This window comes from Equus quagga, chromosome 10 (assembly GCF_021613505.1).
Source record: "Equus quagga isolate Etosha38 chromosome 10, UCLA_HA_Equagga_1.0, whole genome shotgun sequence".
NCBI classification, from domain to species: Eukaryota; Metazoa; Chordata; class Mammalia; order Perissodactyla; family Equidae; genus Equus; species Equus quagga.
The window spans coordinates 678-72,766 of record NC_060276.1 but is presented as its reverse complement, the minus strand read 5'-3'; the positions used below and the strand labels follow the sequence as shown (position 1 = coordinate 72,766).

General features: G+C 37.1%; 1 protein-coding gene across 1 annotated transcript; it reads left to right on the top strand.

The window, feature by feature from the left end:
* The first annotated feature begins 24,503 nt into the window (after window positions 1–24,503).
* On the top strand, window positions 24,504–67,009 carry VAMP7 (vesicle associated membrane protein 7). The gene is made up of 8 exons (XM_046673634.1): window positions 24,504–24,607; window positions 31,631–31,785; window positions 36,966–37,023; window positions 39,012–39,149; window positions 41,643–41,733; window positions 55,884–55,951; window positions 63,020–63,112; window positions 66,530–67,009. Exons 2-8 carry the CDS (start codon window positions 31,640–31,642, stop codon window positions 66,596–66,598), a joined length of 663 nt encoding a protein of 220 aa, XP_046529590.1. The 5' UTR covers window positions 24,504–24,607; window positions 31,631–31,639; the 3' UTR covers window positions 66,599–67,009.
* Window positions 67,010–72,089: the final 5,080 nt, after the last annotated feature.

Below are 72,089 nucleotides of genomic sequence, written 5' to 3'. Positions count from 1 at the left end.
ACTTATGAATAAAGATAGCATTGTTTTTTCCTTTCCAATCTTTCTGTCTTCTCTTATACTGACCCTATCGCAATGGCTAGGACCCTCAGTACAATGGTGAAACGAAATGGCAAGAATGGACATCCTTGCCTTGTTCTCATTCTAATGGGTAAAACAGTAGGTGTTCTTTTGAAAATGTCTTTTATCAGGTTAAGGAAGTATCCTTCAATTTCTTTTTGCTAAGAGAGTTTTTTTTTTATCATGAATTAGTCTTGATTTTTTTTAAATGCTTTTTCTGCATCTATTAAGATGATCATATAGTTTTTCTCCTTTATTCTGTCGATATGGTGAACTACAACAATTTATTTTCAAATGTTAATATGACCTTGCATTCCCAGAATAAACCCCACTTGGTTGTGATGCAGTATCCTTTATATATATTTCTGGATCCAATTTGTTAATATTTTGTTAAGTACTTTTGTATCTTTGTTCATAAGAGATGTTACTCTGCTGCATACTCTTCTTCTAATATCTTGGCCTGATTTTAATATCAGGGTAATGCTAGTCTAAAGATTATTTGAGAAGTATTCAATCTTCTAATTTCTGAAAGAGTTTGTAAGATTGATATTATTTATTCTTTAAATGTTCCATAGAATTCATCAGTAAAATCATCTGGTTCTGTAGTATGTTAAATTATGAACTCAATGTTTTTATAAAATATAAACTTATTCAGATTTTTTAGTCAATTTCAAAACTTTTATTTTTCATGGAATTTGTCAACTTCATCTACGTTGTGAAACCTCTTGGCATAAAATTGTTCATAATATTTTCTTATTATCCTTTTAATATATGTAGGATCTATAGTGATGTTCCCTCTTTCATTCCTGATGTTAATAATTTGTTTCTTTTTCCTTTTTTTCTTGATCATATTAGTTAAGACTTATGAATCTTTTCAAATAACCTGCTCTTCATTTCACTGATTTTTCTCTATTGTTTTTCTGTTTTCAATTTCATCAATTCCCTTTCTTTATTATTTCCTTCCTTCCACAATTTGGGTAGAACTTGCTCTTCTATTTCTAGTTATTAAGGTGTAAACTTAGATTGTTGATTTGAATACTTTCTTCTTTTCTAATATAATAAACATTTAATACCAAAAATTTCCCTTAAGCACTGCTTTAGCTACAACCCACATATTTTGGTATGACATGTTTTAATTTTCATTTGGTTAAAAATATTTTCTAATTTAACTTATGATTTCTTCTTTGACCCATGTGTTATGTACAAATGTGTTTTTAATTCCCAATATTTAGGGATATTTGAGATATCTTATAGTTACAGATTCCTAATTTAATTCCACCATGGTTAGAGAATATACTTTGTATGATTTTACTCCTTTTAAATTTATTGAGATTTGTTTTATGGTCCCAAATATGGTTATTTTGGTGAATGCTCCATGTACAGTTTAAAAGAATGTGTAATTTGCTGTTGTTGTGTGTTTTCTATAAATGCCAGTTAAATCATGTTAGTTGATTGAGTTCTTCAAAACTTTTATATCCTTACTGATATTATGTCTACTTGTTTGATCAAATACTGAGAAAAGTGTGCTGAAATATCCAACCATAATCATGTTTTGTTTATTTCACCTTTCATTTTTGTCAGTTTTTGCTTCATGTATATTCAATCCCTGTTGTAAGGTGCATACACATTTAGGATCGCTATGTTTTCCTAGAGAATTGACCCATTTATCATTATGGAATGTCTGTCTTTAGTCCTGATAATATTTCTTATTCTGAAATCTATCCTATATGATATTAATATAGACATTCCAGCTTTCTTTTGATTATTTTTTTATTGTATACCACTTCCTGCATATTTCCTTTTAACCTACTTGTGTCTTTATAATAAAGTAAGTCTCTTGTAGACAACATATAGTTGGGCCTTGGTTTTGTATCCAAGAGAGGGGAAGAAAAAAAAGTTTCTTTCTTTCTTTTTGTAATATAAGGAACTCTTATTTGAAAGTCAAAGTAAGTGAAGTCAAATGAGTATATTTTCCAAGATGAGTCAACGCTGCCTGACCCAGGAGGATTTGAAAAATCACAGTAGGAAATAAGGAAGAATTAAAAGTACTTCTGGGCATTTTGACACTGAATGAATAATGCATGACTTTCAAGCACTGTATAATACAAATTAAAATTTTTGAGTCAACAGCTCAGGCACATTTTATAATAGGATTGTAATAGAGAGTGAAGTATAGGTCTAAGTCATAGATATGATTGAAATAAATACATCTATCAATTTTATGCCTTAGTATAAGGGAGTAATGACATTAATGATCTATAATGAGAAATAATCTGAAACTTATTTTTATTTATCAGTGGAATAGACTGTAGCACATTAATATGTGTTATTTTTTCCAGTAGTTTTACATTATGCAAGGTACTGAGGACACAACAACAATACAATCCCTATTCCTGTCCTCATGAAGTTTATATTTTAGCAGTAGAAGACAGAAACAAACATGTAATTAAATAATCACTAGTGGTGAGAGCACTGAGTGCTATAGAAATGTATAATGAAGGCCATAATCTAGTCTTCAAGGGACCAGAACCAAAGGTGATAGTTAAGAGATCTAAAGAATGAGCAGGAGTAAGCTATATGAAGGGGATTGGTTTGATAGATCAACATGAGCAAATGTCTGAGGCAGGAGAAAACTTGGTATGTTGAAGGAAATGAGAGAAGGCCAGTACACCTGGAATAAAGTGAGGGGGAGAAGGTAGGATGTGAGTTAGGAGAGAAGTTGGGAGAAACCTGGAAATGTTACGAAGTTTGATTTAGTAATTAGGGAGCTGCAGAGAGCAATGGAGATCAAAGCAATGACATAATCAAACGTTCATTTAAAAAATTTCACTCTTTGCTATGTAGAGAAAATATTGGGGTAGAGACAAAAGGTTTTATGAGGAAACTAGTTAAGAAGCTATTAGAGCAGTACAACCAGGCTTCGTTAATAGCTTTGAGGTTAGTAAGTTATGGTCATGAAGATGTAGAAAAGTTAATCAACTGGAAAGGTTTTTTAAGAATGTAGAATTGAGAAGACTTTTTGTGTGTGTGAGGAAGATTGGCCCTGAGTTAACATCTGTTGCCAATCTTCCTCTTTTTGCTTGAGAAAGATTGTTGCTGAGCTAACATCTGTACCAATCTTCCTCTATTTTCTGTGGGATGCTGCCACAGTGTGGCTTGACGAGTGGTGCTAGGTCCATGCTCGGGATCTGAACCTGCGAACTCCAGGTCACAGAAGTGGAGCATGCAGACTTAACCACTACACCACTGGGCCAGCCCCCAGCACTTTTGGATTCATTGTACAAATGAAGTGAAGGAGAAGGAGTAGATAAGATTGATATGTAAGCTTATGGCTTGAGCAGTTGAGTGGATACTATTATCTTTTATTGAGTTTGAGAACCCCAGAAGATGAGAAGGTTTGAGGAAAAAAAGATAATTAGTTCAATTTTAAACATATTGAACTTGAGGTACCTATGATACATGCAGATGTAGAGTATGCAGTTGGATATAGTCTTGAGCTTAGAAAAATGGTGTATGCTGGAGATACAAATGTGGGAGTCAGTATATCAATGGTAGTTGAAGTCATAAGAGTAGATGACATTTCTTAGGAAAAGTGTATAGAACTGAAAAGCAAAGGGCCCAGGAAGAGTCCTGAGTACTCCACTATTGAAGGGCCAGGTGGAGAAGGAGGACCTAGAAAAAGAGACCAGGAAATAGCCACATAAATAGGAGGGAAGCCAGGAAACATAGCTCAATGGAAGCCATGATAGGAAAGAACCTCAAGGAAGGAAGGGTCAATTGTGTTAAAAGCTACTGATAGATCTGGTAAAATGAAAACGCATGTTTAATTTTCATACACACATTCTAAATAGATATAATTAGCAAAGAAGGTGGTGTTGTAATGTGCAAAAACCACAAAATTTGATTAAGACAAGCATGGTTTTAAATCCTAGCTCAGGAAAGTAATGTCAGCAAGATAGTGGAATAAGAGTTTTAGCACTCACCCCCTCACAGAAACACAAATCTTGAGAACTACCCATGGATGAGAATATCTTTGTGAGAGTACAGAAGTCCACAGAGAGGTTCCAGCACCTTGTTGGAGCAAAAAATCTGAGAATGGACTCATTGAAGAGGATAAGAAGAACTGTTTCATTTTATCTGTGTAACTCCTCTGCAAAGGCAGCACAGCTTGGTGCCAAGAGGGAGCCCCTCAGCCTGTGATTTCTTCCATGGGAGAAAGTGAGTGCCAGGCCTCCCTAGCTGCTCCAGAGGTCCACTTCATTCTTGTTCCACCATAACACTTAGGAGATTGGCACAGCTCAGTAGTCAGGAGACAGTGAAGAGCAGGGAAAAGGGGTGCATACTCAGAGCAACTGGGGTGTGGAACTCAACAAAGGGTAATGGACTCTACTACTCACCTTGCAGAATCCAGCAAGAGGCCCACACACAAACCTTATAGGATACATCACCTGCAGTCTCCCCCAACTAGTCCACAAGTGTCCCCAGAACATCACATATCCCTCACTACCCTGGAGCTGGTACCCAAACCCCACACACACTCCCACAAAAGGCACATGCAAGCCTCTGAAGATTGTGCACAAGCACCCTCATGCAGCTGGCTCAATTCTGCTTGGTTGAGAGAAGGCACATAAACTTGAACATTTCAGGGCACTGCCCTAGGGAAAATAATTGAAAGGCTCTCAGCACCTTTCCTGGCTTTGCAGGATTGAGAGAGAGCATACAATCCTAAAACTTCCCCCTCAAGAGGGAACAAGAGGAGTGGAGTGGCTATATACATAGAAAAGGTCTGAGACCCCTAGAGTCCCTAGCTAGGCTGACTAATGAGATCTTTCTCTTCCAGAGCCAGTCAGTAAATACCAGAGGAGGTGACTGCTTCTTCAAATGCAAAGATGTCAATGCAAAAATTTAAGGAATAAGAAAAATCAGGAGACATAACACTAACAAAGGAAGGCAATAATTTCCCAGTAACTGACCACAAAGAAATGGAGATCTACAAATTTCCTGACAAATAATTCAAGATAATTGTTTTAAGGAAGCTCAGAAAGCTACAAGAAAACACAGACAACCCAATGAAATCAGGAAAATAATGCATGAACAAGACAAGTTCAACAAAGAGAAAGAAACCATAAATTTAAAAAAACAGAAATTCTGGAGCTAAAGAATATGATGAATGAAATGAAAAATGCAATAGAGAGCTTCAACAGCAGACTTGATTAAATGGAAGAAGTGATCTGTAAACTCAAAGACAGATTATTTGAAATTATCCAGTCAAGGAGAAAGAAGAATGAATAAGAGTGAAGAAAGCCCATGGGATTTATGGGGCATCATGAAATGAACAAATATAGGCATTATGGGACTCCCAGAAGAAGAGAAAGAGAAAAGGGCAGAAGGCTTATTTAAAGAAATAATGGCTGAAAACTTCCCAAATCATGGGAGGGACATGGACATCCAGATGCATGAAGCTCAGATCATCAAACAGGATCAACCCAAAGATGATTGAACCAAGACACATTATAATCAAATTCTCAAAAGACAAAGAGAGAATTTTGAAGCAGCAAGAGAAAAGCAACTCATTATATACAAGAGACACCCCATAAGGCTACCACTGGATTTCTCAGCAGAAATATTACAGATCAGGAGAGAGTGAGATGATATATTCAAAGGGTTGAAAGAAAAAAAAAAAACCAACCAAGAACAGTATAACTGGCAAAGATGTCCTTCAGAAATGAAGGAGAGATAAAGACTTTTTCAGGCAAACAAAAGCTGAGGGAGTCCATCACCACTAGATCTGCCTTACAAGAAATGCAGAGGGAGTTTTTCAAGTTGAAATGAAAGGATACTAATTAATAATATGAAAACAGATGAAAGTATAAAACTCAATAGCAAGGGTAAGCATATAGTCAAAATACTCTAATACTATAATGGTGATGCTTAAATGACTTTCAACCCTAGTATATAAGTTAAATACAAAAGTATTAAAAATAACTACAGCTATAATACTGCAGTTGCTAATGGATACACATTATAAAAAGATGTAAATTATAACATCAATAACATAAAATATGGAGTGGGGAGTAAAAGTATAGAGTTTTTGCATGTAATTGAAGTTAAGTTGTTATCAGCTTAAAATAGACTATTATAACTATAAGATTTTTATGTAAGCATAATAGTAACCACAAGGAAAAAAACCTCTAGAAGATACACAGAAGATAAAGAGAAAGGAATAAGAGCATACTGCTATAAAAAGTCATCAAATCACAAAGGAAGACAGCAAGAGAAGAAGAAAGGAACAAAAGAACTATAAAACCATCACAAAATAATTTTAAAAATGTCAAGAATAAATCCCAACCTATCAAAAATTACTTTAAATCTAAATGGATTAAATTTCTCTAATCAAAAGACACAGCGTGGGTGAATGGATTAAAAGGAAAAAAATCCACAAGATTCAACTATATGCTGCCTACAAGAGACTCACTTCAACTTTGAGGACATACATAGACTGAAAGTGAAGGAATGGAAAAAGATATTGCACACAAATAATGAAACGAGCAAGGGTGGCTATACTCATATCAGAAAAATAGACTTTAAGTCAAAAACTGCCATAAGAGACAAAGAAGGTCATTATATAATGATAAAAGGGTAAACTCATCAAGAAGATATAGCAATTGTGAATAAATTAGCAACCAACATTGGAGGACCTAAATATGTAAGGCAAATATTAACAGAAATGAAGTGAGAAATAGATAGCAATAAAATAATAGTAGGAGACTTCAATAGCACACTTTCAACAATAGTTAGATCATCCAGACAGGAAATCGATAAAGACAGACACAGAACACTTGAATAACACTATAGACCAAATGGACCTAACAGATATATACAGAACATTCCATCCAATGGTAGCAGAATACACATTCTTCTCAAGTACACATGAAATAGTCTCCAGGATAGATCATATGTTGGGCCACAAAACAAATTTTAACAAATTCAAGCAGGTTAAAATAATATCAGTATTTTTTCCAACTATAATGATAAGAAACTATAACTTGATATTGGGAGGAAAACTAGAAAGTTCACAAATGTGGGAAGTTAAACAACACACTCCTAAACAACCAATGTACCAAAGAAGAAATCATATGGGAAATGAAAAAATACCTTGAGACCAACAAAAATGGAGACACAAAATACCAAAACTTATAGAATACAGCAAAAGAAGTCCTAAGAAGGGAGTTTATAGTGATAAATGCCCATATTGAGGGAAAAAACTCGAACAAACTATCTAAACTTACACTTCAAGGAACTAGAAAAAGAACAAACTAAGCCAAAAGTTAGCAGAAGGAAGGAAATAATAAAGATTAGAGCAGAAATAGATGAAATAGAGACTAGAAAAGATCAACAAAACTACGAGTTGTTTTTTTGAAAAGAAACAAAATTAACAAAACTTTAGCTAGGCTACCAAGAAAAAAAGAGAAGATTCAAATAAATAAAACTATAAATGAAAAAGTGGATATTACAATTGATACTACAGAAACACAAGGGTCATCTTGGACTACTATGAACAATTATAGGTCAACAAATTGGATAACCTAGAATAAATGGATAAATTCCTAAAACCATACAACCTACTGAGTCATGAAGACATAGAAAATCTGAACAGACCAATAAAAAGTAAGGAGACTGAATCAGTAATCAATACCTCCAGACAAAGAAAAGGCCAAGATTAGATGGCTTCACTGGTATAGTCTACCAAACATTAAAGAAGAAGTAATGCCAATCCTTCTCAATCTCTTCCAAAAACTGAAGAGGACAGAACACTGCCAAACTTGTTTTATGAGGTCGGCATTACTCTGATACCAAAGCTAGACGAGGACACTACAAGAAAAGAAAATTACAGACCAATGTCCCTGATGAACATAGATGCAAAAATGTTCAACAAAATATTAGCAAACTGAATTCAACACCATATTAAAAAGATCATACACCATGATGAAGTAGAATTAATCCTTATGTTGCAAGAATGTTTAACATATGAAAATCAATAAATGTGATACACCATATTAATAGAATGAAGAGTACATATTATATGATCATCTCAGTAGATACAGAAAAAGTGTATGACAAAATTAAACATCCTTTCATGATAAAAACTCTCAATAAATCAGGCATAGAAGGAATGTACCTCAACATAAAGGGTGTATATGACAAGCCCACAACTAACATCATAGTCACTGGCAAAAAATTGAAAGCTTTTCCTCTAAGATAAGGAACAAAACAAGGATGCCCACTTTCAACTCATCAATTCAACATAGTATTGGAAGTCCTAGCCAGAGCAATTAGGCAAGAAAAAGAAATAAAAGGCATACAAATGAGAAAGGAAGAAGTAAAATGTCTGTTTGCATATGACATGATCTTACATATAGAAAACCCTAAAGATTCCACCTAAACACAGTTAGAACTAATCAACAAATCCAGTAAAGATGGAGGATACAAAATTCACATGCAAAATTCAGTTGCATTTCTATCCACATACAAACCAACCATCCAAAAAAGAAATTAAGAAAACAATCCCATTTACAATAGCTTCAAAAAGAATAAAATACTTAGGAATAAACTTAACAAAGGAGGTGAATGATCTGTACACTGAAAACTATAAAACACTGATGAAAGAAATTGAAAAAGACATAAATGAGTGGAAAGATATCTTGTGTCCATGGATTGGAAAAATTAATATTGTTAAAATGCCCATACTACCCTAAGCCATCTATGGATTCAATGCAACCCTATGAAAATTTCAATGACATTTTCACAGAACTAGAAAAAGCAATCCTAAAATTCATATGGAACCACAAAAGACCCTGAATGGCCAAAGTAATCTTGAGCAAGAACAAAGATGGAGGTGTCACACTTCCTGCTTTCAAAATGTATTACAAAGCTACAGTAATCAAAACAGTATGATACTGGCACAAAAACAGATATATGTACCAACAGAACAGAATTGAGAAATAAATCCATATATCTACAGTCAAATGATCTTCAACAAGGGTGCAAATACAAAGAGGAAAAAAAATTTCTTCAATAAACGGTGTTGGGAAAACTGGATATCCACATGCAGAGGAACGAAATTGGACCCTTACCTCACAGGATATACAAAAATTAATTCAAAATTAAATTAAAACAGATTAAAAACTGAAACATAAGACCTGAAACTATAAAACTACTAGAAAACATAAGGGAAAAACTTTTTGTTTTTGCCAAGGAAGATTTGCCCTGAGCTAACATCGACGCCAAACTTCCTCTATTTTGTATGTGGGTCACTGCCACAACATGGCCACTGATGAGTGGTGTAGGTCCATGCCTGGGAACTGAACCCAGGCTGCCAAAGTAGAGCATGCTGAACTTAACCACCAGGCCACGGGGCCAGCCCCAAGGAAAAAATTTCTTGACACTGATCTGTGTGATGATTTTTTGGATATGACCCTTTATTAGTCAGGGTTCTCCAGAGAAACAGAACCAATAGGATAGATGATTCAATATAGATAGATATAGCAATGGAGATAGAGATGAAAAGATTTATAATAGGAATTGGCTCATGTGGTTATGGAGGCCAAGAAGTCCTACAATCTGCCATCTGAAAGCTGGGGAGCAGGAATGTCAGTGGTATAACTCAGTCTGTGTCTGAACGCCTGAGAACCAGGGGAGCCAATGGTGTAACTCCCAGTCCAAAGCCAGATGCCTGAAAACTAAGGGGCCACTGGTGTAAGTCCAATAGTCCAAAGGCACGAGACTCAGGAGCTCCAATCTCCAAGGGCAGGAAAGGATGGGCAGCCCAGCTCAAGAAGAAAGGGAGAACTTGCCTTTCTCTCACCTTTTTCTTCCACTCAGGCCCCCAACATATTGGATGTTCCCCTCCCACCTTGTTGAAGGCAGATCTCTTTACTTAGTTTATTGAATCAAATGCTAATCTCTTCTAAAAACACCCTCACAGACAAACCCAGAAATAATGATTTACCAGCTATCTGGGCATTCCTTAGGCCAGCCAAGTTAACACATAAAATTAACCATCACAAACCTCAAAAACAAAGGCAACAAAAGCAAAATAGACAAGTGGAATTGCATCAAACTCAAAAGCTTCTGTATAGGGAAGGAAACAATCAACAGAGTGAGGAAACAACCCATGGAACAGGAGAAAATATTTGCAAACCATGCATCTAAAGAGGGGTTAACATCCAAAATATATAAGAAACATAACTCAATAAAAAAATAATAACCAGATTAAAAATTGGCTAAGGAACTGAATATACACTTCCCCAAAAAGATATACAAATGGCCAACAAGTATATGAAAAGGTACTTATAATCACTAACCATGGAGAAAATGCAAATCAAAACCAGTGTGGTACTGGCATAAAGACAGACATGTAAACCAATGGAATAGGATAGAGAGCCAAGAAATAAACTCTCCTGTATATGGTCAAATGATTTTTGATAAGGGTACCAAGACCATTCAATGGGAGAAAGGACAGTCTTTTAAACGAATAGTACTGGGATGGTACTGGGAAAACTGGATGTCCACATGCAAAAGAATAAAGTTGGGGGCCGAACCGGTGGTGCAGTGGTTAAGTGCACACGTTCCACTTCTCGGTGGCCCAGGGTTCACCAGTTCGGATCCCGGGTGTGGACATGGCACCCCTTTGGCAAAAGTCATGCTGTGGTAGGCGTCCCATGTATAAAGTAGAGGAAGATGGGCATGGATGTTAGCTCAGGGCCAGTCTTACTCAGCAAAAAGAGGAGGATTTACAGTAGTTAGCTCAGAGCTAATCTTCCTCAAAAAAAAAAAAGAAAAGAAGAAAGTTGGACCCTAAGTTAATACCACCTACAAAAATTAACTCAAAATAGATTAAATGCCTAAATGTAAGAGATAAGACTATAAAACTCAGAAAAAAAGGGGAAAAGCTTCATGACCTTGAATTTGGCAATGATTTCTTGGATATGACAGCAAAGGCACAAGAAACAAAAGAAAAAATAGACAAATTGTACTTTCATGAAAATTTAAAAATTTTGTGCATCAAAAGATAATACCAACAGAGTAAAAAGGCAACCCACAGAATGGGAGAAAATAGTTGCAAATCATATATCTGATAATGGATCATTATCCAGAATATATAGAGAACTCCTAAAAATCAACAACAACAAACAACCCTATTCAAAAAGGGCAGGGTCAGACCCAGTGGCCTAGTGGTCAAGTTCAGCACACTCCACTTTGGCAGACTGGGTTCAGTTCCCAGGTGCAGACCTACATCACTTGTCTGTCAGTGGCCATGCTGTGGCAGTGGCTCACATACAAAAAGAGGAAGATTGGCAATGGATGTTAGCTCAGGTGAATCTTCCTCAGGAAAAAAAATGGGCAAGTCCTTGAGCAGACATTTCTCCAAAGAAGATATACAAATGGCCAATAAGTACTTGAAGAGATGCCCAACATCAAGAATCATTAGAGAAATGCAAATCAAAACTCACCCCCACTAGGAAGGCTAATATGAAAAGAACAGAAAATAACAAACGTTGGTGAGGATGTGCAGAAATTGGAATCTTTGTGTGCTGTTGGTGGAAACGTAAAATGGTACTACCACTGTGGAAAATAGTATGGTGGCTCCTCAAAAAATTAAAAATAGAACTAACATATGATCCAGCAATTCCACTCTGGGTCTATACCCAAAAGAACTGAGAGCATAGTGTTGAAGAGATAGTTGTACACCAATGTTCATAGCAGTGTTATTCACAATAGCTAAAATGTGGAAGCAAACCAAGTTTCAACTGACAGATAAATGGGGAAGCAGAATGTGAGATTATTTATATATATATGGCACTGTTGTACTGGAAGTCCTAGCCAGAGCAATCAGGCAAGAAAAAGAAATAAAAGGCATCAGAATTGGAAAGAAAGAAGCAAAAACATCTATATCTGCACATGACATGATTTTATATATAAAAAATCCTAAAGACTCCACCAAAAACTATTAGATCTAACCAATGAATTCAGTAAAGTTTCAGGATACAAAATCTACATACAAAAATGAGCAGCATTTGTATACAATAACAACGAATTATTTCCAAAAGAAATAAAGAAATTAATCACACTTACCATAGCATCAAAAACAATAAAATACTTGGGAATAAACTTAACCAAGGAGGTGAAAGATCCTTGCACTGAAAACTATGACATTGATGAAAGAAATTGAAGAAGATACAAATAAATGGAAATAGATCCCGTGTTCATGAATTGGAAGAGTTAGTATTGTTAAAATGTCCATACTGTCCAAAGCCATCTACAGATTCAATGGAATCCGTATCAAGATTTCAATGGTATTTTTTACAGAAATAGAAAAAACAATTCCAAAATCCATTTGGAACCACAAAAGATCTCGAATAGCCAAAGAAATCCTGAGGAAGAAGAAGAAAGCTGGAGGCATTGCACTTCCTGATTTCAAACAGTATTACAAAGCTATCAAATGAAAACAGTATGGTACTGGCATAAAAACAGACACATAGACCAATGGAACAGAATCAAGAGCCCAGAAATAAAACCATGCATATACAATCAACTTATATTTGACATGGGAACCAAGAATACTCAATGGAGAAAAGACAGTCTCGTCAATAAATGGTGCTGGGAAAATTGGATATTCACACGCAAAGGAGTGAAACTAGGCTCCTATCTTACACCACTCACAAAAAGCAACTCGAAATGGATGAAAGACTTAAATGTAAGACCTGAAACCAGAAAACTCCTAGAAGAAAACAAAGAGAAAAAGCTCGTTGACATTAGTCTTGTCAATGAGTTTTTAGATATGATACCTAAAGCACAAGCAACAAAATAAAAAATAAACAACTGTCACTGCATCAAACTACAAAGCTTCTGCACATCAAAAGCAATGATGAACAAAATGAAAAAGCAACCTACAGAATGGGAGAAAATATTCACAAGCCACACATCCGATAAGAGGTTAATATCCAAAATATATGAGGAACTCACACAACTCAATGGCCGAAAACCAAATAATCCAATTAAAAAACAGGCAAATGACTTGAATAGACATTTTTCCAAAGAAGATATTCAAATGGGCAACAAGTACATGAAAAGGTGTTCCACATCATTAATCAAGAGGGAAATGCAAATCGAAACCACTGTAAGATTTCACCTCATGCCTATTAGACAAGAAATAACAAGTGTTGGAAAGGACGTGGAGAAAAGGGAACCCTTGTGCACTCTTGGTGGGAATGTAAATTGGTGCAGTCATTATGGAAAACAGTATGGAGGTTTCTCAAAAAATTAAAAATAGAATCCAGCAATTCCACTTCTGGGTATTTATCCAAAGGAAATGAAATTACTAACTCAAAAAGATATATGCACCTCTATGTTCATTGCAGCATTATTTACAAAAGCTAAGACATGGAAGCAACCTAAGTTTCCATCAATAGATGAATGGAAAAGGAAATGTGGTATATATATATATAAAATGGAAAATTCTTCAGCCATAAAAAAGAAAGAAATCTTGTCATTTGCAAGAACGTGTATGGACCATGAGGGCATTATGCTAAGTGAAATAAGTCAGACAGAGAAAGACAAATACTGTATGATCTCACTTATACGTAAAATCTGAAAAAAGCCCCATCAAACTCATAGATACTGAGAGCAGTTTGGTGGTTGCCAGAGGCAGGGGTGGGTAAAATAGTTGGAGGTGGTGAAAAGGTAAAAACTTTCAGTGATAAAACAAATAAGTCCTGGGGATGTAATGTACAGCATGGTGACTATAGTTGATAATACTGTATTGTATATTTGAAAGCTGCTAAGAGAGTAGATCTCGAAAGTTCTCATCACAAGAAAAAAGTTGTAACTATGTGTGATGATGGATGTTAACTAGACTTATTGTGGTGCTCATTCCACAATATATACAAATATTGAATCATTATGTTGTACACTTGAAACAAATACTATATGTCAATTATATTTCAATAAAAAATACCATGCACACACACAGAAAGTCCTCACCATCCAAGGACAACTGGTATTTAAAATACTACCTGAAGGGAATCAACCTTAAAAGGGGAACATCCATATTTGTGATGGAAAAAAAGGTTTGTTTGGGACTTGACTAGAAAAATAAAGCCAAAAAGTATGAAAATAAACTTGTTTAATCTCATATTTAAAAGATGTTAGGCTTCAATTGCAGCTATGCATTAACTATTAGAATGGACAAAGAATGAAATAAGAATTGTTTGGGGGATTTGGGGCATTTCTCCAATGAAAGTATTGTATGATACAGTATCCTTCATCCTCTAGCATAGGGTCATTTTTGCCAAAACATTTGAACAATTCATCATTTCTTTTAAAGACTCTTCTTTAATTTGATATCAACATACCCATCACTCATCATCCATGTAGATTTTCTTCACTTCAATTGCTACCTGACCTAATTCATGTGTCAGCGGCTTTGGTATGTTGAAGCTGTTACCCAACATCACCTTCAACCTTATGAAATCCTGTATCTTTTGCAATATTTACCTTGTAATTAATTGGTAATTTTTGCATTGTTAGCGTTCAATATTCAACAAAGGACCAGTGATGGTATGGAGGGTACAGATGCTATGGCTTAGCAGGGAGGGATTTTTGAGGAGGACTAATTTTATAAGTGATCAATTTATTGGTGACCTTTTCCATGGTATGATGAATTTTACAACCTCATCAATTATAAGCACTTAGAAAAAAGTTTAAAGTAATACACACACATACACATGTTTACACATGTATATATAAAGTCTTGTGAGATATATGTCCTAAATGGTAGGATTAAGGTTAAGTTTTACATTGTCCTTGTTACGTACTCACACGTTTTGAATTTTCTATTTCTGATCATGCATTACTTGTGCAACAACACAAACCAGTTGCTAGGGACAGTAAATGTACCTTAAACCACAGAATGAGAGATTTAGATTGTATAGACTAAAAAATGTTCTAATAGTTTGTGTTGTTAACTCTGGTAGGCACTACTGCAAATTGAAAAATCTGATCCCAGTTTAGGATTAAATATGATCCTATTTTGAGATCGGGGGATTAAATAAGTAGTTTTTCATTGTCTCTGCTTTTCCAGTATTTTCTAAGCTTATCAGAATCACCGAGGTCCCTTGCTACAAATACAGATCACCATCTTCTATTTTCAAAAATGTGACTTTGTAGGCCAGGAATCTATGTTAACAGCTAACAACCCAGGTGACTCTGATGTAGCCCATCCATACACTCGTGTTAAGGAATCAATGTTTTAGTCCAACGGTTCTGGGAGGAAACGACCAGACTCCTGGTGAATGGACATTTACACTCACTTCTTCATGATCATATAATGAAGACAGTTTCTTAGGGTATGGTCCTCCTTGAGCAATTACAAATGTGATGCAATTACTATCAGTTATCAACTGCGGCACCTGCCAACCAAGCAAAAGCAAAAGATAACAGCGTTATTCCTCACTATCAAGTACCAAACAATAGAATGGAGCAAAATTTGAAAGAGAAAAGCAATCACTGAAAGCAAACTTTTTGCCAGATCCCAATACAGCTAGATCACAAAAATTTTTCTTAACAATCAGCTAACACAACCTCATAATTTTACAGATGAGAGTCAGAAAGGTGAAGTCATATGAATTGTATTGAAACCAGAGTTGTAACAAAACGCAGAACACAATTTACATGCAAATTTACATGCTTTTTAACAAATCAGTTATGTATATTATTTGAGTTCCTAGAGAACATTTAGCTCTAGTACTTAGCACACTTCTTGGCACACGATGCCTCAGTAAAAGTTTGTTGAACTGAACTGCCCTATTTAATCGCAGGTAGTCAAAATTAAAGTCATGGTGATAACTTCCAAAAAAATTCCTAGAATGTTGGCCTTTCTAATTTGGCAGAGTAAAATTGTACAAATAACTCTCTCAATAAGTCTGGACAACTGAATCATGTTACCTTAATGACTGAAAAAAAGAGGTTCCTTCTGTGGGATTTATTACATAGCAGCAACCTTTTTCTCTATTATGCTCCTGTCCCACTCATCCTTTAAGATACAATTTGACTGTGAAGCTAGCTTGGGCTTGGCCCCACAGGAAGCTGCATTGTATACAGTTATATAGGGGACTTTGGTGTCAAAATAGATATTGAATTTGAATTTCAGCTTTGCTATTAACCTTTAACAAGGTACTTAACTTCTTTAAACCTAAGTTGTCTCACTATTTCTCACCATGTCCTTTTATATATATACATAAGGAGATGTCTATGAATTGTTTTTAAAATTCTAGCTATTGCTTTAATTTCAAGAGATAGACCACAAGACGATACTACCCAGGGTTGTTGGAATGTTAACTGAGACCACGTATATTTTAAAAAAAATGTAAGAAAGCTTGCCTGACACTTAGTAGGTACTCAACAAATGCAATCTCCAAGTGGGCAGGAATTGTGTTTTGTGTACTGTTGTATTTATCTTGGACACAGCAGGAACTCAATAAATATATATTCAATAAATAAAATGTTAACGTGTTTCCTTTCTTTCCTGTGCCTATTTTATTTCACAAAGTATCTCTCATATCAATTATTCTTTTACCATGCATATGTATTTGTCTATTTTACACCTCCACTCAGATTGTGAACATATGGTTTTATCCTTGTTTGTAGTCTCCCAGTTCCTGGTCTTCAGCACGCTTCAATAAGCACTTGCTAAATAGAAGCCATTAGTTCATACGTTGCTTTAATCCTCTTAAATTTCTATATGACTCCCCATTATACTGAGAAACTTACTGTCTTCTTACAAAAAAATATTTACATCTCTCAACAAGGTTAATGGTCTGCACAGCTGCGTGAAGATGTAGTAATCTTCAATGTAGAGTTGAGCAAGAGTATATCCTAGTGATCCTGTGAGCCACAGGACGTGTGAATGAATTCCAGCCACTTCTTTAGAGTTTCCAACACACTCTGCAATTACTTTCCAGAAGGGAGTAAGATGGACATATTAAAAATAAATATCCCTTGATTTCCTTTGTGTTACATATGGACTCACAGCTTTCAAATACTCTAGAACATAACCTGAAAATCATTACCTTCACATGTGAGCTATCTGAAGCTTTTGTTCTTTTCCTTACAGGAAACCACCACTGCCACAGATGTGAAATAAAATTGAAGGCTGAAGTGGGAAGAAACAAAAACCTTGAGATGTGCCAGGGAGAGCAAGGGTCTTGGAAGCAGCCGCCTGGGGTTCTAGTCCTAGCTCCACAGCCTCTAACTCTGGGGTGATTTAGAGCAACCCCTTTGAGCCTCACTGTATTATACTATGAGGGTAGACTTCATCGGTGGTTTTCCACCCTATTTTAACCCCGGTCTCCTTTCTTTCAGAGAAGTGCTCCATGTGAACCTTGAGCCTGGTGGGGAAGAAGATGAAACCCTGTCCAGTCTGTCTTTTGAGAAGCAATAAAAGAGACAAAAGAAAACCAAAGCTAACCTGGTCTCCATGACTGTTACTCCCCTTGCCGCTGGAAGAAGGTCGCAGGTTCAGTCCTTTTCTCGCACTTTCCTAAACTCGGATCATGAGCTCACATTCAGGGACCACTTCAGTATCCAAGGAGGCTCATCTTCTAGTCCACTCCCCGCTGGAAGGAAGAGAACTACAGGGAAGGCGCCCTGCCTCATCCCTCCTTCGCAGAGCAGCTGCTGCCAGCATGACGCCGTGCTGGGCCTACCTGGTTCCTGTCCCTTGACACTGTCCCGGACCCTTCTTCAAGCTCCCCAGCCCTTGGGACATTCTGCCGATGTCCCTGGTTTGTGTACTCCAAATACTGCACCCCTCGCTAGCATTTACTGTCTTCCAACCATGTTGCTGTGAAATGTGCACTTCCCATTCCCTCCTCCAATCTGGTGTTTTCCAAGGTGACCTGATCCAGGAGGCAGGAATGTAAATGGAGGAGGCATAGGGAAGAAAACAGATTGTGTATGGATCTGGGACTGTTCGATTTACTCAACCAACACTGATTGCCCACGCCTCCTTGTGTTCCCTCCTAAGCAGCTTCTGAAATTTATGCAGGAGGGGCCAGGTCAAGAAGCCAAGATGGCAGGAGGCAAACCTTGGCCCCTTCTTAGTTTCTGTGCTGATTGGAGCCTCAGTTTCCTTATCCTGAAAACAAGGTTGATGATAATAATAATTATTTCACACCATTACTAGGAGGATTAAATGCAGTAATACATATTTATCTTAGAATACTATTTGATACCAGAGGAGTGTTAGCCATTCTCATTGATATGCATTCTTTCAACAAACTGTAATTGAGCACCCACTCTGTGCCACCTTGAGGAGAAAGAAGGATGAACAAGAACAATAAAGTTCCTGCCCATTTATATTTCTATTTTCTATTTTTTCTATTATTGAATAAAATTTAATGGCACAGTCAACAAACAAGTGAAAAATGAAAAATTATTTTGATTATCACAAATTTTGTAAAGAAAATAAAAGAGGAAAATTTATAGTGATCAGCGGTCAGGAAGAGTCCATCTGAGGAGGGGCCATATAAGCTGGGACCTAAATGACAAGAAAGACATGTGCACAGATCTGGAGGTTCAGCATTCAGTGCTGAGTACACAGCTGATGCAAAAATTCAAGGGTGAGAACATACTTGGTCTGTTCCAAGGTGGGAATCATGGACTTGCAATATAATCATTCCTTGGAGATGTATTTCTACCCCTGCACATGTAGGGATAACTTCTTTGGGCATCTCATCCTCACCAAGGAAGAGTTGGAGAATGGGGAAAATGTGGCTACGTGTCCTGGATGTTCTCTCATTATAAAAGTGATTGATGACAAAGGTCAGTTTATGTGTGGAGAAACTATCCCAGCTCCTTCCACCAGCAAATAATTGGTTGAATGATGAAGGCTTGAGGAGTCAAAATCCCAAACAATTGGGAATGAGCCAAGGTGGAGAAAACCAAATGCCAAGTTACAGGCCTCTTCTGCAGGGATACCAGTTTTGTGGTTTGCTATTCTGTTAAAATGTGGATTCTTTACGTCAAATTAGAAGCGAGCCAACAGATGGGACACACCTGGATTTTATGCTTAGAACTTTGAACTGGAAGTGTTCTTAATTTTCTATCAAACTTTTAAAGGAGGATAATTTCAAATCAGTGCTTTCTTTCCCTCTGTTTCATCATTTTAATGTCTTAAACCTAATCACTTGCTATCTGATAGCAGCTGTACCTACCTCAAAGTCATTAGTATCCATTACTTTTGTCTTGATTATCAAGATAATTCAAATTAGCCCTTCTTGTAATGTGACATTATCTTTACTTTAGAAATTCTGAAACTTAAGAAATGAGTTGCCTTGTCAGTGCTGCCCTTCCATCTCCTGCACCAAGCCTCAGGCTTGCCGTTGGTCTTGTTCTTTTCAGAATGTTCACATTCTGTGAAGCAGGCCCTTTCTGTTCTTCTCCATACACTGTTAGTCGTGCTGTCAAAGAGAAAATATAGTGAGCTCCCAATTGCTCCAGAACTAGAAGTTAGTGGATGAGAAAGAAAAGTCCAAAAGTGAAATGATCACAAAACTTAGAATTTCCTTTTGAATATTCTGTATGTTTCTTGAAAACTAGGAAAAGGTAAAAATCAAGAAGCTAAGGGAGGTAAGATTGATAACAGAATGAGGAGAAAAATATGCCAACTTAGTAAATAAAACGCTTGAATAATTTTGCAAGACCAGGGCAGATATTTCTATATGTAGATGCTCATTGGTTTTTAGAAAAGGCTAATGAAATTGCCTTGGGAGCAATTGGGAGGTGATGGGAGCAGATGGGAGGTGACGTCAAGTCTTTATGACTGGCAACAATGCTTTCAGCATTATCACAATATCATGTCACTTCACCTAAAAAGTGGAGCATCTATAATAGCTCTGTTTGCTGAAGATCATCTTGAAAATGGGAGGCCAAATCTGAATAGATGTGCCCATCTAATGCACCTCTATAATCCGCAACCAAACCAAACATTCTGACAGAAGAATGTTGTCTTCGAAAAAAATGAGTTTATAAAGAGAGATGGGTCATCAGTTTTCCTTTGTTACAGTGCTGAGAGGAGCAAGAAATTAGAATCGCTTATATGGAAATTTGAGAACTTCCTTTGTATATACAACTTTCCTGTGTGTGTATAAAGTTAACAAAAATGCACTGAATGGCTCCTGCAATTAGAGAGAAAAATGGCTTGCCAGAATGCGAACATTCTATTACTGATAGCTTCACACAGATACTTGAGGTTTAAATTAAAACAGGTTTATAGTCTTTTTTTGCCCACCAGCACCATGGCCATGTGTAGCCATTAGACTGAGAAATAGTAAACTATCAAAAGTTGGATGCTGGAAACGCTTGGTACATTATGAGAAGCATTGTTCTATTGCAGATGTAAAGAAATGGCACGTTCTTGATATGATGATAAATTTCATTGCTATGTGGGATAGACACCACAGAAGTAATCCACAATTGCTTCGCCAAAGCTGGTGTTGGAACTACTGATGGCTCAGATGCACAGAGCAAGATACGTGATGACTCTGACTAGAATGAGCCACAAAGAAAAACAAGCTGTGCCATAGTCAAACGTCAGTGATTTTGTAGATATTGATAACATGGTAGCTCCCTCTGCTGATTGTGAATTTCAAAGGAGAACAGGTGTTCTTGAGGTAGGTCTGTTTTGAGCATAGAAGAACAGGAAGAAAAGTTGCCCAAGTCCAAATATCCAGGAGAAAAGAAGCATAAACAGCACTGGTGAGTAGTGATAAATTGCAACAATATAAATGATTCTGATGCCAAAGCAACAGTCACTAGATTTGTTTGTGAACCACAAAATAACACATCAGGATTGAATTATGTTATGCAGAATGTAAAACCAGGGTCTCCCAGACATGACTAGAGCTCTGTATCTTATTTGTATATGTATCTGTATATCTTATCTGTATATGTATCTTATTTTAGCCCAATAGACATTTCTGGAGCATCTGGTACATGAGAGCTGGTTTGTAATCCAGGCTCCATCTCTTCTTAGCTTTGTAATCTTTGTCAAGACCAGAAGATTTCTCATGTGTACAATTAGGAGACTGGATTAGGTTATCTAAACCATTAGTTCTATACTTCCAGGCTTGGTAGCTGCAGGAACTGAAATGTAAATTGAAACCTTTACTCTATAAACTCAAACTATCTAAAATCATGGATTATAAAGAAAGAGATTCCATTCTTCAGTAACTTCATATAATGGCAACAGAACTTCTGAATTTGAAAATTATAAAATTATAAAGCCACCTATTTAAATGGTTCTGCATGCACTTTAGTGTACACACCCAGAAGCATTTTTCTTAGAAACTAACCAACATATTTTGAAAACTGTACATATTAATTTACTATCAGGATAGTGTACTGGCATGCTAAATAAAGCCAGGTAATTTTTAAAAAATCCATATATCAGATCACATCACTCCTCTTCTTGAACCTCTCTAATGATGTCCCATTATACTTAAAATAAAATCCAAACTCTTTCTCTTGGCTTACACAGCCTTGCAAGAACCTCTGGCCACAAGAATACAAGAGGGAACAGAACTCCAAGCAGAGAGAGGTGGTGCAAAGATCATAAAGTAGGAAGGAGCTTGGCATATTTGAGGAGTAGAAAGAAGGTTGATGTGATCTCATCTCCTACCACTCTGCCCTCACTTCCACTACATCCAGTCACTCTGGCTTTCTTTCTGTTCTCTTATCTTCTTGTGGCTGCTTCCTTCTTGACATTCTGATTTCAGCTCAAATATTATCTCCTCAGAGAGACCTTCCCTGATTTCCCAATATAAAGGCTTGTGCTGGAGATACAAATTTTGGAGCACAGATGAGATTACTTTAGGAGAGAATATGGAGTGAGAAGAGGAGCTTTGATAGAGCCTTAAAATCTCTAAGTTGAGGCAACATTTAGGGCTCACAGAGCTATTAATTAACTCAAAACTGTCTGGCTCCAAAACTCATTCACTTTGTAAGCTACTATGATCTTTCAAAGAATAGGTTGAATAAAATGAAATTAATATTAATATGAAAAGTAAACCTTTGCAGATGGTGGATAAAGCTGAAAAAAGAAGAATATATGGGGCCGGCCCGGCAGCTCAGCGGTTAAGTGCGCACGTTCCGCTTCTCCGCGGCTCGGGGTTCACCAGTTCGGATCCCGGGGGCAGACATGGCACCGCTTGGCAAAAGCCATGCTGTGGTAGGCGTCCCACGTATAAAGCAGAGGAAGATGGGCACGGCTGTTAGCTCAGGGCCAGTCTTCCTCAGCAAAAGGAGGAGGATTGGCAGTAGTTAGCTCAGGGCTAATCTTCCTCAAAAAAAAAAAAAAAAAAAAGCATATACTTTGCCGGAAAATGAAGTGGTGATATTTGAGATTGGTCCTGAAGAATAAACAAGATTTAGACAGGGGGTGCAGCATGTGCAGAGGCACTGAGGCATGAAAGAGCATGGTATTGAAGTGTTAACTCCATATAGGCAAGGCCATTGTCTGTCTTCTTCACTGCTATATCTCCAGCATCCAGAACAGGAATGGCTCATAGTGGACACTTACTACATATTTGTTGAAAGAATGGATGGATGGATAAATGAGTGAATTCCACCGTACAAGAGCAGGCTTGAACATAGGATGTGTTGGTGAGAGAAGCAGAAGAAGTAGGGAGAGGTCAGATCATGGAGGGCCTTGAATTCTCCGTTGAGAATCTTAGGCCTTTATCCTCTATATAATGGGAAGCCAGTGAGGGTTTTAAGTAGGATTTTGAAGTGATCAGATTTTGTTTTAGATAGAGCAATCTCAAGTGATGAGGAGTGTTGGGGGGGGGGTAGTAAAGAAGATACTATAGGTACAAAGACATTACTTCTGATTTCTAGTGCCCACATCATTTTAGTCAGGATTCTCTAAATACACTTCAGTTTGCCTATAGCCCACCCAGAACTGCTAACAATAACTAAAGTATGGTATATCCTGCACATATTAGAGTAGAACCATGTGTCTAGTGCCTCATGACCAGTACTGTATTTTTGTAATGCTTGTAAAAATACTGAGGAATGGAGTGGGGTTAATGTGCACAAAATATCTCACCATTTCTTATTTTTCCTTGTCTCTTTCCAAATATAAACTAAAAAAAGTAAATGCTAGCTATCATTATGTAAGATCTAATGAAGAATAACTAATGACAAACACAATGCTTGTTCAATGAACACTTATTGTCCTTGAATGCTTACTCTCTGCCTGGCACTACTGTTCGTTAATCATTGCAACAACCCTTGAAGATGGGTACTATTATTATCCTCATTTTAAAGATGAGAAAACTGAAGCTTGACAAGTGAGACATTTAAGACATAGAATTAATATGGCTTGCTGACTGTTTGGAAGTGAGTTTTGAGGGAGTGAAAACATTCAAAATGATACCCAGCATTCTGGTGTGGCCAACTGATTGCAAGGTTGTTCCATTCACTGAGATAGGATTAGAAGAGGAGGAGGAGCATGTTATGGGAGAGGGAAGAGTAGAAATGTATTAAATCAACTGAGGACTACTGTTAAGTTTTAGGTGCCTGAAAGAGATGCCCAGCTGTCATTAGATATTTCAGTCTGGCTTACAGGAGTCTTGTCTGGGCTTACTACATGTGGGAATCATCAGCATACAGATGACAACCAAAGCAATGGGAGGATTTTGGGGGGTGTGAGGTTGATAAAGGTGACTTTGGAATGTTTTAGATGAGAGAAACTTTGACAATCTTTAAATGCTGATAAAGAGCGAGTAAGCAGGGAGCCATTGACGAGTGAGGAGACAGAAGGGTTCACCAGTGGAGCTAGCCTCTGAGTTGGCAAGAAGGAACAGGGAGGTAAAGCGGCCAGGGGAACTTAGATCAAAAGAAAGTAGTTGTTTATTATTATTATTATTGCAAAAGAATGGGAGAAAGGATTGCTGAGGGGTCCAAGGAGGTTAGAAAATTTCGCGGTGAAAGTAGAGGGAGTTCCTGTCAGATGAATTCTATTTTGTCTGTGAAGTAGCAGACGACGTTACCGGCTGAGGCTAAGGGGGGATATGACGAGGCAAGCTCGGCTTTTCATTTATCCCGCTGACTCAGTGCTGGTGGACTCTTTGTGGCTCTGCATCCTCTCGTTTTCCCGGAGGAACAGCGCTTGACTTTACTTACGACAAAAGTTGTTGACCCAACGTGTGACAGATTCGGCAATACGCCAGTCGGAACTACCACTCCCGGAATGCAGTGCGGCTCCTGGGAAGTGCGGGGGCTGGGAACGCAGCAGTCCCCGCCCCGCCACACGCTCCTATTGGAGGAGCGCTCCCATTCCCAGGAGGCCGCGCGTGGGCGGGGCGCTTTACACGGAAGCCGGCGGCGTCCGGTTCCATCCTCCTCTGGGAGCGGGCAGTAGGCGAACCAGTCTTGACCCGCGCCGCTCCATCCCGAGCCCGCGCACTCTCAGAGGGTATCTAGACAGGTAAATAGAGCGGGGCGAACTTGGCGGAAGGCGGGGAGGCGACGCTGGGGGGAGGGCGGAGGTGTCGACGGGAAGGTGCTGGGGTGGAGCGAGGAGGCAGTAAAAGGGTGATTTGGGCTTCTCTGGTGTCGACAGTTGGAATTGTCGGGCAGGTCTAGTTTTGGCGAAGTGCATTTTATGCCCCTGAGAGGGCCTCGAGTTAGAGTGTCAGAATGCGTCACTTAAGTTGTTGCGTGAGGGGAAAAATATTAACTTTCCGTCTGTTCGCATTCTGCAGGACCTTTCTGTAGCATTTGAATCTCTTGAGATTTTCTGAGTCTTCTGAAAACTCCTCCTTATGCCCTGGTTTCGATGACGTCACTTTCTTCTTCACCTCCTACTTTTGAGCTCCTCGGTGGGTTTCTAACCCTCTGTGTGCCCTTCTTCTACCAGCCAGTGTTAACATTCGTCTTCTTCCTCACTTCGGATAGGAGCTCTATATCTCTGCCCAGTCCTATTTCCTCAGCGTCAGACATGTATGTTGTTGTTGTTGTTATTTTTAGCCAGTATTTAACAAACTGACTGTGTACTAGACTCTTTGGTAAATACTTTATATCTCCCTCTCTTATAACCCCCACAATCAATCAGTTATCAAGTCCTTTAATTACTGTCTTATTAATTGCTGTCAACTACCTGTACCTCCATTGTCCCACGCTTGATCCCAGAGGATACTGTCATGTTTGGGACATTCTTTCCCTTTGAATAGTTGTGGCTGAAAGCAGACTCACTCATACGTTTAACAGATATTTACTGAACAGTTAATTTATGCTAGACACTCTTCTAAGTGCAAGGCATATAGCTGGAAACAAGACATAGGAGATCACTACTCTCAGTAGCTTACATGGTTGTATGTGTGTGTGGGCAAACAGGAATAATCAAGATGATAGTGTATCGTGGTGGTGGTTACTGCAAAACAGAACAGGTGATTGACTTGACAGGGTAGGCTCCTATCCTGAGAAAGTCAGAGGGATTGGGTTGGGTCTCAGAGGGTTATATCAATGTTAGTTCTGTCTTCTTCAAGGTTATTACATCAGAATTGGTGAGTTATCAGTCCTTGGCTTATTTCCTCCTAAGACCCAGACAGAAGAGTTGGGGATTGGATTTCTTTCAGCCCAACCGCTTTATCTTACTTAGGGAGATAGTTTGGTAATCAAAATATTCTTCTTACCAGGCCCTACTAAATGTAAAGTTATCTGTCATTTATAGTGTATTTGAAACCAAAACATGCTCAGTGTTCGTTCCTTTATTCAACACATATTTGAGGGACTGTTATATGATAGGCACTGTACTGGGCATTGGAAACCTAGTGAGGATAAAATGGACACTTTGACACCTTTTCCAAGGAGAAATAATTGTAACAGCATGCTGAGGAAATTCCTAATACATAGGCTGACACCTGCGTTCTTTTTTCTTCATCCAAAGTGAGATAATCACAAAACTTTAAGAAATCTCCTCAATAATTGTGTACATTCTTAGGTTATTCACTCATTACACTTATTGAATTTATTTGTTTATGTCTGTCCTCCCCATTGTGCTATGGCTCCCTTGAGTATAGAGGTCCTTTCTTAGTGGTCTTTATACCTCCAGTGTCTACTACATTGGCTGCCAATAGTAAACCCTCAGAACATATGTGTTGAACTGAAATAGGAAAACTATTTGATCCAATCCAAATTACTTAATTTATAGAAGGGCTTCTTTATATAAAGCCGTTAGATTTATCCCTAAACCTTCTCATTCTCTAAATGTGAATCATTTCATGTCGTCAAGCTAGTTTATTTACCTTCCCTAGCTTGTTCTTACTTCTATGCTGTCTCATATTCTATAGCACCTTCTTAAAATGAATTCTTCTCTCTTTTCTGAGCACCTTCCATGCCACCCCCCCATTTAATTTAATGGCCCAATTTAATAGTATGCCCCATGATACAAAGGTGGAAAAAGTTTAATTTCCCTTGTGTATTTCCTATTAAACATTCTGCTAATGAACTGTTGCAAGGATTTACATAATACATCCCCTTTCAGTAATATAAATAATGATACAAAATGCTTTCTTTTTAATTTTGCATTGACTATTACTATGTGATATGTGACGAGTTAATTCTTCCACTTCTTTTTTCTATTTGAACAGTTGTACAACCTTTATTCATACAACACATTATGATTTTATTTGGTTTCCACTTGATACAAACACATCTTTGAGTATTATTTTCTCCTTAGCCTGAGATAATTTATGTGTTAGTTATTCTGCCACACTGTCATTTTCAGAATGTCAGATAAAAGTCTCAATTCTTAAAAGTTTTTTTCCGTGTAGATTTCTTTCAATTGTAAATCGTTACTGCAAAGATAAATTTTGTCTTTATAACTGATTTAAAAATCACAATAGGAATACAAGAGTGCTTGAGTCATGATTGTTATTATGATTTTAGGATGTGTCAATCTAAGAGCATCCAGACATGCTTCCAAGACATTAAAAATTAGCACTGTCATTTTAGGGAATTTCTTGGCACCTATGCCTTCATAATGCAAATACAGCACTGAATTGTGTATCATTGCTCATTTATAAGTTATACATGATATTCCAGAATATTCATATACATTTTTTAATGTTATCAAAATTAAAATACAGAATTAAAAATTTCTTAAAACACAGGGGCTTGAGTGTGAGAACACTGACTTGACCATTTTCCCTACTTCATTCCCTGAAACTGTCTTCAACCTCCACTTGATGATGCCTCCACTGAGGAGGAGCGTTTGCATCGTTGCTGTGCTATTTTGTTAGCAGTTTCTTTTAATACAGGGAATCCCTTACTTACAAATGGATATATTCCAAAAGTTCCTTTGTAAGATTATTGTTTGAAACTGGATACATTTTCCTCTATAAATAATGCTATTCATGACATTTTGGTTGTTAGGCCAACCAGTAGCATCTTACTTAACCTTTAATTTAATGGACCTAAAAAGACCTTTACTACAATTTATAATAATTCCTCTATAAAAACTACATCCAGAATTCTCACTTGGATTCCCTCATAGCATATCTTTTTTTTGAATCACAACAACTGGAACAAAAATGTCCTTTCCTTAAAACCTTTCTAGGGAGTAGAAACAGGCCTTTCTAACTCCAAGCTGTTGGAGGTTGCCCTTTTGGCCCATCACTTGAAGGACATGCCTCTAATATGAGTAAGGAAAGAGATAGGATAGAGGTTTTGGAGAGGAGGGGGAGGCAGGTTGGGGTGATGTGAATATGTGGAATATGTGGAGAGGGGAGGGTAGGAGTGATTTGGGAGGAACAGTGTTTCTAAGATGAGGGTTTGTTATGTCCTCAAGAAAGATATGTTGAATCCTGACCCCTGGTGCCTATAAGTGTGATGCTATTTAGAAATAGGGTCTTTGCAGATGTAATTAAGATGTAAGTTAAAGTGAAGTCATGCTGGAGTAGGTGTCCTTATAAGGAGAAGAGACACAGAGAATACCAAATGAAGATATGAACACAAATGGAGAATACCATGTGACATGGAGGCAGAGATTGAAGTGCTGTAGCTGCAAGCCAAGGAATGCCAAGGGTTGCTAGCAAACCACCAGAAGTAGGAAGAGACAAGGAAGCATTCTCCCCTGCAGATTTCAGAGGGAGCATGGCTCTGCCAACATCTTGATTTCGGGCTTCTGGCCTCCAGTACTATGAGACAATAAATTTCTGTTGTTTTAAGCCTTGCAGCTTTTGGTACTTTGTCACAGAAAACTCACGTAGGATTCTTAGCAGGTATGAAGTAGAACTGGGATGTTGGCTCTGGGACCAAGCAAGGAGTGAATAAGAGAACAGGGAGGAGCAGTGTTGAGACAGGGCTTTCCTTTACATCAGTTATCTTTTTTTTTTCTTCTCTTCTCTCTGGCTTATCTTTTCATTCTTTTTCTTCTTGAATATTATATTTATATAGCACTTTATGGTTTATTAGACATTCACATACTGTTAATAATTAGCAGAGTCAGGTTTTCTGACTTCTAATGTAGTGTTCTTTCTGCCACAGTTGTTTTTATTATCCTAATACTCATTAATACATTACAGATTCTATTGCAAGAGAGTTATGGTGGGGGCAGGTGAGACTTGATTATAAGTGGGATTTTTAACAGTATAGGAGAGAATAAGAAATTCCTGTTAGTGACATCTGAGAGGAATGCAAAGTTTCTGTTGCTATGTACCTGATATTTAACAGTCAGAAATTTTTAAATAGGGGACTGCTTTCATTGAACAAAACCCTGCTTCCCTATAACTTATATCCATTGTTCCTAGTTATATTGCGAATAATGTACTCCCTTTTCCAGGTGACTATACTTTATATAAACTTGAAGACTCCTGTCATGATCCTTCTAAGTCTTCTCTTTTTCATATTAAATATTTCTAATTCCTCTAGCTATTCTTCAAATGATACAATCTCCAGATCTCTACCCATACTATTGCCCTTCTGTCCAGTCTTGAAATACTCTACTGAGAATTGAACTCAGTATTCCACATATGTTCTAATCAGCACAGAGTATAATGGCGATAGTACTTAAAGAGATCAAGGTACCCTGTTTCTTTATGTAATTTAAGATTATGTAAGCATTTTAAGCAATTACTTTATGTCAGTTCATGATGAACTTATGGTCCAATAAGACACTAGATCTTTTCGTATTGTTGCCAAACTCAGTTTTCTTCTTGAAGCCGCTAAGGGACTGAGGCTGCTACTTTTTCATCTCTCTGTCTCAGGGACCATATGATTTCTCTTCTCTGTTTCTTTGTGTTTTTGTTCCACTCTACTGCATGTCTCTTTGACCCTAACAATGACCTACTTCATTATAAAATTTCAGTGACTGTTTTACAGTCTTCATACTATGCAGCAGTAAACACAGCTAGGAGCTGACACTTGTTCCTTCTTGAGGCTTTCTTTCCTTTTGGCTTCCAGGCCACCACACTCTTCTGGCTTTCCTCTCACTTTCCTAATTGGTCCTCCTCAGTCTTCTCTGTAGGTCCCTATTCATCTGCCTTTCCTTTGACTGTTTGTTTTGCCTTGAGTTTTGTCTTTGTTTTTCTCTCAACTGTGGTTGTGCCTTTCTTTTTTTTCTGTATGCAGTATGTCTTCAGCAAATAAATCATGTTTAAAATGGCAGGCCTGCATGAACTCATGTGGGGATAAGAGCGCAGAACCAATTTCCATGGAAAGTCAACATTTAGAGGTCAGCTAGAGGAGGACTCCGCAAGAAGACAGAGGAGCCAGACATGTAGGAGTGTTTCAAGAAGGAGGGTTAGTCACCAGTGTTGACTGTTCTTGAGATGTCAAGTAAGGTGAGAATAGAGAAGTGACCACTGAATTTTGCAATAGAGGCTGTTGGTAAGCATGGTTTTGTGGAGTCTTGAGGGCAAAAGCTACATTATAGTAAGTTGAAGAGTTAAAAGGAGGTAGATAAGCAGAGATAGTGTGTAGATGATGATTTTAAGAAATGGAGCAGTACTCAGAGCGTGTTACAGAGTCAGTCAGTCAGTTGAGGCTTTTAGGATCAAGGGATATAATGTATGAGAAAGTGATTTGGAAATTTAACTTGCTAAATGTGTATAGGGAGAAATCCAGAAAGAAGATGACTGAGGACACAATCTTGGGGAATACCCTCATTTAGAGAATGGAATGAAGAAGAGACCCTGAGAGTTCAGCCTAAGAGACAGATGAGCGCTGCTTCTGCTCTGTGTGCTGTCCTTTAGTGCTGCAATTCCAAGAAGGAATCAGGCAATTCCCTGACCTCAAGCACTTGATAGTCTGTTACTATGTTTCACAAAATATGGTTGCGGTAATCACCTGCATCCAGACAGGCTTGTCTTAAATACATTTCCAGAGCCCCACCTCGGGCCTACTGAATCAGAATTTCAAGGGATGATACCAAAAATTTGAATTTTTAACAAGTGACTCTAACTCTGCCACCTAAGATGACTCATTCACACTGCAGTTTGAGAACCACTGGCCTACTGGATGAAACTGAACATGTTGACAAATAACATTAGGTCGAAGAGTTAGTTGAAGAATAGGAAGGCATTTGTTCATCTCTTTTTATAAGTTTATGACATTAGATAAGAGAAACTGGGCTGTTCTGTGGTAAAAAATAGTGCAAATTCATAAACATGAGAAAAATAATCTTAAAGCCATGGTGTATTGTTGAAATGTTTTGTATGAAGGATCTCACCATAATTTATAGAACCATTCCTCTCTTGTGGAAGGTTTTTGTTATTTTCACTTTGTTTCTATTATGGAGAATACCTTTGTAGTAGAGGTAGTATATAGTATAGGGATAAGATTGTGGGTTCTAGAACCATGCTGCCTGGGTTTAAATCCCAACGCATCACTTACCAGCTCTGTAATTTTGCGCAAATTATTTACGTCATCTATAGTTTCCTCATTTCAATATAAGTGTCATAATAGTGTGTATTTCTATTGATGTAATAAAGATTAAATGAGTTAATAATTGTAAAGTGCTTAAAATGGTTCCTGGCACATAGTGAGCACTTAATAAGTATGGACTGTTGTTATTCTTAATAGGTATCTTTGTGAATCTAGACTCTAACTTCTGTTGAACTATTTCCCTAGGATAAATTTTCAGGGTGGGATTTCTGCTTTAAAGAATGAAGACATTTTTGTGTCCATTTGCATCTATCTAGGGTCATTGCTTTTCAAGGAGTGATATCAGTTTGTGCTGTATAATTTGTAAATGCAACCTATCTATCAATGTAATGTATATCTGTGTGTGTATCACATATACATTACATTACATATATGTATGCATATCAGTGTTTAGGTTGTAAGCTTGTACAAGACTGTGCCCTTCTTCTTAAATCTGTTATGTTTGTTATAGCACCTTGGTTAATAATGTCTCCACATAGATGTTGATAAGTGATAGTAAGTTACTTTTGAAGGATCATGTCAAAGAAACATTCTAAGTCTTGTGTGTCTTTTTTCCTTTTGATAGATTGAAGCCATGGCCATTCTTTTTGCTGTTGTTGCCAGGGGAACCACTATCCTTGCCAAACATGCTTGGTGTGGAGGAAACTTCCTGGAGGTGACAGAGCAGATTCTGGCTAAGATACCTTCTGAAAATAACAAACTAACGTACTCACACGGCAAGTGAGTTCTGCTCTGCATGGGTAGAGGGGGAAAAAGTTAATTGTTATTATAGTGAGAATAGTAGAAAACTAGCTTCTTGGTAGGTAATTTGAATAAGCTGACAGAACAGTAACCTTTACTAGCTTAGAGATGTCTGGTTCTATTCATTACAAATTTAACTTGAAATTAGTTTATTCTGTCATTAAAGTGATAATAATATTTTAAAGAAAGATATGGAAGTGTTAGATGTAAAAATGACTGCTATAGAGCTCCAGGATATGTGAAATGATACAAATATGATAAATGATATTACTTTGTTCATTCTTTCAGTAAATATTTACTGAGCACTTGGACTATTGCTTGGTGCTGGAGATAGAACAAGAAATTATACAGTGTTTGCCCTCATAGAGGTGATAGTTTAATGAAGGAGACGGTCAAATCCATAGATAATTATGGTAGAGGGTGGGAGGTAGTGGATAAGGGGATGGCATTCCAGGTAGAAGGAACAGCTGGAAGATAAGTATGAAGGCATGGAATCATAGGACATGTTTAGGGAACTGCAGATGGTTCTCTGACTGGTGCCCAGCATGGTGAAAATAAAGCTAAAGAGATGGGTAGAAGAGAAGTCATGGAGAGCCTCATAGGCCATGTTAAGAGATTGGACTTTACCCTGTGGGCACTGGGAAAGCATTGAAGGTTTTCAGCCGGGATGTGACATGATCAGGTTTTGCTTTAGAAAGATCACTCTGGTGGCTGGTTGGAGAATGGATTGGAGAGGGCATAGATGGGAAATCTTAGTAATCAGATAAAAAGTGCGTCAACCTTTCTCATCAATACTTAGAAAAACTTTTGTTGCTTAGCCCATCCTAATTTCCTTAGTTCTTATCTCAGAAGGAGGTCCTTATTGCCTTCCAGGGCTAACTCCTTGTATAATTTAGGATCTAGTCGTAGCTACTCTAAGAGAGACCCCAAAACACGGTGTTAACTTAAATGAGCCAGCCTAGAGATGAGTACTTCCGAACTGGTGGGATGGCTCTGCCATTTTCAGGTAGTGCCTTCCAACTCTGGCCAAGTCAGCTCCTTCAGTTCTTGTTATCTCCCTGTGCTTGCCCAGTATTTTTAAAGGCAAAGCCCAGATGTGGCCAGGCATTTATTGTTCAGAGGCTTCTGCTTACATTTTACTGTTCACTGTGTAGTTATGTAGGTAACCTAGCTGGAAGGGAGGCCAGGATTTGTCATTTCTAGCTGTGCAGCCCTGTGCTGATGTAAAACTCTGTTACTCTGGAAGAAGTTACAGGATATCAGGAGACAACTTTCAATCTTCAATCTACTCTTCCGGGTCACCCAAATATCTGGGTGTACTCTTCTTCCCATAGAACATGCCTCCTGTCTGCAGGAGGTGGCCCCAAAGACTTATCTGGTCACTGTTTCCAGCTCCAAATCTGGAGAATCTGGTTGATATACTGTCCTCTCCATCAGGCCCAGTGGTGGCTCCTGGGGCCCATTGACTGTAAACTAAAAGAAAGTCGTATGTTCCTCCTGATCCCCCAGCCCAGCCCAATAGACAATGGTGGAATAAGAACAACATCACCACAGTGGAAGTTACAAACTCCCATTTAGAAAAGGGAAGCACGAGAAACACATAGAAGTCACTGCTTCCTAGCAATGCTCAAATAACTACTTCACAGCACTTTCAAAGACTCCCTGTTCTGAGCTGGGAGTGGTTAGTGGTTCTGCTTTATTAGAGGAACTCCCTTATCTTTTCTCTCTGACTCCTGGCTTTGTTCTCTGGGAGTCTTTTTCTGGTGGATTATCCTCTCTGGCCACATCCAAAATGGGTGTTAGAGAGTGTGTGTCATCTTAGGGAACTGTACAGTTGTTGTTCTGCTGCTTACCAGTGTAGTTTAGGGGCCTAGAAGTTGACTTAGGGGTTAAATAATCCCAGCTTCTTGTGAGTATGGCTTTATAGTTTCTTCAAAAGTTTATTAGGCTTACAATCTGTGTGTTTCTAGTCAGTTCCCAGGAAAATGCCCGGAGAAAGCACCCGCAGTCCTGTTAGAGGCAAGACCAGGAAGTAGGATATATACCTTCCACTCCCATTTTATCAGCCAGAACTAAGTCACATAGCCATATCTAACTACAAGGGAAGCTAGACTATGGAATCCAATAAAAATGTTGTTACAGTACAAGAAGGCGATATTATCCATCTGCTGTTCCTCCACCTGCATCCTGATCCAGTCCTGCCCTGTATCCTCTGGAGTGAGGCTCCATCACTGAGTTGTTTTGTTCTTTTAACTTGCTGCCTTGGTTACTTTCCTATAATCATGTTCCATCATCCCAGTCAAAAATATCTTTCACTACTGTATACCAAAAGAAAAAAGTCCGTTTTACTGTATCACAGTTATTTCCCCCCTAAAATCTGATCTTCCTCTTGCTGTTCCTTTCCTCTTTAACAATATCACCAGCCATCTGGTTGGCTAAAACTAAAACTTCAGAATCATATTTGACTTCTTCAACAAATCCTTGCCATTCTCCTACAAGAGGTTTTTCAATCCAGTCCTTCTCCTCTATTGCCACTTGTCATAGTGTTAGTTCAGCCCTTCATTATTTCTCATTTCTAATAGCCTCCTTTTAACTGGTTATTCTCTTTCTAGTTACTCCCTCCTTAAATCTGCATTTCACATTCCTGTGCTTGTACTTTCTTTCTTAAAACCCATTGCTTTTAGAATAAAGCCCAAACTCTGCCTTCACAATTTTGTTCTTTTCTGACCTTTCTATCCTTATCTCTGTAGGACTCCTTGCCATTTCCTGACTTAGCTGTGTTATTTCAAGCTTTGGCATATTTTTTTCATGCTTTTGCTTGCATCTTGTAATGTCCTTCCCCTCGTAGGCCCCCTGGTAAACTTTTGCTCTTTTTACAGGTCCCAAATGAAATACTTTCTTAATCACTACTTCAATCCTTCTAAAAGGGCAATTCTGATCATGTCCCTTCCTTAGGAAGGTACTCCTTGCCCTCAGGGTAAATTTCCTTAACATGACTTGGAAGATTCTTCAAGATCTGCCCCTGCTCCTTTCTCTGGCCTCATCTCACTACTTTAGCCCTCAGTTTTGTTCTCCAGCCATACTTAGCTATTTGCATTTCAATGCTGGGTTCTTTCTCTCTTCCTAACATTTGCAATAGCTATTACCTTTTACTGGAATATGTTTATCTTACTTACTTTTTAAAAATCTGACTTTGTCTCCCTGAGCTTAGATGTGTCCTCTTTAGAAACCCCTGAGCTCCTAGACTGGGCCAGGTGCCCCCCTTTTTGTGTGTCGCCATAGCATTCTGTGTTTATTCATATTGTAGCACTTATCACACTGTATTATAATTGCAATCTTTAGTTTTTGTCTCTGTTCGCTGACTTTAGGCTCCCTGATGACAAGGACCCTACCTTGTTACATTTTGTGGTCTTTGCACCAAGTTACTTCCAAGTGTGGTTTAGGAGAAACAGATTTTCTGGGAAAAATGATGACTTCCATTTTGGACATGTTTTGTTTAAGTTGCTATGGTACGTCCAGTTGGATATGTCTAGTAGTCAGTAGTGTATGCATCCCTGGAGCTCAGGAGATAGGTCAGATCTAGATTTGGAAATCATTATTGTAATTGCAGTAGCTGAAAACAAACATCAACAACAAAACATGAGAGTGGATGCCGCCCTCCAAGGAGTGTGTGTGAGAAAAGCAGGGGATTGCAGATGCTGCAAAACATCAAGAGAGAGAGAAAGAGACTACTACACAAACCTGGCAAGCCTGGTGTCAAGAAATCTAGTGGAGAGAAAACACTTTCCAGAAGAAGAAAGTGGTCAACACTGTCAAATGCCTCAGAGAGAGCCACTGGATATGGCAGTGTGGAAGTCATTGGTACAATTGATGTGAACAGTTTGAGAGAAGTGGAGAAAGATATTTTGCCTGAGTTCCCTTACCTCCTTGTAATTCATATTAACCCTCTATGTAAACATTAATAATATAATTCAACAGGTACTCCTGTCTGTCCACTTGCCCAAGGTAGAAATCTGGGAGACAAAATTAAGTTATCCCTCTGCCTCACTCCAATAGCCAGTAATCAAGTTCTGTTCTCCCATTTCTTGTCTTTTCCTTCTTCTTCATTGCCTGTAGTATTTTAGTTTATTTCCCTCATCATTTCTTACCTGCGGTACTGCTCCTTTCAGTCATTTCTCCACACTCTAGCCAAAGCATTTTTTAATATGGCAAATCTGGTCACACTCTCCCCCGGCTAAAACCCTTTGATGCTTGTTCATTGTTCTTAGGATAATACATAGTGAGGGTTTAAAGTCTTGTATAACCTAGCATTTGCTTGCTTCTCTAGCCTCATCTGTACAGGCAATTTATTTTTTTCCTTACATTCTATACTCTAGTCATGTGAACTAATTTTACTTTCCTAAACCCATTACATGCTTTTTTATCTCCAGGCCCTTATGCTTGTTGGTATCTCACTCTGGAACACTCTTCACTCGCTCTTTGTCTTGCCATCTCTTATTCATTCTTCAGGTCTAAGCTCAGATATCACTTGCTCCAGGATGTCTTTCCTGTTAGCCTTCACCAAACTCTTAGGTGCCTCGTCTGTCTCCAGAACACCATTTACTACTTTTAACTCCTCACCATCTTACTTACCATGCTCCTCTGTAATTCCCGGTACTGTGATCTCTGTGAAGGCAACGATTGATGGTTTTGCTTATTTGTATCCTCAGCACTCAACCCAGTAACTGGCTCAAAGTAGATACTAAACAGATGTTATTTTTGAGTATTTGGTAGAAAAATTGCTTTGAGATCTTAAGAGAGAAGGTAAGGAACACCATATGGCCTGTTGGAGGTTAATCTTAATTCCATGTCCCTCCTAAGATGTCATCTCTTGTTCAGGCCTTAAGAGTCCAATTGTGCTTCTGCAGTTATCATTTTAATGAGTAATGTTCATACCATTGCGCTATGTATCTGGGGTAGAGACTTTCTTTTAATTTCTTAGTTGTTGTTATCAGTTTGACTTGAGAGAAACAGGTATATATGGGAGGGGGAGAGGGAGAATAGACAGTACCTGCAAATAATATAGTCACATTGGTAGCACTAAATTTGCTTATACAAAGATAGATGTGAAAAAGATATTGCTCATAACCACAGTAAGTTTTATATCTTTTATTCTACAGTTATTTGTTTCATTACATCTGCCAAGACAGGATTGTGTATCTTTGTATCACTGATGATGTAAGTAACTTGAAGATGTGTTGCTATTTAACTATGTGTACTATTAATAGAGTCAGTTCTTTATTATCTATATCTATGGTGGGTAAAGGTAATGCAAATATAACTCTCGATAGCTGGAAATTTTTTGTGTGCTTTTCATTTATCATATAGAGCAGCAAATGCCAAGAAAAGTTGATATCTGGATATATGCAAATCAGCTTGGTTTTGATAGAGTTTTAGTGTAACCTCTCGCAACTTCTGCATTTATCCTATTGTTTAGTGAGAATTGGTGTTTATAATTATGACCTGTTGGTATCAGATCCTATCAAAATTTATTTATCTGAACTATTGAATAGATTATTTTATCCCTCTAATTAATAGTGAATTTTTTAATGTATGTGGGCTTTGGGACAACAAAATCACAATACATTATGATCGTATTTGTAAACCTGAATTCACATTGGCAGGTTGTTTTTCAAGTATTTGTAGGTTCTAGACCCAAAATACTCAATAACTTAGCCATGTCATCACGGTCCTTTCTCTCCTCTGCTATCCTTAGTGTCAGCTTCTTCCTAGACACATTCCCCGTATGGTTGCATGGAGCCATGTGCTTATTTATTCATGTCCAGAGAAGAGGGTCTGTGTCTTCTTGAGTTTCTTCTTGTAGGAATAAGGAAACTTTTCCCAGAAGCACACCTTCCCCTCCCCATCCATTCAAAGTGGATTTCCTGTCATGTCTTATTGGCTAGCACTAGAGTTACATATTTATTTCTAAATCAGTCACTGATAAGAGGCATGGAATTGACATGATTGCCATAGCTCAGGGTTGTTAACCTTTATTGTGTTACAGACCCCTTTAACACTCATGGATCCCTCCTGGAATGTTTTTAAATGTATGAAGTAAAACACATGATTATAAATGAAACCAATTATATTAAAATACAGTATTCAAAGTATTTTAAAAGTTGATACAGTAATGTATATGCTTCTTTATGAATTCATTGAATAACAAGATCTAGTAATAGGTCTAATAACTAATAATAATAATTTTGAAGTGGTGATGTGTATAAATGATATTTTGAGATGTCTGTAACTGATGGTAGATGAAAGAAAGATTTCTGTTGGTGACAAAGTCACAGGTACTGTTTAATACTACTCTGGTTTGTTACCTACATTCACAGTTGAAATTTAGGTTGAAGATTAGTGAAAATAACGGTGCAATGTTTTTTCTTTCCAAGTACATTGGCTCCTTGAATTTGGACCATTGACTGCAGTTTGAGAATCCTTGGCTTAGACTAATCATCTTGGGTGAAATGGAGATGAGTGCCAATGACAATGATCATCACAATGACTTTTATCTCTGTTTTCACAGTATTTTCTAAAATTATTTTAAAAATCCAGCTATATCTTAAATGACTGATGTGAAAGAGCTTGGAGTAGATGAGAAATATCACTAGATTTGGGATGATCAGAGTTGAATCTTATATTGCTTGACTTATAATATGACACACACACACTTTTTGACTGGCTGAGACTAGAGAAGAGTTTATCGCTTGATCTTTTCAGCTGTACAACCAGTATTGAAAATCAATTAAAAGTTTATGTCACTAGTGTTATCTTTACATACGAAAGGCTGTGCTATTATGGATTTATTTATTAAGCGTCTTCTTGTGCTGGGCCTTGTAATAGACCCTGTGAATGGTATGGAGGAAGTAAAACCTGATTCTTCCTCTCAAGAAGCTAACCTAGGTATTGTTATATTCACTTGGCAGTAATCAAACATATTTGGATTGGACTCTCAGCTCTTTCATTTACTAGTTGTTTGACCTTTGGCAAGTTAATTACCTTTTTGGAGCCTTTGTTTCCTTATCTGTAAAGTGAGGTCAGTGCTAGTTCCTCCTCACAGAATCATTGCTCAGTAAATTTTAGCTGTTCTTATGGTTGTTCTTAATCATCCATATCATCTTTGTTTATTTCCTAAAGTGGACTCTGTGTTGGTCTCTTTTCAGGACTTTGAACGTTCCCGAGCCTTTAATTTTCTGAATGAAATAAAGAAGAGGTTCCAGACTACCTATGGTTCAAGAGCACAGACAGCACTCCCCTACGCCATGAATAGTGAGTTCTCAAGTGTCTTGGCTGCACAGCTGGTAAGATCTTTCACAGGATATATAGTATTTTGATTCTTCTTTATTACCTTAAAGCACCATGAATATAGGGAAACCTGACCTGCAATCTGTTTTTCTGGTTGTTATTATTTGCCAACATAATAAAACTTCCTGATAAAGAAAATTTAAAGGGGCCATATTAGGATGGAAAGCCAATAATCAGTAATATTCTCTATTAGTAGTGGTCAGAATATCTCAGGGTTGGGGAAAGACATTAAAGATCGTTTACTTCAACTGCCCGTCTAACGCATAAATCCACTCAGTATGCCAAATGGCCTCTTAACCTTTACATTAACCTTCTACCCTCCCATGAGGTGAATTTAACTTTTGAACAGCTTAAATTAGTCATATGAAAGTCTGTTCATCTGTATGAATACCTAATTGTCAGCTCAGTGAAGTTATACATATGTGTATACTTGTGAAATACCACCCTTTTCAAGATAGAAAACATTTTCATGACCCTGAAAGTTCCCTCATGTCCTTTGCTGTCAGTCCCCTGCCCCACGCTCTGCCCCAGGCAACCAGTGCTGTATTTTCTGTTACTATAAATTAGTTTTTTGTCTTGTCTAGAATTTCCTATAAATGGAACCATACATTATGTACTCTTTTGTGTCTTGCTTGTTTTTCTCAGTGTAAGGCTTTTGCTGTTCATCCATGCTGGGTAAATTAGTCGTTTCCTTTTTTTGCCAAGTAGTATTGTATGTATGTACCACAACTTGTTTATCCATTCACCTGTCGTGGGATATTTGACTTGCTTCTAGTTTTCAGTTATCATGAATAAAGCTGTTATGAACATCCATGTACGAGTCTTTGTGCGGACATATGTTTTTATTTCTTTTTGGTAAATACCTAGGAATGGAATTGCTGAATCATAGGGCAAGTGTTGTTTAATTTTATAAGAAATTATCAAACTTTTTTCCAAAGTTGTTGTACCATTTACATGCCTACCAGCAGTTCCAGTGTTTCTGCATCCTTGTCAACACTTGTTATGGTCTATCTTTTTAATTTTAGTCATCCTAGTGGGGTGTAGTGATATCTCATTGTGGTTTTAATTTGAATTTCCCTGATGACTAATGTGTTGAGAACTTTAAAAATGCTTACCTTTTGGGGCTGGCCTGGTGGCGCAGCAGTTAAGTGCACACGTTCTGCTTCTCGGTGGCCTGGGGTTCGCCTGTTCGGATCCCAGGTGTGGACATGGCACCACTTGGTGAAAGCCATGCTGCGGTAGGTGTCCCACGTATAAAACAGAGGAAGATGGGCATGGATGTTAGCTCAGGGCCACTCTTCCTCAGCAAAAAGAGGAGGATTGGCAGTAGTTAGCTCAGGGCTAATCTTCCTCAAAAAAAAAAAAAAATAAAGATGCTTACCTTTTATCCAAGGAACTATTTGACTGCAAAGATGTAAGTTCTATCTATGATAGTGTTGTGAATGAGGAAAAAAACACTTATTGTAATTGAATACTTTTCACTTCTCCTATAAGTGTTCTTTTTAATATTCTTTTTGAATATTACACTTCTAAATATGCATTCCTCGGGGAATGAAGTTTTTGTAAATAGCTATAAATCTTTATTATTCATTCAGTTGGTCTGTTTTATACTTTCTACTAGGAAACATTCATATATGTGCAACTGTGTAAAACATCACCAACAAAAAATATACCAATGCACACAGTCAAAAGTAAATAGGGTCAACTGGCAGCAGAACTTTCAACGTAGCTAGTTTGTCATTAGCTCCAGATCTATGTGTGACCCTCTGAATCTGTGCTGGGATCCTTGTCTACAAATGGAGATAATATTGATAATAGCATCTTCATTATAGAATTTTGGGGTGGATTAAATAACACCCCTTATTTGAAGTATTTAGCACAGTGAAGTGACTGGAATATTGTTTATTAAGGACTCCATAATTGTTAACTTTGGTCAATAATTTCAAAATATATACTGTCATCAGTGTCTTAGATTTCTATCCTATAAGAAGCCAATGAAAATAGGACACATACTCTGATCCCAACAGATACAAGAACTGATGATCAGAAGCCTGGCCAGCCTCTACCTCATCATGCCCAAGAAGTGGGGAACAGTTTAGGGTGCCCTTTCCCTCTCCTGTTCCCCCTGCCCCAACTGCAGTCTTCTTTTCTCCTTTCTTCCTTGTCTGAGCACAGATTATATAACCCCCTACTTCTGCCCTAAGAGTCTCAGATGTATATTTGCTATGTTATAATGCATTTAGCTTTATTTTATTTAAAATAAGGTGATATTTTTATACTATAATACTTATATTTCATATGGTAGCATTTTTTATGCTGCCTATATTTTTTCCTAGGTCTGGTAACAATTTTTGAATGAAGTGACATGACATGTATCTTTTGTATCGAGACATAATTTTATAGCATTCCTTAATGTCATTCTTCTTCTTTTTGTTTTCCTATTGTAAATAATGTCTGGGTACAATAAGTTAAATCTTATTTTCTTATAGAAGCATCATTCCGAGAATAAGGGCCTAGACAAAGTGATGGAGACTCAAGCCCAAGTGGATGAACTGAAAGGAATCATGGTCAGAAACATAGGTATGTTTTATGGCATAGTCCTCATGTATGCAGGCAATGATAGTAGATTACTTGATTGGGGTCAAATTATTCTAGAGAGGCTGAAACAGCACTTCCTTATTGTTACTATTGAAAGCTAATTGTCAGCTGAGATGGAGATTACTTATGATACTGTCTACTGTGTTAATGGTTTCTTCTTAGTACTTATGACTGTTGTTCATTCTGAATTTGTTAGTTTGCTTAGCAAGACTAATTTCTGAGACCCTTACAACAGTTCAGCAATTTAAAATAATTTAATCAGTTTTGGCTGAAGATACCCAGATGGCTGATATTATCAGTAGATACTTAAAGTATAACTATTTGACCTCCTTAGAAAGTTTGTAGCTCTTGATTGAGAGAAAGAAAGAATTGGACCAAAAAACTGACTGTTGTATTCTTCAAAAGAAAACTAGGATGTAAATTCCATCAGTCTATGTTTTGCCAGGAACCTATTTAGCACATCAAAATAACCCAGAGAAATGCATCAGGTTTATTTGTTAATTGATTATGCAATGCTATTTAGATTTAGGATGGTGCTGGTTTTTTAGAAGCGCTAGTTCTCACAATCTAGTCCCTGGGCCAACGGCAGCCGCATTCCCTGGGAATCTGTTAGAAATGCACACTTTTGGGCCCCACCCCAGACTTAGTGAATCAGAAAATCAGGGTGTGCGGCCCAGTAGTCTGTTTTTGCAGGCCCTCCAGGTGATTCCAATGCATACTCAAGTTTGAAAACCACTCTTAAATATATCTTCTAAGGGGAATACCTCACAGACACTATCTGTGTATAGTGAATATCCACTATCTGTGTATACATAGTTATAGTTTATATTCAGTTTTGTGGAGACAGTATGATATAGTGATCAAGATTTGGAGTCATATATGCCTGAGTTTGAGTGCTGATTTCACTTCCTACCTGCTTTTAGCCCTCAATCAATCCTCTAACGTCTCTGAGCTTTATTTCCTAATCTGCAAAAAGGAGCTAATAGAACCTAAGGTGACCAGGATGAAAGAGGTAATGTATGTAAAGCACTTTATACAGTGCCTGGCACTTGGTAAGAGCTGAGTGATTGTTAACTATTGTTAATCTACTTTCTGCTCATACAGTGTTTCATTGAGTTGTATCATAGGTTACCAATCGTGTCCTTATTTTGGACACTGGTTCTTTAGAGCACTGTTACTCAGAGTGCTGCTTTACAAACAGATAAGGAGCTTGCTCCAGAATGTAAGTCAATGCTGTGTTTCCTTCACTGAAAATGTCTTGCTACGAAAAGGTCAATCGAACTGAACAATGTGCTTAGAGACTTAGGTGAACCAGTAGCAAACACTCTTAGGTGGCACTGATTTAGAGATTTGTGTTAGAATAACAGTACTGTTATAAATGTTTTTATGCCTATTATATTTTGCGTATTTTCTTGAGATTAATTCCCAGGAATGGGATTAATAATCAAAAGGCAGAAACACTTTTGCAGTTCTTTATATGTATATCTGTTGTCTATTTGAAGTGATTTCCTTTCATTGATTTTAGTTTTAATTATATGTCTTAGATATATGTATTTATTTTGCCTGAAAGTAGAAGCATCCAACTGCTACAGTATTATTTACTGCAGATGCATAGAGTTCCCAGAAAATGAACTGTTTTAGTCAACTCCTTTTAAATGACTTACTTATCTTTCGAATTACAGAAACAGCAAATTAAAAATGTAGCAAAAACATTTCTGAGCATCTCCCTTTGATTTTTTAACAGCTTTATTGAGATATAATTCACATATCATACAATTCACCCATTTAAAGTATACAATCCAGTGGTTTTTACTGTATTCACAGAGTTGTGCAACCATCACCACAATCAATTTTAGAACATTTTCATCACTCCAAAAAGAAATGCTGTGTCCATTTACAGTCGTTCCTCTTTTCCCCTCAACCTCCACACCTAAGCAACAATTAATCTCCTTTCTGTCTCTATAGATTTGCCTATTCTGGACATTTCATATAAATGGAATCATATAATATATGGCCTTTTGTATCCTGGCTTCTTTCACTTAGTGTAGTGATTTTGAGGTTCATCGACGTCATAGCATGTATCAGTACTTCATTCCTTGTTATGGCTGAGATACATTTTATTTATCTATTCGTCAGCTAATGGACATTTTGGTGGTTTCTACTTTTTGGTTATTATGAATAATGCCTCTGTGAACATTTGTGTACGAGTTTTTGTGTGAGCCTATGTTTTCAGTTCTCTTGAGTGTATACCCAGGAGTAGAATTGCTGGGTCACATGGGAACTCTATGTTTAACATTTTGAGTAAGGCCAAACTTTCCTAAGGTGGCTGCACCATTGTATATTCCCAAAAGCAATGTATGAAGATTCCAGTTTCTTCATATCATCACCAAAATTTATTATGTGTCTTTTACTATATGCCAATCTTGTATGTGTGAAATGGTATCTTATTGTAGATTTGATTTGCATTTTCCTGATGACTAATGATGTTGAACATCTTTTCCTGTGCTTATTGGCCATTTGTGCATCTTTGGAGAAATGTCTATGCAAAATCCATTGTTATTTTTTAAGTGGGTTGTCTTTTTATTGTTGAGCTGTAAGAGTTCTTTGTATATTCTCGATACTAGACCCTTATCAGATATATAATTTGCAAATATTTTCTTGTATTCTATGGATTTTCTTTTCACTCTTTTGATAGTGATCTTTGAAGCAGAAAAGTTTTTAATTTTAATGAAATCCAATAATTTTTTTCTTTTGTTGCTTGTCCTTTGGATGTCATATTTAAGAAACCATTGCCTAACCCAGGGTCACGAAGATTTACTCCTGTGTTTTCTTCTAAGAGTTTTATAGTTTTAGCTCTTACATTTAGGTCTATGATCTATTTTGAGTTATTGTTTGCATATAAGGTAAGGAAGGGGTCCAACTTAATTCTCTCAAATGTATATATCCAGTTGTCCCGGCACCATTTGTTGAAAAGACTTTTCTTTTCCCATTGAATAGTCTTAGCACCCTTATCCAAAATCAATTATCCATAGATATATGGGTTTATTATTTCTGGATTCTCAGTTCTGTGCCATTTATCTGTATATCTCACCTTATGCCAGTACCACACTGTCATAATTATTGTAGATTTGTAGTAAGTTTTAAAATCAGGAAGTATGAGTTTTCAAACTTTGTTCTTCTTTTTCAAGATTGTTTTGGCCATTCTCGGTGCCTTTTCTTTCCATAAGAATTTTTGGATGACCTTTCAGTTTCTGCAAAAAAGGTAGTTAAAATTTTGATAAGGATTGTGTCGAATCTGTAGATGAAGTTGGGGAGTATTGCCAGTTTAACAATATTAAACTTCTGACCCATGAACATGAGATGTCTTTCCATTTCTTTATGTCTTTAATTTTTTTCAACAATGTTTTGCGGTTTTCAGTGTACAAGTCTTACATGACAAAGACTCTCTGCTTGACCAAACATTAGACAGGCCTGTCTGAGCCCTCTATTAGACTAGGCCTCATCTTGGGCTCTGTTCTTGGCCTGCCTCAGCCAGTCTTAGCCAAGAATTCTGGTAAGTCAATCCCCTACCCTTGATATCTCATCACCCTTGATAGCTGATCAAGTTCCTCATCCCCTACCTTTGATGTAAAAGTCATTGGTGCCTTTAGGGAGGTCCTTTTAGGCCAGTTTAGCAAGAATCCCCTACCTTTGATTTTTCCTCTTAGTAATTTTCCATCCACTGACTACCCCTTCACTCTGCTTGTTGGCTATAAATCCCCACTTGTTTTTTCTTTTTTTAGAGATATGATTTACGTATAACATTGTGTGAGTTTAAGGTGTACAGCATGTTGATTTGAATCATTTATATATTGCAGTATGCTTACCACCTTAGCTTTAGCTAACACCTCTACCACATCACATAAATTATCATTTCTTTTTTTCTGGTGAGAACATTTAAGAGTGAGTCTCTTAAGAAATTTCGCAGTATATAATACAGTATTATTAACTATAACCAGTGTGCTATGCACTAGAGTTCCAGAACTTATTCTTCTTTTAGTTGCAAGTTTGTACCCTTTAACATCTCCCCAATTCCTCCACCCCCTAGCCGCTGGTAACCTCTATTCTACTCTGTTTCTATAAGTTCGGTCTTTTTAGATTCCAAATATAAGTAATATCATACAATATTTATCTTTCTATGACTTATTTCATTTAGCCTAGTGCCCTCAAGATCCATCCATGTGTTACAAATGGCAGGATTTCCTTCATTCTCATGGCTCAGTAATATTCCATTGTATATATATACCACATCTTTATCCATTCACCCATTGATAGACACTTATGTTGTTTCTATTTTTTGGCTGTTGTGAATAATACTGCAGTGAACATGGGAGTTCAGATATCTTTTCAGTATCCTGTTTTCATATCCTTTGCATATATACTGAGAAGTGGAATTTGTGGATCATATAGTAATTGTATTTTTAATTTTTTGAGGAACCTCTATACTGTTTTCCATAGTAGCTGAACCAATTTACATTCCCACCAACAGTGCATAAGGGTTCCCTTTTCTCTACTTGGTCACCAATACTGGTTATCTCTTGTCTTCTTGATTATAGCCATTCTAACAGGTGTGAGGTTGATATCTCATTGTCATTTTAATTTACATGTCCCTAATGGTTAGTGATGTTGAGCATCTTTTCATGTACCTGTTGGCCATTTGTATCTCTTCTTTGGAAAAATGTCTATTCATTTACTCTGCCCATGTTTAATCAGATTATTTGATTTTTTGTTATTGAGTTGTATGAATTCTTTATATAGTTTGTATATTAACCCCTTATCCAATACATGGTTTGTAAATATTTTCTCCCTTTCTGTAGGTTGCCTTTTCATTTTGTTGATTGTTTCCTTTGCTGTGCAGAAGCTTTTTAGTTTTATGTAGTCCTGCTTGTTGATTTTTGCTTTTCTTGCTTGTTCTTTTGGTGTCATATGCTAAAAATCATTGCAAAGACCAATGTCAAGGACCTTCTTCCCTATGTTTTCTTCTAGGAGTTTTAGGTTTCAGGTCTTACATTTAATTCTTTAATCCATTTTGAGTCCGTTTTTTTGAGTGGTGTATGTAGGGATCCAACTTTAATTTTCTTTGTGTGGTTATCCAGTTTTCCCAACACAATTTGTTGAAGAGGCTATCCTTTCCCCATTGAGTGTTGTTGGCTCCCTTGTCAACTCTTAGTTGACCATATATACAGGGGTTTATTTCTTGGCTCTCTGTTCTGTTCCATTTGTCCATGTGTCTATTTTTATGCCAGTACCATACTGTTTTAATTACTACAGTTTTGTAGTATAGTTTGAAAGCAGGAAGTGTGATGCCTCTGGCTTTGTTGTTTTTTCTCAGGATTGCTTTGGCTCTTTGGGGTCTTTTGTGGTTCTATACAAATTTTAGGATTGTTTTTTCCATTTCTGTGAAAAATGCCATTGGAATTTTGATAGAGATTGCATTGAATCTATAGATGGCTTTGGATAGTATGGACATTTTTAACAATATTAAGTCTTCTGATCCATGAACATGGGATATATTTCCATTTGTTTGTGTCTTCTTCAGTTTCTTTCATCAAGTCTTGTAGTTTTATTGCATAGATCTTTCACTTCCTTGGTTAAATTTATTCCTAAGCATTTTTTATTTTTTATAGTATTGTGATTGGGATAGTTTTCTGTATTAGTTTTTTGGGCGTTTTGTTGTTAGTATATAGAAATGCAGTGACTTCTGTATGTTGATTTTATATCCTGCGAGTTTACTGAATTCATTGATTAGTTCAAGTTTTTTGGTTGAGTCTTTAGGATTTTCTATATGTAATATATTATCTGCAAATAATGACAGTTTTACTTGTTCTTTTCCAGTTTGGATGTCTTTTGTTTCTTTGTCTTGCCTGATTGCTGTAGCTAGGACTTCTAGTACTATATGAATAATAGTGGTGAAAATAGGGACCCTTGTCTTGTTCCTGATCTTAGAGGAAAAGCTTTCAACCTTTCGCCATTGAATATGCTAGCTATTATGGCCTTTATTATGTTGAAGTAAGTTCCTTCTATACTCAATTTGTTGAGGATTTGTATCATGAAATGATTTCATATTTTGTCAAATGTTTTTTTCTGAATCTATTGAGATGATCGTAAATTTTTATCTTTCATTCTGTTAATGTAGTGTATCACATGTATTGATTTGTGTATGTTGAACCATCCTTGCATCCCAGGGGTAAATCCCACTTGGTCTTGGTGTATGATCATTTAATGTGTTGTTGAATTCAATTTGCTAACATTTTGAGTTTTTTTGTATCTTTATTCATCAGGGATATTGGTCTGTAGTTTTCTATTCTCATGGTGTCCTTATCTGGCTTTGGTATCAGGGTAATGCTGGCCTCATAAAATGAGTTTGGAAGTATTTCCTTCTCTTGAGTATTTTGGAAGAGTTTGAGAAGGATTGACATTAATTTTTCTGTCAATGGTAGAATTCACCAATGAAGCCATCTGGTCCTGGGCTTTTCTGTGTTGGGAGGTTTTTGATTACTGATTAAATCTCCTTACTTGTTGTTGGAGCATTCAGAGCTTCTATTTCTTCTTGATTCAGTCTTGGTAGGTTGTATGTTTCTAGGAATATACTCATTTCTTGTAAGTTATCCAATGTTGGTATATAATTATGAATAATAGCCTCTTAGGATACTATGCATTTCTGTAGTATCAGTTGTAATGTCTCCTCTTTCATTTCTGATTTCATTTATTTGAGTCTTCTCTCGTTTTTTAAAACTTAGTCTAGCTAAAGGTTTAACGATTTTGTTTATCTTTTAAAAAAACCAACTCAGTTTTGTTGATCTTTTCTATTGTTTTTCTGATCTCTATTTCATTTATTTCCATTCTGATCTTTGTTATTTTTTTCCTTTTGCTAACTTTGGGCTTAGTTTGTTGTTGTTTTTCTAGTTCCTTGAGGTATAAAGTTAGGCTGTTTATTTGAGATCTTTTTATTTTCTTCATATATGCATTTATCTCTATAAACTTCCCCCTCAGAACTGCTTTTGCAGCAGTCTATAGGTTTCAGTGTGTTGTGTTTCCATTTTCATTTGTTTCTACATATTTTTTTTTATTTCCCTTTTAATTTCTTCTTTGACCCATTTGTTGTTCAGGAGTGTGTTGTTTAGTTTCCACATACTTGTATATTTTCCAGCTTTCATCTTGTTGATTTCTAGTTTCATACCATTGTGGTCAGAAAAGATACTTGGTGTGATTTCCCTCTTCTTAAGTTTGTTAAGACTCGTTGTTTTGTTTTGTGTCCTATTGTGTACTGTATCCTGGAGAATGTTCCATGTGTACTTGAGAAGAATGTGTATTCTGCTGTTGTTGGATGGAATGTTCTGGATATGTCTGTTAGATCCACTTGGTTTAATGTATGGTTCAAGTACAATGTTTGTTTATTGATTTTCTGTCTGGATGATCTCTCTTGCTGAAAGTGGAGTATTGACGTCTCCTACTGTTACTGTATTGTTCTCTATTTCTCCCTTCAGATCTGTCAGTATTTGCTTAAAATATTTAGGTTTTCTGATGTTGTGTGCATATATATTTATGATTATTATTTCTTTTTGATGAGTTGACCACTTTTTTATTATATAATGACCTTATTTGTCTCTTGTTACCATTTTTGGCGTACAGCCTTATTTTGTTTGACTTAAGTCTAGCTATCCCCACTTTCTTTTGGTTTTCATTTGCATGGAATATCTTTTTCAATCCCTTCACTTTGAGCCTATATGTGTACTTAAGTCTGAAGTGAGTCTCTTACAGGAAGCATATAGTTGGGTCTTGCTTTTTATCCATCCAGCCATTCTGTACCTTTTGATTGGTAAATTCAATCCATTTACAGTTAGGGTAATTATTGGTATGTACGGACTTACTAATTCCATGTTGCTCATTGTTTTCTTGCTGTTTTTTAGCTTCCTTGTTCCTTTTTTCCTCTGTTTCTGCCTACCTTTTTAAATTCGTGATTTTCTGTAGTTGTGTTCTCTATTTCCCCCTTATTTATCTTTTGTTAATCTACTCTAGGTTTTTGCTTTGTGGTTACCATGGGGCTTACATAAAACATCTTATAGATGAAATAGTTCACTTTAAACTGATAGCACCTTAACTTCAATTGCATGAAATGCCTCCACCCATTTACTCCTCCTGTTTTATATTTTTGATGTCACAATTTACCTCTTTTATATTGTGTATCATTAACAAATATGGTAGCTGTAATTACTTTTAACATGCTTTTCCTTTAGCCTTTATACTATAGTTATTTAACACACCATCCTATTACAGAATTAGAGTTTTCTAAACCTATGTATATTAACCTTTACCAGTGCATTATATAACATTCGTGTGTTTTTGTGTCACTAATTAGCATCTTTTCCTTTCGGCATTTCTTGTATGGTAGATCTAGTGGTGATGAACTCCTTCAGCTTTTGTTTTTCTGGGAACATCTTTATTTCTTCTTCTTGATATCTGAACAGTAACTTTGTCATATAGAGTATTCTTCACTGGCAGTTTTTTTCTTTCAACTCTTTGAATATATCATTCCACTCTCTCTTGGCCTGTAGGACTTCTGCTGAGAAATTCGCTGATAGCCTAATGGGGATTCGTTTCCAGGTTGCAATCTTTTTTTTACTCTGGCTTCTTTAAGGAATCTCTCTTTATCTTTGACTTTTGACAGTTTCATTATAATATATCTTAAAAAGATCTTTTTGCATTGAGATAATAGGGTGATCTATTGGCTTCATGAACTTGAATGTCCAAGTCTGTCCTCAGGTTTGGGAAGTTCTCAGCTATTATTTCTTTAAATAAGCTTTTTGGCCCGTTCTCCCACTCTTCTCCTTCTGGAACCTCAGTTATTCTGGTATTTGTACATTTGATGGAGTCTCATAGATCACATAGGCTTTCTTCACTCGTTTTCATTATTTTTTCTTTATTATCCTCTTATTGGGTTATTTCAAAGTTCCTATCTGCTAGCTTACTTATTCTATCTTCCATTTGGTCTACTCTGTGGTAGATGCTCTCTATTACATTTTTCATTTCATTCATTAAATTCTTCAGCTTCAGGGTTTCCGTTTGGTTCTTTTTGATGATTTCTATCTCTTTGTTATATTTCAGATGTTGTTCATGTATTGTTTTCCTGATTTCATTGAATTATCTTTCTGTATTTTCTTGAAGTTCATTAAGTTTTCTCAAAACAGCTATTTTGAATTCTTTATCAACTGGATTGTAAAATTCCATATCTTTTATTTTGGTATTGGAGGATAATTGTTATCTTTTGTTAATGACATGTTTCCTTGATTCTTCATGTTCCTTGGAGTTTTGTGCTGCTTTTGCATTCGAAGTAGCAGACACTGCCTCAAATCTTTACTAGTTACCTTCAGGTGGGAAATAGTGTTCGTTGGTCCTGTTATATCTGGGGTTTTCTCTGACCTTATGGATACACCTGCTCTATGCTTCTTGCTCCCTTGTGCGGTATAATTTTTAAGCTTTTATGTCTTCTCTGGTCTTATAGCTCACCAGGCGGGCTGCTAGAAACCTCTCTTTTGTTTTCCAGAAGGTGGCACTATAGCTCAAGTTTATGGTTTCTCTCTTGCCCACAGACCCTGGTCTGATATTCTGAGAGCAGTCCTTTTGTTGGAGCTCACTCTTGCCACTGCACTCAGGAGCATGCATAAGGTGCTGACTGCAGGGTGGAGGGAGGTGTAGGTTTAGCACTCTGGGCATTGGGGTGACTCTGGGACCGGTGGGAAGATCATCAGGTGAGGGTCTCCCAGAGGCTTGTGATCAGACTTCCTGCTGAAGTCCTGTGTGCAGTCATCAGAAACTGTGTCCCTTTAATGTCCTTTGATATTTTTATCTGCCTCTTTCCTGATCTCCCTCCACACCTCCTTGCCCCCCTCCAAGTCATGGAGGTCCTGCCTCAGTACTCTGGGTGCTGCTGGAGAGAAACGGACTTCTCCAGTGGCTTGTCACACAGCTAAGGTAGCCAGGCACTCCCTCACTGCTCTCCCTTTCCCCTGGGGGAGAGGTCACCACTGGCTAGGTCAGGCCTACACTGTGTTGCCTTGGGGGAGGGTTGGTGCTGGCAAAGTTCTTTTTACCTTCTCTAATGTGTCAAAATTCGTTTTTTTTTTTTTTCCCTCCAATGACATGCTGGAATCCTCCCCTCTGCAAGGCTGGACTTGTATGAATTCTCTCTCATCCATGAGTGCCTGCCCAAGTCAGTGCTCTTCAGTGCTCTTCGACCATGGCCAAGAGAGGTTGGGGCAGGTTCACTGGTCCTGTTGGTTCTACAGCCTATACCGAGGTCTGTCTGCCTATTACTGATACACACAGGTGGACAGGACCCAGATCCTTTGGCATATGGTGCTGGATCCTATAACTCCTACAGAGGCACTTTTATTTGTGAATGGATGCCTAATTAGTTGTTAAAAAAGGGGAACAAAAAGGAGGCATGTCGTATGCTTCCATGATGTTGATATCACCCCACTTGTCCTTGTTATATTCAGAGTTGAACTCCGTTTCTCTGCCCTATTGTGATAGTCTTGACCCTTATTGCAGTAGTGTTGAATAAAGTCTTCCTTACTGTTTTTCACAAGTGTCAGAATCATTTCTCTTTAATAGTATCTCTCTTCCAATATCCTTCTTGCCTTGTTCTTTTTAGTGGGTTCCTTATGATTTTCTATATACTGGATCATGCCATCTGAAAAAAGATAATTTTAATTCTTCCTTTCCAATCTGGATGCCTTTCATTTCTTTCTCCTGCCTAATTGCCCTGGCTTGAACTTTTAGTACGTTGTTGAATAAAAGTGGCGTTAAGTGTTGTCTTATTCTTGATCTTAGGGAGTCTTTCACTATTAAGTATGGTGTAATCTGTGGGTCTTTCATGGTTGTTGAGTGATTTTATCATGAAAAGATGTTGGATTTTGTCACATGCTTTTTTGCATCTATTGAAATCATATTGTTTTTGTCCTTTATTGTATTAATATGGTGTATTACAATAATTGATTTTTGAATATTAAATCAACCTTATGTTTCTTCAAATAAATGCCACTTCATCATGTTGTATAATCCTTTTTCTGTATTGCTAGATTTGTTCTACTGGTATTTTATTGAGTATTTTTTTATGTTTATGTTCATAAGAGACATTGATCTGTTGTTTTTCTTTTCTTGTGATGTCTTTGTCTGGTCTTGATACGAGAGCAATACTGGCTTCATAGGATGAGTTGAGGTTTTCCTTCCTTTTCTATTTTTGGAAGAGTTTGTGAAAAATTGGTATTAATCCTTCTTGAAATGTTTGGTAGGATTCACCTTTGAAGCCATCCAGGCCTGGGCTTTTCTTTGTGCAAAGTTCAAAAATTATTGATTCAATCTCTTTTTTTGTTGAAACTGTATTCAGATTTTCTATTTCTTTTTGAGTCTATTTTGGTGGTTTGTGTCTTTCTAGGGATTTGCCCATTTCATTTAAATTATCTAATGTGTTGACATAGTCTTGTTCATAGTGTTCTCTTAGGATCCCTTTCATTTCTGTGAAGTTGATAGTGATTATTTTGGTAATTTGAGTCTTCTCTTTTCTTCTTGGTCAATTTATGCAAATGTTTGTCAATTTTGTTGATCTTTTCAAAAAACCTACTTTTGCTTTCATTGATTCTCTCTATTGTTTGTTCTGTATTTCATTTTTTTCTGCTCTAATCTTTATTATTTTCTTCCCTCTTGTTAGCTTTGGATTTAATTTACTCTTTTTTCAGTTCCTTAAGGTGGAAATTTAGGTTATTAATTTCAGATCTTTTGTCTTAGTCTACTCAGACTACAGTAAACAGTTACCATAGACTGGGTGACGTAAACAACAAAAATTTATTTTCTCATGGTTCTGGAGGCCAGAAGTCCAAGATCAGGGTGCCTGCATGGTCAGGTTTTGGTGAAAATTCTTCCCGACATGAAAGTGGCACCTTCTCACTGTGTCCTCACATGGTAGAAAGTAAGACAGAGGGCAAGCGCTCTGGTCTCTCTTCTTATAAGGGCACTAATCCTGTTGTAAGCCCTCATGGCCTCATCTAAACCTAATGATCTCCCAAAGGCCCCATCTCCAAATACCATCACATTGAGGGGAGGGGATTAGGGCCTCAGTGTATGAATTTAGGAGGACAAAATTCAGTCTTAGAACATCTTTCTTGTCTTTAATGTAAGTGTTTACTGCTATAAATTTCCTTCCATGTACTGCTTTCACTTCATCCCATAAGTTTTCCTTCTGTTACTGATTTCAAATTTCATTCCATTGTTGAGTCCAGTAGCTGAGCCCCCTCAAAGTAAGCTTCTAATCTCAATTCTTTTTCCTGTGTATAGATGTTGCTTTCCTGTTTCTTTTCATAGCTTATTATTTTTTCTTGAAAACTGGACATTTTAGACAATGTATTGTAGCAACTCTGGGTACTGATTCCTAACCCCCAGGCTTTGTTGTTGGCTTGTTTGTTTAGTTGGAACTTTTCTTTGAAGTCTATTTTTCCCACAGTGTGCAGCCTCTAATGTCACTTCTCAGAGGGAACAACCTTGGGCATGTGCACTGCCACCCTGGAATGACATGGCTCTCTTTGAGTGTCTCTTTTCCCAATCTCCCTGTTAAGCTTCTAGCTGATCTGCCCCTATTGATGTCTCACCCAGCTGTTAGCTTCCAGTAATTGCAGGCTAATTGCTCTATTTTTTCCCAATAGTTCCCCCAACATAGATTGCTGCAGTCTGATCTAGTTTTGGGCTCCCTTGTCTTTGAGGCCATTCTTAGATGCTTGTTCTGACCTCAAGAGGGTTCTTCTAAGCTGTCTTCCCCTGATACTCTCTGTTAAACTTCTAGCTGGTCTATAGTTTAGCTTGTTTTTGTAAAGCTACCAGGCTCATCTTAATTGTTTATATCCAAAATCTCCATTGTTTTTGACAGCACCCTTAGACTTGAACTTCCCCATACTCTGTTCCAAATAAAGTCTGTCCTCTTAGGGAAAGCTCTCTGTTCTTAAGGCCTGCTTCTCTCCCTGGGAACAGTCTCTGAGCCACTGCTCTGGAACTCTGGATAGGGACAGTGGACTGCTTCTCTTGGAGTGACACCCTTGTTCTACCAGTGGAGTAGTCTTCTTGGCTTGCCTTTCCCAGTGTGAAACCTCCACTCTATGAGTAAGTCAAGCCAGGAGCACTCAGGGCCCAGTATTCTTAGCCTGCCACCTGAGGCAGAGCTTCTGCCCTATGTGTGGGGGCTAGGTGGAGGAAGGGAGCCCCAGACCTATTAGCCTTGCCTTGCTGGAATAGAGTTTCTGCATCATAGAGTTGGGGATGGGGTGGAGTTGGGGGAGAAATGCTTGCCCTTCCTGGGGAGAAAGTATAGCCTTTGACTGGGACCTTGGGGGAAAGAGAGCTCCCAGGCTTTACTTTGCAGGAGTGGAGCTTCCATCTCACTGAGCTGAGGGATGGAGCAGGTCAAGGCTCAAATGCCATAGACTCTCACTGTTTTTACTGAGAATTAGTTGATTTTCTTGGATAAATGTTTCTCTATTTGCTGTATGTACTTAGGACATTCACAGTTTTCAGAGACTTTAAATGGTGGTTATTGTTTGTTTGTTTTTATGATTTTTACCAGTTATGGTTGTTTTGTTGGAGAGAGGGTCTGTGGAGCTCCTTACACCACAATTCTGGAAGTATCCAACTCTCATTCATTTTAAGGGTTCTGTTTTGTTTTTTTTACTCTCAGATCATGCTCTTAATTTAGGGGTTTGCAAACTACAGCCCTTGGATCAAATCTGTCCTGTTTTTCTACATACATTTTCATTGGAACACAGTCATACCCATTTGTTTACATATTGTCTCTGTCTCACAGAATTGAGTGATTGCAACTGAGACCATTTGGCCCACAAAGCCTAAAATATTTACTATCTGGCCCTTTGCAGAAAAGTCTGCCAACCTCCACTTTAGTTGATAAGATTTACTAAAGTCTTAAAAATATAAGCTCTTCTGTGCTAAATGTGAGTTGTCAAGAATACCAACTATACTTAAAATCAGATTTTGCTTAAAGAGAAAAATAGCAGATTTTTAATATAAACATGATCTTTTCTCAATATTTTCAGATCTGGTAGCTCAGCGAGGAGAAAGATTGGAATTATTGATAGATAAAACAGAAAATCTCGTGGATTCTGTAAGTATGGGATATGATAATATTTTTCAGGATGTAAAGTAGAGAAACTGTGGTTGATGGCTAACATAGTAGGGAAATGTCTTAAATTTAGTACTTTAGTGTTTTTTTACTTTCTAACCTCCATTATCTGATTCCATTATGATAATAAGGATAACAATAAGGGGTAGAAAAAAAGCCATGGTCCATTGATAGCCATTAAGGAAGGTTTGGTTTGGAAAACATACTTAATATACAGAAACAATTCTTCGCAATTGATGCCTACGTAATTTAGCATCTCAGCTGCATATACCAGTCTGTTCTCTGTACATTTTGTAAAACATGAAACAAATAAATGTGCAGGCTAGTTGTGACCCAGTGTGAATCCCGAAAACTGGACAGTTCAGTCACTTTCTTGCTTACTCTGACAGCTTGATCTTTTCTTGTATCAAACAAGAGGCAGGGATTGGGAATGGCCAATGAACCTTAAAGGGGTCAGTGTGTCCCTGTGACCTACTTATGCTACAATTACATGTATCTTTGCATTTTCCATCTGGTTAGTGCATGAAAGTTTTGAAGAAAGATGGTAAGATATACAGTGAATTAGAAGGAGGGCAGAGATCACCTACAGTTTGGGTCCACACAATTACAAATTTAAATGCAGACTAGAAGTTTACACATTGAAATGGATCAGTGAATGATGTTCATTCTTACTGGTAGTTAGATTCTAGTGGTTAAGAGCACAAGCTCTAGAGTCAGGCTGCTAATTGAATCCCATCTCTGCCACTTACTAGTTGTGTGACCTTAGGCAAGTTAACCTCTCTGCCTCAGTTGTCATCATCTGTAAAATGGAGATGTGCCTACTTCATAGTGTTTTGAGGGTTAAATCATATAATGCATACAGAGTACCTAACAGTGTCTGGTACGTAGTAAGAGCTATTTAAATGTTTACTGTTAGTTTTACAGAGACATCTATTAACAGTAGGTCTTAGGAGGATAACAGTGTTTTCATCAAAGCACAAGGTAATTGGAGGAAGGGTGGCACCACACAGGAAGTCAAAACACCAGAGTTCTATAATGGCTCACTTTGTAACCCATTGCTGGAGGGCAAAGAGGGCAAAGAAGTATGTCATCTCAGATCAGCAGACTAATTTCTTTGGTACTTCCAGTCCATCTCTTAGCTATTCTTAATCTCTGAAGATTACCCTTTTTAGCTGGAGTGGTCTGTGTTTGACCAGTAAGTATTGGTGTGGTATAGTCTGTACTTTCTAAATAAAAGTCTTCTTAATGTTGTTGACTACATGACCCAAAATAGCAAACAGTATTCATTAACTAAGAAGTGTCTTCATGGAGGAATAAAATACATACAATAAAGTGCAGCAAGTGTACTACTTTTAATAGGTGTAAAGCTCAGGTATTTTTTACATATGTCTATACCCATGTAACCGCAACCTAGATCAAGATATAAAACATTTCCAGCACCTCTGAAGGCTGCCTCATGCCCTTCCAGTTGATATTCCCCAACAGAGGTAACCAGTTTTCGGACTTACAACACCCTAGATAATGTTCTGCCTATTCTTAAAATGTATAGAAATGGAATCATGTTGTGTGTATCTGGCCTCTTTCAATCACTAGTATATTTTTGAATGTAGTAATAATTTATTCTTTTTTATTATTTTGTACTGCTTGTATAAATCTACCTACCACAATTTGTTTATCCATTCTCCTCTGTAGGGCTTTAATTCTGAATTCTATATTTTGTTCATTGATCTTTTTGTCTACTTTTATGCCAGTACCACACTGTATTGATAACTATAGCTTTATAGAATTCCCTATGTCTTCCAACTATGTTCTTATCCAGGCTTGTCTTCACTATTTTAGGTCCTTTACATTTCCATTTATGTTTCAAAATAAGCTTGTTATTTTCCATCCTTTAAAAAAAACTTGTATCTTTGATTGTGATTGCATTTAATCAATAGGTCAGTTTAGGGAGAATTGGTATCCTGATGGCACTGAGTCTTCCTGCCTATAAATATGCCATTTCGCTGCTTTTTTGTAGGACTTAATTGTTTTCAGTAGTATTTTGTATTTTTTGGTGCACAAGTCTTATACATATTCTGTGAAATTTACTCGAGAATTTCCTGTTTTTGTATTCTATTGTAAATTTTTAAATTTCATTTTCCAGTTTTTATCACTAATACATAGAAATGAAACTGGTTTTTATATATTGACCAGGTTTGTATCCTGCAACTTTGCAAAATTCACTCTTTAGTTCTAATACCTTTTTTATAAGATTCCTTCCTTTTATTTCTTTTTCTTGCCTTACTGCACTGAGTAGAACTTTCTACACAATAGTGAATACAAGTGATGACAGTGGACATTCTTGCATGTAGCACATCTTATGGTAAAAAATTCAATATTTTTACCAATTATGTTGTTAGCTGTAGGTTTTTTATAGGTACCCTTTATCAGGTGGAAGAAGTTCCCTTCAATTCCTCATTTGAGTTTTATTCATGAATTTTATCAGATGTTTTTTCTCTATCTATTGAGAGGATTATAATATTTTTATAGTACCTTATTGGATTTGCTATTGATTTGTTCAGGAATTTTGCATCTGTGTTCATAAGGGATGTTGGTCTATAATGTATTCTTCTTTTTAGGCTTTGGTATCAGGGATATACTGGCCTCATAAAACAAATTGCAAAGTGTTACCTCTCTATGCTCCAAAAGCATTTTGAGACTATTGGTATTAGCTGTTTGGAAAAATTCACCAGTGAAGCAGTCTCAGCCTGGAGTTTTCTTTGTGGGAAGGTTTTATATGTACCATTTTGCTATTTGTTTCCTATTTGTACCATCTATTCTTTGTTCCCCTCTCCCTCTTTTTCTGCCTTATGTTCGACTGAGTACTTTTTAAATTTCATTTTTACCTCCCTTGGCTTATTAGCTATAACTCTTTGTTTTCTTACTTTGTGATTGCTTTAGGGTTTATGGTATAAGTCTTTAACTTATCATAGTCTACCTCTGAGTGGTTTTATTCCACTTCACAGATAGTCTAAAAACCTTAAGGTAGTATACTTCCATTTTCCCTTCCTGGTCTTGATGCTATTTTTGTCATATTTTTATTTACACATGTATTATAAACCTCGCAATACATTGTTGTTTTTTTGGTTCAACAGTTATCTTTTTTTTTTTTTTTTAAGATTTTATTATTTCCTTTTTCTCCCCAAAGCCCCCCGGTACATAGTTGTATATTATTCGTTGTGGGTTCTTCTAGTTGTGGCATGTGGGACGCTGCCTCAGCGTGGTCTGATGAGCAGTGCCATGTCCGCGCCCAGGATTCGAACCAATGAAACACTGGGCTGCCTGCAGCAGAGCGCGCGAATTTAACCACTCGGCCACGGGGCCAACCCCCTCAACAGTTATCTTTTAAAGAGATTTAAAGAATAAGAAAAACATCTTTTCTATTTACTCATGGTGTTATGATTTCTGGTAACTCTCTTCATTCTTTTGTGTAGATCTGGATTTCCATCCCCTGTCATTTTCTTTTTTGCCCATAGGATTTCTTGTAGTGCAGGTCTGCTAGTGATGAATTCTTTCTGTATTTATATGTCTGAAAAGTCTTTATTTCACTTCCTTTTTTTAAAGATATTTTCACAGTATAGAGTTCTAGGTTAATGTTTTTTTCAGTATTTTAAAGATGTTTTATCACTGTCTTTTACATTGCTTCTGACAAAAATTCTACTGTCATTCCTACGTACATAATGTATTTTATTTCCTCTGAGTTCTTTTAAGATTTTATCATTGGTTTTAAGAAATTTGGTTATAATATATGCCTTATTGTAGTTTTCTTCAGCTTTGGGTTTGTTGAGCTGTGGGTTTGTAGTTTTCATCAAACATTCAGCCATTATTTTTTCAAATATTTTTCTTTTCCTGTCCTCTCCTCTCCTTCTAGGACTCCAATTACATGTACATTAAGTCACTTGACGTTGTCCCACAACTCACTGATGCTCTGTTCATTTTTTTCAGTCTATTTTTTTCTTTGTTTCATTTAGGATAGTTTCTATTGCTATGTCTTCAAGTTTACCTGTCTTTTCTTCTGCAGTTTGTAATCTGCTATTACTCCCATCTTGTGTATTTTGCATCTCTACAAGTTTGATTTGAATCTTTTTTATATCTTCCGTGTGTCTATTTAACATGTGCATCCTTTCCTCTACCTTCTTGAATATATGAAATATATTTATAATTGCAGTGTTTATTCCACTTATGTGTAATGTAAGTATTGATGGAGTTGGGTTTAAGTACGGTATGTTGCTCCTTGGTTCTTATTTGCTCCATCCTCATTGTTCCTCTTTTTCTTTCTTTTGTATACTTACTCAGATATTTTAAAAGTTGTTTCATTTTATAACCTCTTGGGTTTTTAACAGCTTTATTGAATTATTTCTTTATTGGTAAGTAATTCACCGACCATACAGTTGACTCATTTAAAGTGTACAGTTCAGTGGATTTATTATATTATATATGGATATATTACATTATAATTTTTAAATTGTGGTGAAATATATATAACATTTGTCATTTTAACCATTTTGAAGTGTGTAATCCAGTGACATTCATTACATTCACAGTGCTGTGCAACCATCACCACTATCTGTTTCCAAAACTTTGTCATCATCCCAAACAAATTCCATAACTGTTAATCAATAATTCCTCATTACCACTACCCCCAGTACCTGATAACCTCTAATCTACTTTCTGTCTCTGTGAATTTACCTATTCTAGGTACCTCATATAAGTGGAATCTTATAATATTTTTCCTTTTGCATTTGGCTTATTTCACTTAGCATAATATTTTCAAGTCTCATCCATGTGGTAACATATATCAGAACTTCATTTCTTTTTATGACTGAATAAGATTCCGTTGTATTTATTTACCACATTTTATTTATCCATGTATCTGTTGATGGAACTTTGAGTTGTTTCCATCTTTGAGCTATTGTGAATAATGCTGCTATGAACATTGGCATACAACTATCTGTTCAAGTCCTTGCTTTCAATTCCTTTGGGTCTATACCTAGGAGTACAGTTGCTGGGCCATATGGTAATTCCATGTTTAGCTTTTTGAGGGACTGCCAAACTGTTTTCCGTAGCTGCTGCACCATTTTGCATTCCCACCAGCAAGGTACCAGTTTTTCTACATCCTCACCAATATTTGTTACTTTCCTTCTTTTAATTATAGCCATTCTGATGGGTATAAAGTGGTATCTCATTGTGATTTTGGTTTGCATTTCCCTGATGACTAATGATGTTGAGCGTCTTTCCAATGTGCTTATTGGCTGCTAGTATGTGTTCTTTGGAGAAATTATTCAAGTCTTTTGCCCATTTCTTAATGGTGCATTATCAGTTACTACTGAAACCATCTGCATGGAGTGAAGAGGCCTTAGGCTGGTTAGCTTGCTCTTGTCATTCTCACAGGGATTTTTATATCTTCTTCTTGTTCTCTTCTACCTACACCCGCCCCCACCCCCCTGCATCCCCAAAGGAAGCTTTGGTAAGGTGTAACAATTATTCTTTATAGCTGAACTGGTTTTGAATAGATGATTTGTCAGTGTTGAAATATTGACCTGAAGATTATGAAGGAATGTCTGCCTTAACCTATTGAATCACATAACTATATTTAGATTTATTAGTTTCATTGCTCACTACTTCTTTCTTGTGATTTAGTTTGTGAGTAATTGCGAAGAGTTTAGGCAACTGAGAAGTTCATCAACTATACAGTTTAGAGTGCATGGTCCTCAAGGTCTCCTTTAGTTCTGACGCCAACTGCAAGTTTGTCTGTTCCAAAAACCACCCTTAGGTTTGATAATTCACTAGAAGGACTCACAGAACTTTAATGAAAGCTGTTGTACTCACAGTTATGGTGTATTACAGGCAAAGGATACCGATTAAGCTCAGCCAATGGAAGAAGCACATAGGATGGAGTTCAGGGAGGTACCAAACCCAGAGCTTCTGTTGTCCTCTCCCCATGGAATCAGGACATGTTACTTTCCCAGCATAGATGTGTGACAACACACATGGAGTATTATCCAATGGGGAAGCTTGCCCAAGCCTCGGTGTTCAGTTTTTATTGAAGTTTCATTACATGGGCACGATTGACTGCCTACTTGCTTGATCTTAGTCACTAGTCTCTGGCTCCTCTAGGTGTGACCCAAAGTCCCTACCCTAAATCATATTGTTGGTCTTTTTTGAGTGAGTAGTCCCCACCCTAAATCACATTGCTACTATTTGGTGAGCCTGTGGCCCCCAGGCAAGCAAAGATTACCTCCTAGAAGCTGAGGGCAAAGATCAGACCCCTTTTGGGGCAAGGTTAAGTTCTTTACTACACAGTATAGTTGATGGGCATTTGGATCATTTCCAGTTTTGAGATAAGACAAGTAGTGCAGTTAGAAACATTTTTGTGTGTCTTTTGGTAAACTTGTGCATACATTTCTAATATACCTAGGAGTGGAATTGCTGGTCTATTAGGAATTTTTTTGTTTGTTTTAAATTGCTTAATGTCCTAGTGGGAATGGTTCAGTAGATATTGAGAAATTGATGTTGCAAAAGCAAATGGATAACTGAAGGGAGTGAAGTTCTTTTGGCCCTCATACAAGTAAATACATATCTTCTTATGGAAATTAAACAGGCTTTTATGGCTCAAAAGCCCAGGATTATCCTGGGCAGAATAGACAAATGTTTTTGCATCCGACTGGCTTAAAAGGAGCCTTTCTTATTGGAAGCATAAAGAGGAAAAGGCTTTTCGACTAGCGGGAAGAACCACTTCTGGTGCTCGACGTCATGTGCGTTGCTTCAGTGTAGAAGAAGAAGGAGGGAAACTTTTCCAGCAGGCTCATACTGCTTACTATAGACCTGGCAGTGTCCTGCTTTTGAGAACTAGTCATTACGAATGGCCACCCTCTACCTGTGAAGAGAGGGGAAGGGTAAAGAACATTGCTACTTCAACAGAATTAATGAAAGTAAAAGTTTTACAGGTATTATTCCAAATCAGTCATGTAATCGGTTCCAAGGATCAAGCAATTCATGCTTTTTTTCTAGTCTGTCACCTTCAAAACAACCAGCAGAAATCTTGCCCGAGCCATGTGTATGAAGAATCTCAAGCTCACTATCATCATCATCATCGTATCAATTGTAAGTTTTTGTCTTTTTAGTGTGTGATTTTATTTTTCAATCTCTAAAAAATTAGGTGCTGGAATTCTTTGTCAATGATCAGCACTCCGAGATGAGCTACGTATAACTTTTAATGGTGAAACACGTGACCAGGCAGTGGCTTTCCTTTAAAGTCATTATGAAATATTATCTCTGCTTAGACCCCTTCTCCCTGTTGAGAATTCCTGTGTGTAAGACATCATGCAAGGCATTCCAAATATTCCTGGATGTTTAACATTTTTGTCACTACCAAAATAAGATTCTTTTAAAATTACATTTTCTAATTGATTCCGTATTTTCTAATTATGTTTCTATTTTATACTTGACTCTATTTCTTTATTTCTGTTTTTTCTAGTTGATTTATTTTGTGTCTGGTGACCTTGCATATCTCTTATTAGTTGCAATAGTTTGTTACTTGATTCTTCTGTATGCTATAGGTCAGGAGTCAGCAAACGTTCTGTCAAGTGCCAGATAGTAAATATTTTAGGCTTTGTGGGCCCCATGTAGTCTCTCTCACATATTCTTCCTTTTTTAAAACAATCCTTTAAAAGTCTAAAAACCACTGTTAGCTCACAGGCCAGGGGCTGTAGTTTGCTGATCCCTGCTATAGGTGAATTTTGATAGCATCTGTTAATAATTTTAACCTCATCAAATTTGTATATATATATATATACACACACACACACATTTATATAATTTTATATATATTTTTTGTATTTACTAGCAATGTTGAATAATTTTGATGTGAATGGGCATCTTTATTTAGTTCCTGGTTTTAATTGGAATGCTTCTAATATTTCATTTATAAGAACAATATTTACTATGAATTCTTAGATATTTTTTTATCCAATTAAAGAACTTTTATTTCTAGATTGCTAAAAGTTTTTATCAGGAATTAATTTTAGGAAATATTTCTCTGCCCAGTGAATTGATAATGTGACTATTTACATTTAATATGAATGTATTGAGTTACATTCATAAATACACTTATAATTATCCTTTCATTTCTAGGATAAATACTAAGAGATCATTATGTACTATTCTTTTAATGCATGATGAGTTCAATTTTCTAATATTTAGTAGTTCTGTTGTCTATAAATATAAATTAGTCTATATGCTGTTCTCCTTTTGGAAACCCTATGTAAACAGATATTGGACCTCTTTGAACTATCCTGCATGTCTAATAACCATTTTAATATGTTTAAACTCCTTTTTCGCATTGCATTCTGGGAGAATTATTCAGCTAACTCTTCCAGCAAACTAATTTCATTTTCAGCGCTGTCCATTCTGCTATCCAACTCTTCTATTTATTTTTCAGAGCCATGTTTTAAATTTCTAGGAACTCTTATTATTCTTACTTTAACCCTTTTTTAATTGAACTTGTACTTGTTAACAGAGAGACTCCTTGAATTTCTTTGGATATATATTAAGAGATATATCACAAGGAATTAGTTTACACAATGGCAGGAGCTGGCTAGGCAAGTCTGAAATCTGTAGGGCAGGCTGTCAGGAAGGTCAGGCTAGACCTCTGGGGCAGGAGCAAATCTGTAATTCACAGGCAGAATTTCTTCTTCAATGAAACCTCAGCTCTGCTCTTAAGGCCTTTTAACTGATTGAATCAGGCTCATTCAGATTATGTGGGATAATCTGCCTTACTTAAAGTCAACTTTGTGAGCTTTAATCAGATCTACAAAATACAACATCACCTAGATTGGTGTTTGGTTAAATTACTGCACACTATAGGGTAGCCAAGTTGACGTACAACTGACCTTATAGAAATATAGTCATGTTTATATGTAATGGGTTTATTATTTTTATTTTTAAATGAATTATATATGTACTTTTTAAAAATTTCATTTCTAATATGATAAGCGTTAATAGTTACAACCCCACAAGCAAGAGATCTTTGGAGTCCTCACTAACTTTTGAGAGTGTTAAGAGGTCCTGACCCAAAAGTTTGAGAGCCACCACTCTATGCAGGGTGAGGGAGATGCTTTACTTTGGGGGCAGTTAGTGGCTGGGCAAAGCAGCCTTTCCTCTCCATCCTCTTGTCATTTGCAGAAGCCCAAAGTTAACTCCAAGCAGATACCTGTGACTTGGCTTCCGCTTCTCGACCACTGTCAAAGGTCCACCGACCTTCGGCAGCTGGACCTACCTAACAGAGAAGGGTCACAGATCTGTCAGTTATAGTGGAAATTGTGCCATGGCCTTGAATGTCTCCTTGCTCAGGATCCTCAGGTGGAGCATTCTAGGCTTCTCAGCTTAGCTTCTTCCTTCTTCTTTGATCTGTGAATTTATATTGATTTATGAAGCTGCATTATTGTTCAATTCAGTTTGTATTTATTGATTACTTATTGCCTATGCAGGGCACTGCTTTGCCAAAGGTGTTGTTAACCTGATATATTGTGCTTTAGCTTTAAAAATCCTTATATTTCGGTTGTGGCAAATAGTCAACTGTATATTAAATTGGACTATCTGTGTGAGTGTGTGTGAATATGATGTGAGTAGTTTAACTTATTTATTAATAACCAGAATTTGGTGTAACTGTCCCCCAACATTTGTAGAGAAGTAAGGCAGAACATTTGCTGACTTTTGGGAGGGAGTATGGAATTGATAAATGTATGTTTCCCAAGCATGTGAGTAATGAAGTCAGTCACTTAAATATCTCAAAAAGTTGTAATTTAAAGCAAAATAAAATGGCTAATTTAATGCAATGAGCCTAATGTTTAAAATAAATGTATTTTTTGGAATATCATAATATGAGCAAGCATATACTATTAAAATAGCATTATTTAAAATTACTATAAATCAAAGGTAACACATCTATAATAGAACTAGCCTTTTTGCTGTGTTACTTGTGTCATTAGCTTTCCTTTGATTTGATAATTATAATTATTGTGTTATTATCTGCAGAAAGATTCATAGCAACATTCTTGTTCATAGGTGATATAGATGTAGAGTCTCTACTCATGCTTCTTCATATTTTTTATCATGCTAATAATGAAAAATTAATTCATGTGTAAACCCTAAAAATGTACTTAATAATAAAATCATACTTAAAGGGAATTACGGTAATTTGTCTTTTTGACTATTAATGTTTCAGTAAGAGTTGCTCATACAGCTCGATTCTGCCTAGTTCCCAGTGAAGAACATCAATTTCATTGCTTTCTCTCCCTCTTAAGAGAGCATAGTGGAATTCAAGTAGGTGAGAGTTATATCAGAAAGGATAATTTTAATTGCATTTCTGTCTTTGAAAATACTTGATTAGTGCATTGTATTATTATGCAGCTGCCACTCTAATGGAACCAGTATTTGTTAATAGGTCTTTACTTTGCTTTATATTATTTAGGAGCCTACGATAGAGTCAAGAAAATAAAATTGCTTTCTCCCTCCTTCCAGGTGTTCATCTATATCATTGTGTCACCTCTCTGTGGTGGATTTACATGGCCAAGCTGTGTGAAGAAATAAAAAAGCAAAAGTTGTCGTTAACCAAGGGTATCAGAGAACAAGGAGTTAAAAGCAGTCCATGTGATTCAAGCCTTTTAATACTGACAGATGGTGTCTGTCAGTCTCTTCAACCCTCTTCTTGCTTTTTCTTTTTTTTAATCTTGTTCTATGCTTCCAGATTTATCTTTGTCCTATCTACCAATTTATTCCTGTGCACTTCAGATTGAACCATTTATTGCAGCAGTAGCCTTAAAAAGGCTTTTTATTTCTTTGGTTCATTAACTAGCGTCATCTACTTAGAGAAACATTTTCGTTTGTAATTGCAGAAAGCTGATACCAAGGGGGAAACCACCAGTCTTATGAGCTGTCTACTGAAACTGTGGGTGAAGTTTGTATGTGCACACAAAAGTATTTAAGAGACATATAGTATTGCTAACATCTCATTTTAATGTCTTTTGTTATTGAAGAGTTTTAGGTGCTTGAAAATAATATAAATGGAGAATTGTTATTTGGGGAATTGTAATTAAATTGTTGATGCTGCTTGTTTCTAGGAACCCAAGCAAGTAGAGTATTAAACATTTTATCTCAGTCATATGGAGAACATTTTGCTAGCCCATTAGAAGCACATGGAATTATCCTTGTCTTCCTAGTATTCACTTTCCGGAAGAAAGTTTGACCATTTACAAACCTCACAGTGCTTGATATCCTGTTTCCCAATTGCAGTTGATTTGAGGATATGATGGTTTAAATATCGTTGAAGGTTGTGGTTTTCTATATGTTCCTTTTTCTGTAGTGGATATTTAGGGCAAATATGTAGTTAATAGAATGGGTCGTAGAGGGAATGGGGAAGCAAATTCCTCTGACTCACCAGAGAAAAAGAAGAGAACCACAGTGGATGTGCTAGCATTCTAGCTGTATCAAGGGAGGTCATGTGGGAAATTTTTTAAAGTCCGAGAAAAGCCCAAGCTGAGTATAGTCAACAGTCAACTCCAAGGTTTGGGTTTGACTGCTGATGAATAATAATTTGAACATCTTTTGTGGTTTAATAAGATCTTTAATCTGCCTAGTTTTGAAGAATTCTTTTGTGAAACTTCAGCATTGACGTTATGATATATGGAAACAATACAAGACAGTTTAACATCCATTTAACTGGAGTGTGAAAACTGGAGTGTAATCATACTGCTTCAGCTACTCTGACATCTGTTAGCTAGTATGTACTTTTGGTGTGTATCTGAAAGGACATTTGCTGCCCTAGATATAACTGCATTTATTTATCAGTAAATGCCAGTAAATGGAAATTTTTTTACATGTGACTGTTTTCCCAATGAAAGAACAAATTAGTCTATAAACCCTAGCCACCTGTTTAGCCTAGTCCTGTGCCTTGAATATATATGTGTCACATAATCTTCCTCATGCTACCTGGTCTTCCATCTAAATCTTTTGAATCATGCTGATTCATTTATTTCACATATTTTAGGCTCACTGGAACTATTCCTGGTAATCATGCATAACACAACTGTTTTTCCAGTTTTTCCAGTCTTGTTTATCAACACTAATGCCTTTTAATTACATCACCATTTCCTATTGGAAAACACGTTTGTTCCAGGAAAACATTTAGCATTCCTGAATAATAATTTCCAAATGTCTTTAATCCAAAGAGAAAGACTTAAAGCTTATTTCCCTTTCTTATACACACCTGAATAAAAATGATGTGCATGTTTTAGGGATAAATTATGTAACTGTCCCTTGGTCTATTTATGTATAAGAATGCTTTTTTAAAGCACATATCTTGTTTTAAATGATGCATTAATAAAATTTAAAAGTAATACAATAGGTTGCTTATTTGTGACCTGGAACCTTTCAGTAAAGAGCTATAGCATTGTCTCAGGTGTATAAAATATTTTCAAAACCAAAGACACAAAAAAACTTTAAAAACATAAGTAGGCCATACTAAAACCAATGAAAAATCCTGAAATGACCACACAGCCTCCACATCTATCATCCTGAGACCATGATTGAAACAACAGAAAAAACCCCTCAGGAATTGTAATCTGATTCAACACAATTCTGGAAAATCTATCTAAAGTTGGAAGGCATGGCTCAAAGGAAGGTATAAGAGGGTGGGAGCGAATAATTGATTATAGCAAACAGGTCTAGCTAAGCAAACAGTAAAAAGGGCCAAAGATCAAATGTACAAAAAGCTGGGCCACAACAAGATAATAATCAGTAACTTGGGGCCTTTGAACTTAGGTAACTGAAGTCAGGAACAGTAGAATATGTTTTTGTACAGGCTAGAGAAACAAGAAAACAGCCCATTTAACTTCTCTGCACGCCTCCTTCAGGTTTCAACTGAAGTATGCACTCCCTAACCAAACACTTAGAATAAAAAAAAAGATGGCTTTTTATTTGGTTGTCATGAACAAGGAAAGAAGCAGCACAAGCTATTTCTTTTTACTTCAAACCCTTGGCTACAAGGTCAAATAGTGTCACAATCTGTAAGTTTCCTTCAGAATGAATGGACATGGCTTACATCAGAAAAAGTTTCCTCCTTGCTTAACTCTGCTGGTACCTATCTTTCCTGGCCTCGAGATAGGTGAAGAAATTGGGTTGCTTCCCAGGGTATCTTGGTGGGAATGGATGTAGCAACAATAATAGCAACCCTAGGCTCTCCTACAGTGTTTTACATTAGAAGCAGGTCTGTTTCTGACAGCTCCATCTTTTCAAGAATAATAAATTACTTGGAATGGTGGTGCTGGTGGTGCTGGTGCTTGACCTATGATTCAGTTTGAATTCAGTGAGGAAAACAGTGCCAAGTATTATGGAAACAAGGGGTTTAATACAGGATTCAAGCTTACACAGCTGTGTGACAAACTGGGAAGGGAAGGTCTGAAAGGGAGCTGCCAGGGATCAGAGGAACAGTCCTAAGTATTTTCACTTGAAACACTGCCACTAGTGGACAGACAGGTTGAAGCTTGCTGGAAAATGTGAGAATCCCTACATGTCTGTTTGCCAAAGTGGGTGCGTGAAGAGGGACATGTGGAAAGGTTTGTGGAAGCCACAGCCTCAGTAGACCTGATGTCAAGTACCTGACTTGTGGCCGCAATTGGTCAGCAAGGCCAGTAGTCAGGAGGGTGAGTTGGATGTGGAGTGGTGGAGATTGAGAAAAATTTAGGGTACTCCAGGCCTATTAGCATCTTCATGTCTGATTGCCCTGACCTTCAGAGTATTGGCCTCCACCTCCCTTCTGCTTTCCAAGTCTCATGTGAGTTCATTTCACTGGCAGAACATAATCCTAAAAGCATATAGGGAAAATAGTTTCTATGAAACTCAGTTTATGGGAAGAGCAGTGGTGCCAGTGCAGCATAGCCAAGTTCTTCCTAGATTCATTCATAAAATCAGTTTAACTGCTTTATCTTATGGAGAAAGACCATTTGGGTAAGTTAAAGCATTCTTTTGGTCAGGGCACATTGTACAAAATTATTTTGGATTCATGCTGTTTATTAAACCAAAAATTATCTAAATCCGAAATATGTTGTAACTTTTTACATCTCTTTTCCAACGAGAAGGAAAACGATGACAATACTCTGTATAAGAAAATTCACACACACAGGCTGACCCCTGATTTACCGTTTTCATTCCAAGTTTGGAACTGCATAAGGAAAACTTTAAAAAGCCTCATGCACAAAGAGATCAGAGTGCCCCTTACAGATTTTCACTTCTGGCCAAGATAGGGTAACAGTGACTGTATTTACCTTCCTGCCTGAAGTAACCCCCCAAAAGGACAAAATATATGAAACAACAGTTGTTAAGGCACACCTTCAGGCGATGAAGGGCACTGGTACTTCAAAGAGATGAACCCAACAATTGCCCCAGCTTATTATGTTGAGAGTATCCAGGCCATGATGCAGTGAGGAGGAACTCAAGAAGAGCCTGGCAGATTCCCTGGGTTGAGACGTGACTCAGATTTCCAAGGAGACCAAGACACATGGTCTTTGTGGGGCACTGGAGAGGAGAGAGCTGCAGAAAAGAGAACTCCAGAGATCCCTGCCCAATGCCAGGGAAAGAACCACCCAAAAAACATCAGAGGGAAAGTATCCTCCACTCACACAGGACTATTGCCTGTACCCACGAGACAGCCGGGAAAACCTCATGTCTCACGGAGTATTGGGTAAAGTACTCAGAAGGGTCTTGCCTGGACCAGGGTTTCTCAACCTTGCCACTGTTGGTATTTGTTGCCAGATATTCTTTGTTGTGGGAGACTGTTTTGTGCATTGTGGGTTATTTAGCAGCATCCCTGACCTCAGCCCACTAGATACCAGGAGCACCCTCTTCCCAATTGTGACAACCAAAAATGTCCCAAATGTTTCTGCAAAGTTGGGGTGGAGGAGCAAAATCAACCCTGGTTGAAAACCACTGCCCTAGACTAAACAAAATCTTGTCCAGCTTGCCAAATCTTAAAAGTCACACCCGAGGGGTATCAAGCTGTTTCCAAGTAACTGTCCCAGAAAAAAAGCTCAAGAATATATGGGAATACAAGCATACAGCATACCAACAAGGCAAAAGATCAGGGTCAGGCGTCAAATCAAAAATTATCAGTCGCACAAAGACGCAGAAGAATATGACCAATACTAAGTCAATTTAAACAAGTGGGGAACTGACATAGATGTTAAAATTAGCAGACAAAGACATAAAAAGAGTTGTTAATAGTGTATTCTATATGTTCAAAAAAGAAAGCATAGAGAATAAAAGAAGGCCCATTGAATTTCTGGAGATGAAAACTAGGATTTCTGAGATGAAAAATACACCGGATAGGATTAAAGGCAGAGTAGACTTTTCAGAAGAAAAGATTACTGGCCTTGAAGCCATAGCAATATAAACTATCCAAATGAAATATAACAAAAGATAAATGGCAAATGTCAACTTATTTTAAGAAATGAATCAACTCTAAATGCCTGTAAGGAACCCAATTTAAACACTAATACACAAATAGGTTAAAAGTAATAACAGGAAACAATACACCATGCTGACAGAAGAAGAAAACTTGAAAAGCTATTGTAATATCAGATGAAGTAGATTTCAGAACAAAGACTATCCAGGGGTAAAGGAGGTTATTTCATAATAGGAATGTGGCCATTTGTCGGGAGTCAGGCTATAGGGATTAATGTTGGGCAATAGGTTTTCGGCTGCCTCTGAGTGCAGGCAACATGATATGGGAAGAAAAAAATAAAATACTAAAGGTTTGTAATTCAGATTATGGACTCTAATCTGTCTGTTACCACTATTTTTCAGTCTTTAAATGAGCTTTTCCGTAAATTCTGTCCAGTGATGATAATTAGATTCATTGGGAGAAATATAGAGGAATTTGTTTTATCTATCTTGCCCAGAAAGTAAAGCTCAGTGAGAATTGATACTGGACATGCAGTAAGAGAAGAATAACAAAAAATGCAAAACGTAATTTATGAATTATATTTTGCTGAAAAACTACAACCCCAAAACGGGAATAAAAAAAATA

Bases quoted from the DNA above. Each gene is read 5' to 3' on its own strand.
- VAMP7 (XM_046673634.1), top strand. From the start codon at position 31,640: ATGGCCATTCTTTTTGCTGTTGTTGCCAGGGGAACCACTATCCTTGCC. The intron at 39,150-41,642 runs GTAAGATCTTTC...ATTTTCTTATAG, and splicing joins GTGTCTTGGCTGCACAGCTG to AAGCATCATTCCGAGAATAA. The intron at 41,734-55,883 runs GTATGTTTTATG...CAATATTTTCAG, and splicing joins AATCATGGTCAGAAACATAG to ATCTGGTAGCTCAGCGAGGA.